Source organism: Mytilus galloprovincialis, chromosome 6, assembly GCF_965363235.1.
Source record: "Mytilus galloprovincialis chromosome 6, xbMytGall1.hap1.1, whole genome shotgun sequence".
Classification (NCBI taxonomy): domain Eukaryota; kingdom Metazoa; phylum Mollusca; class Bivalvia; order Mytilida; family Mytilidae; genus Mytilus; species Mytilus galloprovincialis.
In genome coordinates, this window is record NC_134843.1 from 39405482 (window position 1) to 39477570 (window position 72089).

Sequence of the window (72089 nt, forward strand, 5' to 3'; positions counted from 1 at the left end):
TCTCTTCTCTGCTTATTAATGTGCATGAAATATTCACTCTGATTTAAATACTTGTGAGACCACCGACACTAATAATTACCTCAAAGTTAATAGGTGCTCCGTTACTGGGAAGATCATATCGGATCCGATCAATTTGTTGGTTCCATTCCCCCAATTATAAGTCAACACTTCTCCTTAGAAAAAATCCTGTGCAATGCGTCATAATTATCTGGACTACTAAGTACTTCCATATAACTTCGAAAACAGACAATAATTTATTTCACTGGATGAGATTGGGCTGACGGATTTTTTAATGGATTGGTAATTTTTATTTATAGCACAATTTTACAAGGCAATTAAGATTATTCACCTTTTCATCCTACAATTACAAATCAAATGGTTGCCTCCTTACACCTACGGCTACACGACCTAAAACATATTCATATGAACATTTGGTTTAATTCGTTTTGTGTGACAACTCTTCACCAATGACTTGAGTGTAAGGTTGACAGGGGCGGATCCAGAACTTTTCGTTTTTTTTGGGGGGGGGGGGATGCTTGCTCCAGTCATGCTTCAGTGATTCCCTACATAATCTACAAAAATTTTCACACAAAAAGGGGGGAGGGGCTTTCCCCTTAATTAGAAAGCTCTATTTTCAGGCATAGGCTCATATAAATTTGCCTTTTGAAGAACTGAAATAAATACATTTGAAATATGAGACGGCTAATGAGTTTTCAGCTGCTTTACATTAAAATACATCATGTACATACATGTGACATACACAATTATATATAGAGCCATTCAAAAAGCTATTTTTTGCAATACTTAAATAATGTAGGATCAAATCTTGATACATGTAGTTGAAATTGTTAGCTTTAAACATGTTAAACATTAAAAAATGTAGGATCAAATCTTGATACATGTAGTTGAAATTTTTAGCTTTAAACATTAAAAGATGAACACCCAAAGTTTAAACATAAGAATGACCATATAGTCTTTAATGTAAATGCTATTGCCATGAAACTAGGTCATTGTAGGTAAACTGTCATCTATTCCCTAAAATCTTTGTTCACGCCAAGTTTATGAAGTTTGATTAAAATTAGTCGAGTATATCTTCTCTATTAGGTCTCTAGTTTGGATAGTGTATAACTTGCAAATTAAAATCATACTCCTTCCAAATTTATGTCTTTAAATATTATGGATGAAATAGCGAGTAAGGGATGAAATTAAATTGGATGAAATGTGGCATTTTTTTTTTAGGTAAAGTAGTGATTTGGTATAGTTTGAAAAGGTGAAATATTAGTATGTCTGAAGTTGTCAAACTTAATTTTTTAATAATAGACCCTTTTAAAATAAAATTATCCTTATTTTGAGTTGTAGCTTATATAATTATAATGTTGATCAGGGGCAGATCCAGCCATTTTAAAAGAGGGGGGAGGGGGGTTCCAACTATATGCTCCCATTCAAATGCATTAATTGCTCGGCAAAAGAAAATGGGTGGTTCCAACCCCAGGACCCCCCCCCCCCTCCCTTTTGGATCCACCAATGTTGATGTGGTTCTGTCCCAAAAGAAGTAAACTGTACTGCAAAAGTCTTTTTTTGGATAGAGCCAGTGCTGTTTTAGTGGAACAGTTAGATTTTGCCATCACTTGGTGTCTGTCGTCGTCTGTCTGGTGTTCTTCTCTAAAACTACTGAACCAATTTCTACCAAACTTTAGCTGAATGATGCTTCATGTCATATCTATGGGTATCTAAAACACAGTTTTTGTTTTGTTTTCTGTTTCGTCAAAAAACATTGTGATCATGGCTAAATAAAAACATAGTAGTAAAGGAAGTTTTGGCTTTTATCTCAAAACCCAAATTGAAGCATTTAGAGCAAACCTGACACGGTGTTAATTGTTCATTATAGGTGACGTTCTATCAACAATACATTTTCAGACAAATGTAACAACCCATTGTTGGGTTGCTGCCACTAGATTGGTAATTTTAAGGAAACATTGCAGTTATTATACGACTGCAAACAGTTTTTTGCGATCATATATTGGTATTATTAAAGAGTCGTCGTCGTTGTCCGAAGACATTTGTCATGATTTGGCTTTCGCAAAATTACTTTAGTATAAGTTAATAGAAATCTATGAAATTCAAACACAAGGTTTGTGACCACAAAGAGGAAGGTTGGGATTTATTTTGGGAGTTTTTGTCCAGAGTTTAGGAGTTGCATGAATTAGGGGCCAAAAGGGGCCAAAATTAAACTTTGTTTGAATTATTGGGGTTCTTTGATATATATGCCAAATCTAACTGTGTATTAAGATTCCTAATTTTTTGGTCCTGTTTAAATTGGTCTACCTTAAGGTCCAAAGGGTTCAAAATTGAACTTATTTTGATTTTAACAATATTTAAATTCTTGGTGTTGTTTAATATGCTGAATCTGAATATTTACTTAGATTTTTTATTATGGGCCCAGTTTTCAAGTTGGTCCAAATCGGGGTCCAAAATTTTACTTTGTTTGATTTCAACAAAAATTGAATATATGGGGTTCTTTGATATGCTGAATCTAACCATTCATTTAGATTTTTGATATTTTGGTCCGTTATCAAATTGGTCCACATTGAGGTCTAAAGGATCCAAAATTGAACTATTATATTTGATTTCATCAAAAAATGAATTATTGGGGTTCTTTGATCATGTTGATATGCTGCATCTAACCATGTATTAAGATTTTGAATATTGGTCCATATTAGAGGTTAATTGTCAATTTAAATTTTTTAAGAACTTGCACCACATTCATTCTGTGTCAGAAACCTATGCTGTGCCAACTATTGAATCACAATCCAAATTTAAAATTCAGAGCTGTATCAAGCTTGAATGTTGTGTCCATACTTGCCCCAACTGTTCAGGGTTCAACCTGTATGTTCGTATCAAGCTTAGCCATGCGTAGCATTTTTATTGGTTATTATCTTGAATCTTATTTATGATAAAGATATACTGTAAACAGCAAATATAATAAGCAAAGTAAGGTCTACAAATATGATATTAATACAACCAAAATTGTCAATTGACCCCATAAGGAGTTATTGCCTTTTTAAGACAATTTTTCACAATTTGTTCATCTAGTTTGCTTAAAGGGAAACTTCGCAAAAATATCAAAAATTGATATTATGTCCATTCTGTATAAAAATGCTCAAATTTATAGATATTAAAGTTTTATTCCGCTAAATAAGAGATCACCATCGATTTTAAATTTTGAGTATCAGTTCTCTACTCTCCGCCATCTTGTCACCTTCTCCGATGAAAAATCCCGATATGTCAATAAACCACAAAGGAACAAAACTACAGTAAACGATGTAGTCGTAATTGCGTGTCGATATCTTGTCAATCGTACGGTTGTTTTATCTGACTGACTAACTTGATACGGAAAATGGTCTTATATTTTTAAATAACCATATAGTCTGTTATTTTTAAACTGATAATATTGTAATTAGTTAAAAAGTGAAAGTTCAAATCATAAAATGATAAATAAGTGTTCCGTGGAAATTGTTTTCGAAAATCTAATTCGTTCATAATTCTTTCAAGTAATAAACTTTATTTAAATAAATTCGGATCTTCCCTCATCTGATCACCAGCATGGCTAAAGGTATTACTCCCAAAGGTATTGGAAGGGGTGTAAGGTGACACGTCCAGGTATTCAATCGATTTCCTGTCCGGCGGGCTTGCAAGTTCATGCATCGTTTCACTTCTGTAGGTATTGATCAGTGTACACGACCGTTACTTATAACTTTCCATTTTGAACTATCAGGTGCATGTATAATATACATTTTTGTCTTGCGTGTCCGAAAGTGATATAATATACTAGCCATTACTGAACTCATACGCTTGTTTATAAATAACATTTCTGGTGTAAAGAATATTATTTATAAAAAAAAAAATAATACAAAAAAAAATAATTGAAGAAATACAAATCTATTTACATATTTTTCCAAGGGTTAATTTGGGAAAATGTAATATATACTCGTTGTCAATAGTTTAGGACAGATTAGAACATACCAGAATTATTGATCTAAAAAAATGTGCGCACTTGTCGACGATTCGTGTATACATACGCCTGGTAGAAAGTTACGGAACTATAGTCAGTAGCGCAATTTAAAATATGTATACATGTATACATTGAACATAAGAAAGAAACATACATTTTGTGTAAATTGTGGTAAAAGTTTTGTAAATAGACTAGTCCGCGTATGCCAACAGTATGTAATCAACGAATTCGATAGACTATTGTATACCAAAAGAAGAAGAAGAAAAAAAAGAAACAATTTGATTTAAATACAGGTCAATTTATAACTTGCTTTAGTTCATCGAAGTTAAGAACAACTGTAGTAAACTCACAGATTTATATATCAATTAGATTGTTCTCGAATAAAGGACGAAATTCGTCATCATCACAATTGTTCCAACATTCATGTAAAATATATGCAACTGGACGTACACTAATAATCCCCAAGGAATGTGAATATTTTCTAGGAAAACTATTGAGTATCAATTTCGGGATTTATTTTCTTTCTTGATATTCAATGACAGCTAGCAATTTAAAGAATAAACTGCTTGTCGGATATTTGTCCGCTTTAGGGGTATTCTTGCAAGTTGAACAGACTTATAATAACATTCAAAAATAGGGAAAGATAACATTAAATTCGTTGTCTTTTAATTTTAAACATCGTTGATCAAATAGTTATTTAAGTATATATATACGTTGGGAGACGACGATTATTATAGTTGTCTCAGATTTTAATAAGGACGTTCCCGATTATGAATAAATTTGGTTGACGTTTATCACACTTGAAAAGAATATCTATTCGTAATTTTTCGATTCCATTACAAAAATATTTTTTTCTTTATTCGTACATATTATATTCCGCTTCGGTAGAGTTATCTTTAGATAGTTTCATATATTAATTAATACATGGCTTTCAAAAGTCTAAATGTAAGTGTTCTCGTACATTTTTTCGCCTAATAAAGACAAATAAAAATGATTTAGTAAAGCTATTTCTAATTTCTAAGTCCCCCTTTTTTATGAGACATAAATCAAGGACAAGACTTGTATATCATTTCATTCTGACATATGAATTAAGTTTCCCGTCTTTAACCGAAAATTGTGTATTTCTTAGTAAATTAACTTATTTGAATTCAAATAAATAATAGCACCAAATATAATTAAATAATTCCACGGCGACCAATTTTTATTTGTCACCAACTTGAATATGTATCTTTAATGTGTGTATTAAATGCTACCACTGATCCGAATAGACAGTCACACCTGGCAAGGTGTGCCCTAGAGGCGTGGTTAAATACCGAAGTGCAAATAACAATTTACCTTTCAACAAGCCATCTACGAGTATTGCCACAGAACCGTGAATACACACATCGTATAAACCTAGCCATAGCAGAGATAGTAAAAGGTCAATTATAGTACACCAACATATTGTCTTTACAGATTATTGTACTTTAATTTGTTCACCTTATCAGTCCGAAAATGCATTTATTAAAAATAAATTTATAACTTTTTGTGTTGTCTACAAAAATAATTCGAATATATACGTTTAACATAGATAATTTATCTCACGAATGAGTACAATTGAACGTCTGTGCGTTTTATCTTCTTATTATCGGATGGTTATTAGGTAAAGCATAAGTCATCGGCGCGCTTACGATTACGTTAAAATATGATTAAAAACCAAGACTTTTAATGATTGTATTTTAAATCCCGGCATGCAAAAATCAGGAGAAAACGTCACGACCTACAGGAAGTAGTTAATATTTTTTCATTAATTATTGAATTTCTCCTTTATTACTGCACATATAGCGATAAAACTTTGTGAATATATATATTATGTCATAATGAACATATTTAAACCATAAGTAAAAAATCGTGAATTTTCCCTTTAATACTCTAAAAAAATCTTCTCCTTTGACATTGCGGAATATATTACAGCCAAACTTGGACTGAATGAGTTTCAGAGTAACTAGTATAAAGTTTGTATTTTATTTCCTTTTACGTCAAGAAACATAGTCACTTTATAGTTACATGGCTAAAATGGAACATAGGGGTAAAATTATCACAAATGAAAGATTGATGCAAAAAATTTCAGGTGAGCACTTCAGGCTCTTGAGAGCCTCTTGTTTAATTGCTTCTTTAAGTAATATATATTAATTCCAAATTTTAACGAGTGAGACACATACAGCTTATACTGTAAACAACATTTCAGAGTTTAACGTAGTCAAGCGAACAAATCATAGAAGAATAGTTGAATCATGTCTTTGTTGTCCAATGAAAAATTAGTACGAACACGATGAAAACGTATGGGAATGTTTGTTTTTTAAACTATTGACCAGGGTGAAAGTCTTTGAAAGTGATGACTGGCAAAAAGTCTGTGCAAATGAAATAGCACAAATATTCCATTCTTTTTAAATATATTGTATATAAAGAAAAACACATACTGATGTTTAATAATAGTTTTTACCCTTTTTATGTTTTATAGGACAAGAAATATAGAAAAATAATGAAAAATATAAACAGTTACAATAGAAATGAGCGGCAAAACAAGATAAACAGAATACAACAAGGCCTAAATGGTTACCAGGACCACTTCTATATACTGTAAATTCAGAAATTATTGCTTGCATTTATTATTGTGATTTTTCACGAATGGACAACTTATTGTGATTACAAAAAAATCTGCATAAAGATCTATATATTGATGTAATTTTCAGACTTATATATATATATATATATACTAGAACACACCCGTGATATCACGGGTCCGTGACTGAATTAAAGTATATACAACTATGCGCAAGCCTTATTTTAGTATTAGTATTGTCATCTGATAAAGTCATGTCGATTATAAGATACACAGTTTTTCTCTGCTTTCAAGTCTTTCTGTTTGAACCCGTTGAACTGGAACTTATCAGTTATTGGTAATATTAATTATTTGGAAAACAAAAGGTCCTGGAATGGAGTATTTTTTAATCAACAGCATTGTCCTATATAAGTTATAAATAAAGTTGAATTCTTTGCTTTGCTGTTTTACGTCATGCCCACCAACAAATTGAAAACTGTACCTATACGCCTTATTTTTAGTCCAGATTTTTAGTATTCGTATTGTTATCTTAGAAAGTCTTACTGATTAAAATACTACAATAGGTAACAATTTTACAATTTAGTAGTGTCAACCCTGTGGTTATGACCCGTGTATATAGCATATTTGTCCTGAATACAACGTTTGGTGGTGCGCCTGTCTGATGCGGAACGTACAAATAAGGTAATAGGTAACAGGTGAATATACTATTGGTATCGGTAGCGGACTCGACCCGGAACTTCTTAATTATTGGCAATATTAATTACGTGGAAAACAAAAGGGCCTGGAGTGGTGTAATTTTTAATCTACACCTTTGTACTATATTAGTTATATATAAAGTTGAATTCTGTGATTCGTCGTTTTTACGTGATGACGGCTAACAAATTGGACCTCGTAATTTTAGTATTATAGATATGTTTCTGTTATCAAAATATGAGTTCTTATTTTTGCGATACTCACCCAGTCACATTATTCGCATTACTAAAAACCTCTCGACAATTTCTGAATTACAGTAATAAAAGTAATTGCCTTTGAATGATGACTCATATAAAAATAAGAAGATGTGGTATGGTAAATGAGTGACTTATCCACTAGAGTTCAATGAAGTGGATGCAAGAAATTAAAGGCCAATGATGGGCGGGCCTTCAATAACGAGAAAACACCTCCTTTATAGGTCAGCCAATAAAGATCCCAACATGAAAAGATTTAAACAATCCAATTTAGTTCAACATGTTCAAAGTCAATAACAATTTATAAAAAAAAATCATGGCTGTGAGCACTCAACCTTACCATAATATAGGACAGTGGTTCAAATAACACAACATATGAACATGCTATTGCAAGTGGCTCAACTTTAAATATCACTGCAAGGCACTAAACACATGAAACAACGAATATTAAATCTTGGACACAAAGCACTGAAATAAGAGAACTCATAAGCATGATAAGTAAGAATTCTCAAAATGTTCATTAAAACATGATAAAATAAGCTTATTTATATTGCTGTTTTTTTCTCCATTTATAACATTTTTTTTATTTTGTGTATTTATAGGTCAGATATCTTGGTTTTTAGGATCATCAACAGGTCCTGCAGGTCTATACTGAAGAGGAAACTTAATTGTTAATACTTTTTTACATGATGTGCTAATTGGATTAATTAATGTGAAATGAACTGTGTGTTTTTTCTGGAAAAAGAAATAGAAAAAATTCTACAAAATTGCTATAAACAAAATGGAGTACTATCAAAGATGCACAAGAACACAATTGTGTATAATGTAACAACCTACATATTCACTGATGGATTATGGAGAAATTAAGAAAAAAATAGTATCTTTGTCATGTTTGTTGTCGAAATAAACACCTGCTTTATCCATTCATGTACATGGCTCCATCATAACAAATATACAGAGAAGATGTTTGAAGAACAAGTTGCCAAAATTTATTCAACCAATTGAAGGAAGATGTCTTGTGGATGAAATTATTTATGCACTGAACTGTTATGTAGGGGGGGGGGGTTGAATAATTGTACACAGCAGCTGAAACAGAAGACAAGTTAATTGAACATGAAAAGTGTTTATTTTATTTAATATGCAAATATGAGCACAATATTAATAACATCACAAATGATATGATATTCATAGCGTTTTGCTTATTATTGTATTGTCTTAAACATGTTAAACAGTCAGCCTTTTGTTTTTGTATGTTTAATACTCACCATGAAAATTTGTATTAAAGTTTTAATTATCTTTTGAATCAATAATCCAGTCTAGGAAAAAATATATTTATACTGTTTGTACTGTTATGAAATTTCCATAGAGGAAAAATAGGGGAAAACATTTCCGTAAGGGAAATTTGATGTTCAGAAATTTCCTTAAAGGAAATTTGGAGAACAATGATTTCCTTAGAGGAAATTTGTTGTCTTGAATTTTCCCTCAAGGAAAAGTGTTTGTCAAAAATTTCCTCACAGGAAAAAGTATTTCCTCCAAGGAAAATTTGAAGCTGCAAATTTCCTCACAGGAAAAAGTATTTCCTCAAAGGAAAATTTGAAGCCGCAAATTTCCTCAAAGGAAAAAAAATTTCCTCAAAGGAAATATAATTTCCTCTATGGAAATAGAATTTCCTCAAAGGAAAAATTTATGCAGCAAATTCCCTAAGGGAAATCTTTTTCCTTGAGGAAAAAACAATTTCCCTTGAGGAAAAATCTTTTTGAAGGCTTAAATTCTTCTGTAATTTTCCTGCTACTGATTATAAATTAAGAAAGTTCACTTGTCATGTTTTGTATTGTTGGAATTTCAGAACTCTCTTGTTCATCCGTTTAAAGCACCATGAAACAATTGCCAGCTAACTCCCAGTTTTCAAAAATCTTTAAATGTGCAGTATGTCATTGATACGATTTGAGTTCTCAAAATGAATCAAGATTAAATGAGGATAATAAGACATTTGTAAAAAATATAAAACCTTTGTTATGTTTTATTACTTTTTGAGAACATCTTTATGTTAAAGATATGAATCAAAGTACTGAAGTACTGAACACCGGATGACCGCAAGTTCTTGTGGACGGTCACAATCACTTGTCTCAGAAAACCAAATCACATCTCTTTACCTGAAAGTGACGTTAAAGTACAGATATATATATTTTCTGAGACAAGTCCGTGCGTGGATGATAAATTCAACCTCATCGTAGTAGTGATACAAATCAGTAAACTCTGTGTTTTTTTTGTTATACATTATTTTAATATTTGTAAATTACAGTTCCATGTATATATAATTTTCATCCATTTGTATATCATTCTATTGCACTATATTAATTATAGTGCTGTGCAAGTGCATGGTGGACACTCTTCTGTGATAATTCGATTTTTTTAATAGATTGAATTTGAGTGGGCATTTATATTTTCCAGCAAAACATTCAATGTCCCACGCAGAGAGACGGAGCAAATACAGATAACTCTGCATGGGAGATTGCAAACGTTCTTGAGATATTCTTCCGCATGCGGAAACACACTTTTTCCTTACTTAGATTTTTTACTTTATTTGTGTTTCTAACGAGTTTAACGACATTTTCATATTATTAATATATGTTCAAAAAAATATATTTTTAGGAGTATCCAATTGAAATGAATTAAGAACAAGTGATAGAAAATCTCAAAACGAAGGTTACGCAATGGAAATTTAGGCGACAGCAATACACATGAATGCCCTCACGGTCATCCGATGTAAAATGAATAGAGAAGCTGTTCATTAAGATATCATTAGATAAACAAACACACGGACCTATTTTTTTTTCTCTTTTTGATTTCTCATTCAATTACCAGTGGCGGAACCAGAATTTTTGAAAATGATGGAGCTGCGTTTGTTGGATCTAGAAGCAGTTTGATCAAGAGGGGGCTCGGGACTCAGTTTTGACAAAACTCCCTGCTAATTCAAAAAAAAAATACAAGATAATAGGTGGCGAGAAAATATCCTCGTCCTCGGTCTATATAATCTGAATAGACGCATATATAATGTGTTGACCTTGTCAAAAGTCTATAATTCATAAATGTAATTAGGTGCCTTCCAAAACCATGTTATGATTATGTATGCAAGATATGGCGACCTATGCGATGATCCGCTTGGTGCTGATGAAAGAGAACATTACATAAATAAGGCCGTTAGTGCTCTCGTTTGAATTGTTTTACATTATCTTTTCAGGGCTTTTTATTGTTGACTATGCGGTATGGGCTTTGCTCATTGTTGAAGGCCGTACGGTGACTTAAACTTTTTAATTTCTGTGTCATTTTTGTCTCTTGTGGAGAGTTGTCTCATTGGCAATCATACCAAGTCCTTTTTTTTATATCAACTTATTTTCCGTAAAGAAATGAGGTTGCATTTTGTTTTTTACATGCAGCTTTTTTTGCTTTGAATAACAGGGCAGAGCTTTTAGTTTCAGTCGATATACACGCCATCTTGAAATAACTACTTGCCACATACAAAAATTCTGTTTGGTTGCTTCATGATGTGGCTGATATTCAGCAACAACTATTTGCTTAAATGAAATAAAGAATTACAGACTGTTCTCTTCTGAGGATATTAAGCCATCAAATGCCGGAAAATTAACTATGCGTATTACATTTAAGATCAAATGTTATCAATTCATGGTCGTTTTATTATGCATAAATTACACACTGAAATTGAAAATTAAAATATCAATCATTAAGGTAGTTCGGGGGTTTAAATTTTCGCGCCGTCTGCGCATAAAGTTGCGCATTGATATCGTAAGTGATGTACATTGTCGTAATTTTCCATAACAGTAAAATATGATCATTTTAATAATCTGTTTTATTCAAATGCATTGAGAAAGAGTTGAATAACTTTTAAATGCAATTTTAAAACTTAATAAAATTTATTCTTACAATCGTCATTGTTGAAATAGTACTTCCGTTCTAAAAATAAATATGAAGCATGTTTTTGACGAAGGAGAAGAATGAAAAGAGAATAACTCACATTTATCGAACACGTGGACTGCTTTTCATGAATACTGTAATGCAGATCGAAATTATAGATAACGATCTTCATTTTGGTAGCTTATGAAGCAGTTTCACCCTTGTCTTACACTAGAAAAGGTCCGACAAACTGGCGAAAGATGATGTAAACAAATCATGAAAAGGAGGAAATTTAAACTGACAAGTAAGCACTAATGAATTGAATATACAAGTTCAAAGAGCGATTCACGACCACTGAAAAATAACCTTTAAGCGTAAATAAATTTCAAAACAATATCCGACCGTGTCCAACAACAAAACAATGACACCCCCCCTTTTCGGGCTGAAAATTAATTATGAATGTAACTAAAGGCATAGCTCATGGTACTTTTATCATGTAATAGATTTGAAATATGTCATCTGCATAGGGTTCAGACCATTGAGGTTTCTGGGAGAAAAGGTCATGATAAAATTTCATAAAAGTAGGGGATTTATATAATTACATGTATATGCGAACAGAATTTTCTTGTTGTAAACCTGGAGTATTCGAATGTGAATGCAGTTTATTTTGCTAGGATTCCAGTTATAACATTTTTGGTTAAGCATGCAGACTTAAAATTTAGACATGTAAGAATAGAACAAAACCCATCTATATAAAAAAGATGTGGTATGATTGCCAATGAGACAACTTCAATGTATCCAAAAGAGACCAAAATGGCACAGACATAAACAGCTATAGGTCACTGTACAGCCTTCAACAATGAGCAAAGCCCATACCGCATATATAGTCGGCAATGAAAGGCCCAGATATGACAATGTACATGATGTACAACAATTCAAACAAGAAAACAAATGGCCTTATTTGTTTAAAAAAATGAATGAAAAACAAATATGTTACACATAAACAAATGACAACCACTGAATTACAGGCTCCTGACTTGGGACAGACACATACATAAATAATGTGGTGGGGTTAAACTAGTTAGCGGGATCTAGACTGTATAAATTATTTTTAAATATGAATCATTTCACAAAACTACCTTTCTTACCGATGATCTGGATTGAGGGTCCTTCATTTCATTCCTATCTAATTCTTTATACCATTTATCTCTATTTAATTTTTTTTCCATTTTTCTGTACTTCTTATAATTTAACAACCCGTTTTTCTTCATTGTTACATGTATGAGTATTTACTTTTATATTTACAAATGTATTGTGAACATTTCATGCATTATTCTCTATTCTTTAAATCTTTTCCTTACCCTCCTATAATATATTTGATCCTACAGAATCTTCATGAGAGAAAACAAAACTTTTACTACCTAAACAGGAAAAGCGGTCTTGTCATTATGACATAAAATGATATTTTTCTAAATTTAAAAGCTTGTTAGGTCTCTACACAGTTATTTCGAAGTGCATTTCTTTAATATGTTAAAGACATTAAATGCAAACTTTCAAAAATTACACCTGCACTAAGTGGGTGTCATATTCTCTTGATGGCTTCAGACATTTTTTAACCTTTTTTAGCTGGTCCATTCATGACCAAAAGTTACAGTATAATTTCAACTCTTTAAATACTTCCTCTTTATTTAAAGGCATATTTTTTAAAGGTGTATGAAAAAAAATTCAAGGTATGAAATCAAATTTATAAAAATGATTGTATAATTGATTTTCATGTGGAACGCATTGTAATGTTCACACAAGATATAAACAAGAATGTGTCCTCAGTACACGAATGCCCCACTCGCACTATCATTTTCCATGTTCAGTGGACCGTGAAATTGGGGTAAAAACTCTAATTTGGCATTAAAATTAGAAAGATCATATCACAGGGAACATGTGTACTAAGTTTGAAGTCGATTGGACTTCAACTTCATCAAAAACTACCTTGACCAAAAACTTTAACCTGGAGCGGGACAGACGGACGGACGGACACACGGACGGACGGACGGACGAACGGACGCACAGACCAGAAAACATAGTGCCCCTCTACTATCGTAGGTGGGGCATAAAAAGAAGATGTGGTATGATTGCCAATGAGACAACTATCCACAAAAGACCAAAATGACACAAACATTAACAAATATAGGTCACAGAACGGCCTTCACCAATGAGCAAAGCCCATACCGCATAGTCAGCTATAAAAGGCCCCGGTAAGACAATGTAAAACAATTCAAACGAGAAAACTAAGTCTTTATTTTGTAAATAAAGATAACATCAAAGGATGATAAATTAACTATATTCCTATCTAATATGATAGTAGGAACTAACTGATCTTAACCAACTTTGTGTGACCAGAGCTTACTAAATTAAAAGCCTACGGACCAAGTTTCATGGCAATTATAAGATATATGTTATAGACAAAATGTTTTTAAAGACTAATTTGATGTACATGTATCAGACATGTAGAATGTATAATAATTATTCAAAAGTCAAAATTATAAAAATGTATGAGTATATGCCTTTTAGCATGTTTAGTAGGTTTTTGAATGAAAAAGGGCGAGGGCTTGTATAAAGAGGTGATATTTTCCTGCAATTTAAAACCTCGTGAATGTTTTTGTTGTATAAATAATCCCAGTGACGGATCCAGAATTTTTCATAAGTGGGGGCTCACTGACTGCCTAAAAGGGGACCCGCTCAGGTCATGCTCCAGTGATTCCCTATATTATTTACCAAATTTTTCCCAGGGCTGCCTCTGAATCCTCCGATATGTTTGAAATGTACTTTAAATAGAAAGGAAATTACAAATGGCATAGTATATTATTTACATGTAATAATTTAATAGTACGTTATGTATTAAAAAGTCTAAGGCCAAAAACACTTGAAATAATTCAGGGTAAATTTAGGCCCCCAACACATACATTGTATTTACATTTAAAAATGCATACTACAGCTGTAGTTATTAAAATTTGCTTTTTTGGGGGCTGATTTTTATTGCATGTAATTTTAGTCTCAAGAGGCATACATGTATATTTGAACCACTTACTTTTCTTTTCTATCCTACAGTAGAAAAGAAAAATAACATGTTAAATAAAGCAGTTGCAACAAGAATGTGTCCACAGTACACGGATGCCCCACTCACACTATCATTTTCTATGTTTAAAGGACTGTGAAATTGGAATAAATTCTCTAATTTGGCATTAAAATTAGAATGATCTTATCAAAGGGAACATGTATACTAAGTTTCAAGTTGATTGGACTTCTACTTTATCAAAAACTACCTTGACCAAAAACTTTAACCTGAAATTTGCACTATCATTTTCTATGTTCAGTGAACCGTAAAATTGGGGTCAAAACTCTAATTTGGCATTTAAATTAGAAAGATCATATCATAGGGCACATGTATACTAAGTTTCAAGTTGATTGGACTTAAACTTCATCAAAAACTACCTTGACCAAAAACTTTAACCTGAAGCCAAAAACTTTAACCTGAAATTTGCACTATCATTTTCTATGTTCAGTGAACCGTAAAATTGGGGTCAAAACTCTAATTTGGCATTTAAATTAGAAAGATCATATCATAGGGCACATGTATACTAAGTTTCAAGTTGATTGGACTTCAACTTCATCAAAAACTACCTTGACCAAAAACTTTAACCTGAAGCCAAAAACTTTAACCTGAAATTTGCACTATCATTTTCTATGTTCAGTGAACCGTAAAATTGGGGTCAAAACTCTAATTTGGCATTTAAATTAGAAAGATCATATCATAGGGCACATGTATACTAAGTTTCAAGTTGATTGGACTTCAACTTCATCAAAAACTACCTTGACCAAAAACTTTAACCTGAAGCCAAAAACTTTAACCTGAAATTTGCACTATCATTTTCTATCAGTGAACCGTAAAATTGGGGTAAAATCTCTAATTTGGCATTAAAATTAGAAAGATCATATCATAGGGAACATGTGTACCAAGTTTGAAGTCGATTGGACTTCAACTTCATCAAAAACTACCTCGACCAAAAACTTTAACCTGAAGCGGGACAGACGGACGAACGGACGAACGAACGGACGAACGAACGGACGAACGGACGCACAGACCAGAAAACATAATGCCCCTCTACTATCGTAGGTGGGGCATAAAAAATATTGTAAAACACGAATATACTGAAATCTTTAATTTTATGACAGACTTTATGTACATACAAATCTCATCACATTTTTCTTGCTCCATAAAGTTTGCAAGACAAGGGTCCCGACTATTCATACAACTCATTCTGCATATTTATCTGTGATAATCTACTTTTCGCTAGATTTAGAGTTCAAAAATGATTAATACAAATTGATAAAACCCATATGTTGTACCAATTTACACCACTGTCCCAGGTTAAGGGGAAGGGTTGTCACCTTCAAACATTTACCCCACAACATTATGTATGTGTCTGTCCCAAGTCATGAACCTGTAATTCAGATAGTGGTTGTCCTTTGTTGTGTCACATATTTTTTTTTTGTTCGTCATTTGTACATTAATATGCCTTCAGTTTTCTCATTTGAATTGTTTTTCATTAGTAATTGAAGGGCCTTTTACAGCTCACTATGCAATAACCGCTTTTGATCTGTAGCTGTTAACTTCTATGTCTTTTGGTCTATTGCGGAGAGTTGCCTCATTAACAATCAATTATCATACCACATCTTCCTTTTATATTGAAACACAAATATTGACACATAAAAACCTTTCAGATAGAAAGTCAGAATGAGACTTATGGATAAAAACTTAGCAGACTGTCAGCTCACACTTTTCATATGTTGTCACAAATATGGTGTATTAAGCACAATAATAACCAGATGCTCCGCAGGACGCAGCTTTATACAACCGCAGAGGTAAACCCCTCGTTGCACAATGAACAACTTCTGTCATTTATTTTGCTAAAAAAATCTCTTGGATAGCGGATGACCCGCAAATTTTATTTCAATTTAATAAAATAGAGACATCAAGCTTTACAGTATGAACAAAATGAGCAACTTCTGTCATTTATTTTGCTCTTAAAATTCAATCAAAGATATTTTATGCCTGTTTTCCCTATATTTAGCCTATTTGCACTCATTTTCAGAGGTAAAAAAATCTCTTGGATGGCCGGTGACCCCCAAGTTTTATTTCAATTTTATAAAATAGAGACATCAAGCTTTACAGTATGAAAAAATAGGTAACTTCTGTCATTTATTTTGCTCTTAAAATTCAATCTAAGATATTTTATGCCTGTTTTCCCTATATTTAGCCTATTTGCACTCATTTTCAGAGGTCAAAAAATCTCTTGGATGGCCGGTGACCCCCAAATTTTATTTCAATTTTATAAAATAGAGACATCAAGCTTTACAGTATGAAAAAATAGGCAACTTCTGTCATTTATTTTGCTCTTAAAATTCAATCAAAGATATTTTATGCCTGTTTTCCCTATATTTAGCCTATTTGCACTCATTTTCAGAGGTAAAAAAATCTCTTGGATGGCCGGTGACCCCCAAATTTTATTTCAATTTTATAAAATAGAGACATCAAGCTTTACAGTATGAAAAAATAGGCAACTTCTGTCATTTATTTTGCTCTTAAAATTCAATCAAAGATATTTTATGCCTGTTTTCCCTATATTTAGCCTATTTGCACCCATTTTCATAGGTCAAAAAATCTCTTGGATGGCCGGTGACCCCCCAATTTTATTTCAATTTTATAAAATAGAGACATCAAGCTTTACTTTATGAAAAAATGAGCAACTTCTGTCATCTATTTTGCTTTGAAAATTCAATCAAATTGTTTTTTTGTCCATTTTCCCTATATTTCCATATAACCTATTTGCACTCATTTTCAGAGGTCAAAATATCTCTTAGATGGCCGGTGACCCCCATTTTTTTTTGCATTTTTTCATTTACAATACTTCAAAGTTAAATTTCACAAAGTATAAGAAAATTCTGTCATTTTTTTTCTATACCCCTGAACTACCTTAAAACGTCTTCATTTGCATTGCTAATCTGCAATATGCACGATTTGTTTGCTAAAAAATGTTCCTGTACAATGTTTTCAAAAATGCATTAAATGTATTTTATGCCGTTGTCAATCTAGGCACATCTCCAGAGAAACACACCTCGAGAATCGTGTCTACATATTGTAAATATTTTAATTTTCAACAAGTAAAGTGAACAAAATATAAAAAGAATGGATGAATAACGCACACTCTTTAAGTAGAACAACATAATTTCCCCTAAAAACTAAATATTTATATAACATTTTTATATCAATCAATATATCAAAAAACCACATTTTCAATACTCAAATCAACAACCCGATGCACACATATTACCTTCAGTTCACATTCAGCATCCAATGGATATTACCTTGAAAAAGAATACAGCGAAGTAGTTCAGAGCTTTTTAGAAAGCTAAAACTTATAATTTCCTTAATTTTCAAAGTGTATATCACTGATGCGTTTTGTTTTAATCTGTGTCAAAAAAGCGTTTTTCAGAACGTAATAGGTGTTTGCACATAACGTAATAGGTGTTTGCACATAACGTAATAGATGTTTGGACATAATGTAATAGGCATTTGCACATAGCGTAATCGGTGTTTGCACATAATGTAAGCGGTATTTGCACATAACGTAATAGTGGGCGCACATAATGATGTAGTTTTTATACATAACTTAATAGGTGTTTGCACATAACGCAATAGGTGTTTACACATAAGGTAAACTATGTTTGCACATAAGGTAAACTATGTTTGCACATACGGTAAACGATGTTTGCACATAGGGGGGACGATGTTTGCACATAAGGTAAACTAAGTTTGCACAAAACGTATAAGTTGTTTGCACATAATGTAAAAGGCATTTGCAAATGACGTATTGAATGCTCACAGAGAGTATCAATTGTTCGGCAAAACGCATATGAATTGTACCATGATGTGTTGTGTTTTTCACTGAAGATACATATGTATAAACACAACATAACGCCAAAAGACTATAATATCATGAGGTTTACATAGAACAAAGGTGTATAAAAAAAAACACCTTTAGAATATTTGGCATAATAATCACATTTGAGACAGGACGCAATTTTTAACCGACTTACGTAAAAGAAAAATAGACACAACATAGATAAAATATGAGAGAAGGTAAAGGTGGTTGATCATAAAGTTTCGAAGTATTCACAGAATATATAGTAGGTAAAGCATGATGTAATGCCTGTTGTACACAACAAACTTTAGCAATGACATATCATACTACTATTTGACAAAACGAATAACTAATTTGACATAACACAGAGATGCCGTGTCATGAAATCTAGACATTTGCACATAACATAAAGAAGAAACGACAGGAAGTAAAGACAAAGCGACAGAACACATTAAATATGTACACTATAAGACAGTTCCGGCGTTCCATACTATGGTATATTATCATGTTGTAATAAACTAAAAAAAATGTTCATTTTAAATGTAGGACTTCATGGACATGATGAACATTATATATTTGTTAAGACAACTTGAGCTTATTTGGTAATTTTTATGGTTTTTTTCCGAAGGGTTACCATAGGTACCACTTTAGACTTGCTATATGTCCCTTCCTAATGTTTTTTCTTCTTTTTTATAATTTTGCCCCTTTAATAGTTTTACTGCTATAACTAGGAGATTACAATTATACTGACATCTGCAGGAGGAAGACTCCAAGGACAATCAGTAGGGTAGCACTTATCAGTAAACATATAAATTTGTAAGAGAAAAATAATAGAAAGGGAATTGTAGCAAGTCTAGTACCACTTGAATGTAATGAATAAATAATAGATACAATGCTAGGGTGTATAATTCTGTAATAAATTATTTTTTTTCACTTTAAAATGTAGGACTTCATGGGCGTTGTATTATTTATGTAATGTTTTTCTTAAGGTGAACTGTATTAATTTGAGTAAAATGGGTAATCTTTGATTTTTAGGGAGGGGTGACCTCAGGTACCGCTGTAATAAAAGATATATAGATACAATGCTAGCAGAGTATATAATTATGCTGTAATATCTTACAACAGAGTACATTTATTAAGCCAGTCTTCATACACTACAGATTACCTGATTTCTCCTTCATTCAATCATTCTTTATACACTACAGTGTATTCATATTTGTTTATAAAAGGAACCTCAGGAAATCTGTCTAAGAAATCTCGTTTAATAAGGATGACCTCAGATAATCTGTGTATGCAGACTGGTTTAATAAAGGTGATATCAGGTAATCTGTAGTGTTTTGAGTTTTATTTAATAATGGTGACCTCAGTTAGTCTGTTGTGAATGAAGATTGGTTTGTTATAGGTGCCCTTAGGTAATTTGTAGTGAATTGATATTTGTTTGAGAATGGTGACCTCTTGTAATTTGCTGTCTACAAAGACCGGATTAATAAAGGTGACTTCAGAAAATCTGTGTAGGCAGACAAGTTAAATAAAGGTGACCGCAGGTAAACTTTTGTGTATGAAGACTGGCGTAATAAAGCTGACATCAGGTAATCTGTAGTGTATAGAGATTTGTTAAATAAAGGTGAACTCAGGTAATCTGTTAAGTATGGAGACTGGTTTAATTAAGGGGCCCTAAGGTAATCTGGAGTGTATGAAGACTGATTGAAAGAAGGTGAAATCAGATAATCTGAAGTATATGATAACTGGTTTAATAAACCTCGTATGTCATCTGTTGTGAATGAAAACTGGTTAAGTAAAGTCCTCAGGTAATCTGTCGTGCATTCAGATTTGTTTTTTAAAGCTGACCTAAGGTTATCTGTATAAGAAGATTTAATAGATAAAGGTGACCTCAGGTAATCTGTTGGTTTAATCAAGGGGACCCTAGGTAATCTGTAGTGTATGAAGACTGGTTGAAATAAGGTGAAATCAGATAATCTGGAGACTGGTTTGATATACCCCTAATTTTATCTGTTGTGAAAAAAACTGGTTCCATCGAGTCCTCAATGAATCTGTAGTGTATTCATATTTGTTTTATAAAGGTGACCTCATGTAATCTTTAGTGTATAAAGACTCTTTAAATAAAGGTGGCAGCAGGTTATTTATATTGTTTTGAGATTTGTTTAAAAATGGTGTTTTCAACTGATTTAATAAAGGTGACCTCCGGTAATCTGTCTATAAAGACTGGATTAATAAAAACTGCCTCAGATAATCTGTTTTTTGCAGACTGGTTTAATAAAGTTGACCTCAGCTAATCTGTTGTGTATAAAGACTCGTTTAATAAAGGTGGCCCAAAATAATCTGTAATGTTTTGAGATTTGGTTGATATTGTATACCTCAGCTTGTCTGTTGTGAATGTAAACTGGATTAATTACGGTGACCTTAGGTAATCTGTAGTGTATTGGTTTTTGTCTGATAAAGGTGACCTCAGGTAATATGTCTATAACGACGGATTAATTAAAAATATTTATGTATGCAGACTACCTGTATGCAAGGTTAACCCAGATTATCTGTTGTGCATGAAGACTGGTTTAATAGAGGTTACTTCAGGTAATATGTAATGTTTTGAGATTTTTTTTTTATGGTGGTGACTATAGCTATAGTTGTGAATGTAGACTGGTTGAATACGGATGACCTCAGTTAATCTGCCTATAAAGACTGGATTAACAAAAGTGTTCTCAGGTAACGTATGTATGCAGACTGATTTCATTAAGGTCAGCTCAGGTAATCTGAATATGTAGCCTGATTTAATAAAGGTGACCTCAGGTAATATGTGTACATGTTGTATGCAGACAGGTTTAACAAAGGTGACTTCAGGTAATCTGTCGTGTATGCAGACTGGTTCAATAAAGTTTGCCTTAAATAATGGTGACCTCAGAAATATGTGTTGAATTTAGAGTTGTTCAATTAAGGTGACATTAGTTATGTAGTGTATTGGGATTTGTTTAATAAAGGTGACCTTAGGTAATTTGTGTAATCTGTGTATACAGACTGCTTTGATAAAGGTGGCCTCAGGTAATCTGAAGCGTTTAAAGATTTGTTTGATGATGGTGACCTCAGGTAGTCTGTTGTGTATGAAGACTGGTGTAATAAAGGTGACTTTAGGGAATCTCTATATTGCGATTTTTTAATTAAGGGTGACCTCATGTAACCTGTCTATAAAGTTTGGATTAATAAAGGTGACCTCAGGTCATCTGCATATGCTAACTTGTTAAATTTAGGTGACCTCAGATAATCTGTGTATGCAGAATGGTTTAACAAAGATGACCTCAGGTAATCTGTCGGGTATGGAAACTGGTTTTATAAACGTGACCTTAGGTAATCTGTAGTGTATAACGACTAGTTGAATGAAGATGTGAAGTGTATGAAGACTGGTTTAGTTAACCCCTTATGTAACCTGTTGTGAATCAAAAGTGTTTTAACTATGTCTTCAGGTAATCTGTAGTGTATTCAGATTTGTTTTATAAAGGTGATCTCAGGTAAGCTGGCTATAAAGATTAGTTGAATAAAGGTTACCTGAGGTAATCTATGTATGCAGACTGCTATAATAAAGGTTACCTCAGGTTGTGTATGGAAACTGGTTTAATAAAGTTCTCAAGCAACGTAAGTAAGACGAATGGTGGAACAAAAGGTAAACTCAGGTTATATGTTGTGCATGGAGATTAGTTTGATAAAGGTGACCTCAGATAATCTGTGTGAATGGCAATATGTTAAATAAATGTGATAGATTACCTGAGGAGTTTATTAAACTAGTTTTCATACTTACCAGATTACCATAGGGCTTATTAAGCCAGACTTCATACACTTGAGATCAAATGATCGTATCTTCATTCAGCTAGTCTTCATACATTACAAATTACCTGAGGTCACCATAATTTAAATAGTCTTCATAAAGAACAGATTACCCGAGGTCATCTTTATTAAACAAATCTCTATACACCACAGATTACTTGAGGTAAGAGGTATAGGGGGAGGGTTGAGATCTCATAAACATGTTAACCCGCTGCATTTTTGAGCCTGTCCTAAGTCAGGAGCCTCTGACCTTTGTTAGTCTTGTATTATTTTTAATTTTAGTTTCTTGTGTACAATTTGGAGTTTAGTATGGCGTTCATTATCACTGAACTAGTATATATATTTGTTTAGGGACCAGCTGAAGGACGCCTCCGGGAGCAGGAATTTTTCGCTGCATTAAAGAACTGTTGGTGACCTTCTGCTGTTGTCTGTTCTTACACTACACATTTTATTAGATCACCTTTTATCTGCATACAGAGATAACTTGGGGTCACCTTTATTAAATCATTCCTTAAAGACACATTAACTGAGGTCACCTTAATAAAACAAGTTTCAATACACTACAGATTACCTGAGGTCACCTTTATTAAACAAATCTATATACACTACAGATTATCTGATGTCACCTTTATTAAATCAGTCGGCATACAGAGATTACCTAGGGTCACCTTTATTAAACCACTCCTCATATACAGATTACCTGAGGTCACCTTAATAAAACAAGTTTCAATACACTACAGATTACCTGAGGTCACCTTTATTTAACAAATCTATATACACTACAGATTATCTGATGTCACCTTTATTAAATCACTCTGCATACAGAGATTACCTGTAGTCACCTTTATTAAACCACTCCTCATAGGCAGATTACCTGAGGTTATCTTAATAAAACAAATCTCAATACACTACAGATAACCTGAAGTCACCTTTATTAAATCAATCTGTAAACAGAGATTACATGTGCTAGCCTTTATCAAACCACTCCTCATAGACAGCTTAACTGAGGTCACCTTAATACAACAAGTTTCAATACACTACAGATTACCTGAGATCACCTTTATTAAACAAATATCTACGTAGTACAGATTATCTGATGTCACCTTTATTCAATCAGTCTGCATACAGAGATTACCTTGGGTCACCTTTATTAAACCACTCCACATAGACAGATTACCTGAGGTCACCTTAATAAGACAAATTTCAATACACTACAGATTTTCTGAGATCACCTTTATTAAACCAGACTGCATACGGAGATTACCTGAGGTCACCTTTATTAAACAAATCTCTATACACTACAGATTACCTGAGTTCACCTTCATTAAAGAAATCGCTATACACTACCGATTATCTGATTATTATTAAATATTTTTATTAAATAAACGCAACTCCAAACTCCAACGCAATCATAGGTTTGAACGTAGTTTTCAATTTAGACACGTGTATATATTGAAAACTACGTTCAAACCTATGATTGCGTTGGATAAAAACCGCAATTTTTATACGTGTGCATGAAAAACAAATTTCGTTGTAGAAGGGTCTAAAAACAGCACAAACAACATTTTCCAAAAGATATATATATATATATATATAATATAAGTACGTCTGAGCCAGTGACAACTCTACAACATATGTGTACATATAAACAAGTCTAAATTGAAAACTACGTTCAAACCTATGATTGCGTTGGAGAAAAACCGCAATTTTTGTACGTGTGCATGTTAAACAAATTTCGTTGTAGAAGGGTCTAAAAACAGCACAAACAACATTTTCCAAAAGACTACAAAAGCGAAAAAATATATTTAAACAAAACGCATTTGACTAACAGGTCGAACAACTGATGTTCTTTAACCCTGCTGACTGCCAGTGGCGATTGCCAAATAAAATTGATCACAAGATGGAACAAAATGGATCTTAATATAAATTTAATACTAAACAGATAAAAATTAACTTGTGGCCACGATGTTATGCCACACACATACGGTGTCAATATTTTTTTAGTAAACCAGATCCGGATTTCGACAATAAATGTCTCTTCAGTGATGTTAGGGATCGAAACGGTATTTGGAAGGCCATATAAAAAGTATCCTCATTTTTAGAAAAAGTACCATCATTTTTTGGATAGACTCTTCAATTTTAAGAGTCAATATAGCATGAACGGATCATATAAACCGGAGGGAAAATATATATATATATATATAAAGTGCCTAGAAAATCAACCTAACGATGATAGAGTAGATTTGATTCGTAACTTCCTCCCCGACGCCGGGGCTGGAACCTGTACTTTTTTTTCTAACTTCTACGACAACACCGCCTAGCATTGCGCAGAGACCTTATCCCCACCTCTAACTCTAGCTTATTAAAATAAGCTTTCGTTTCGGGAGGTGTTACCTGCTTGTAGGAATTAAACAAGGATCTCTGATACATTACACGAAGTATTTATTATATATATATATATATGTTTTCCATTTAGACTCGTATATATATATATGTATATAAGTACGTCTGAGTCAGTGAAAAATGAAGCTTTCGGTGGCCAGGTGTTACCTTTCCACGTCAGTTTTAATCTAGCGTCGTACTACAGTACATGATATATAAGACATGGAGATGTTATTTTTACAGATCAGCTAAATTATCTATAGCAAAGGATCCTACAAATTAATGTAAGATACAGTCACAGAAATATTTATATTTATAAGTACGTCTGAACCAGTGACAACTCTATAACAGATTTATCCATCGGATCACCTGCAGTGATGGTGATACATGGCTATGTACATTCTGAATATACAACTCGTATAATATATATATATATATATATATATATATATATATATATATATATATATATAACTCGTCTAAACATCAACCCAACAATGTTAGATCTGTAAATTTGCTTTCGCAAATTTTTGGTTCTTCCCTCGCCGGGATTCGAACCCATGCTACTGTGATATCGTGACACCAAATCGCCTGCACTGCAGCCGTCCCGCTAGACCACACGACCACCTGGGCTCTCAAAAAAAGAGCTTTCGGTGGGCATGTGTTACCTTTCCACGTCAGTCTTAATCTAGCGGCGTACTACAGTACATGATATATAAGGCATGAAGATGTTATTGTTACAGATCAGCTAAATTATCTATAGTAAAGGATCCTACAAATTAATGTAAGATACAGTCACAGAAAATAATTATATTTCTGAGTCAGTGACAACCCTACAACAGATGTATCCATCGATATATAAAGGTCAAGCTTTATATATATCGATATATAAAGGTCAAGGTCATATTTTAATAATTTCCAGAAACTGTATAAGATATCAACAAATTATTTTGACTAAATTGTTAGTTGCGACATGTTGTAACACGTAAATTTTGATTGCAAGGGTACATTGAACCTAAAAGGGAGTTTTCTGCCCTCTTGTATTTAAAAATAAGTGTATGGTGATATAACTGATTAACCAAATATAAATAAGACCTATGATCTTTTGATTTGAGGTCCTTGGTTTATGACCTTGAAATTGATCTCAAGGTCATAGCTTAATTTGACGATCTAGATTTTGACCTTTGCTTTTACCTCATATGTATACATGATAAAGCCATGAGACTTTTTGCAAAAGGTATCAAACCCTTTAACCTTGAAAAAACAACCGGAAGTGACCCTGTGTAAACCGGAAGTAGCTATTTTTTGTACTTTATTAATATAAAAGTATATAGAGTTAAATATTTTTGGAATCAGTGTCAAATAAATATTCAAATATTATCGGGATTAACATTTTTCAAACCGGAAGTAACAAATTATCTCCCTTATTTAAAAAATATTGTAAAGAAACCATATATATTTTTGGAATCAGCGTACAATAAGCTTTCATTTGACGATTGAAATGATATTTTAAACTTAAATTTACAACCCTCATATTACATGTATTCAAATACATTGTTTTTGGTGGAAAGACCTTCAATTGATTGTTCTCTGAACAATTGGTTTTTAGTTGTATTTTGTTTTTGTGTGTTTTGTATGATATTGCAGTGAGTTCTTTTCGTGTGCCAGAAAACTCGACGTTTGTTACGTCACATGCCAAACAATGCCCTCATTCAATAAATTGCGGCACGCCTGAATCACAGCTTATTTAGGACCCATTTTGAGGGGAAAACATTCGTGAGAAGCCTGCATAAATTTAAACAAACTTGAAGTAAAAAATGAAAAACATGAGTAGGGGTGTGATAAAGGGTCTAATAAAGGGTATGAAAAAAAGTTGCGCGATATGGATTTAACAGCAGGCTATTTATCAAATATTCAAAACTACTATATTTACTACTAAATATATGATACATATAGATAAAAAAAAGGGGGGGTGAGTAATTAAAATAACAGTATACCGCTGTGACATATAAAAAAACCCAGCAATAACCTTGAACAAAAATTAATCATTTACAATTATATTCCCAGGTAAATGATTTTTTTTTCTCAGGTATTCACTTTAAATAGAGGAAGGAAATATGTTCACAAAAGAATAATTTTAATAGTCATAGTTTGAAGTAGTGAAAATTTATGATAATATCAAACACTTATCAAAGCTGTAATAAAGACCAAATAAAACCCTGAATAAGAACAAAACGGCATAAAAAATAGAAAAAATAGGAAAAATTAACAAGAAAGTACGAATTGAGAGTACTTGCAGTTACTGACAGCTGGTTAAAAGCCAAAAATAGTTAATTATAAAAAAAATCATGCATCTGTATAGTCTGTGTCATTTTAATTTCATGTAGGGAAACTTAAACAAGCAAATTATACCAAAGTGAAATTGTTTCATGCACAAGAGTAATTCATTCAAAATCGACATTGGAATGATTATAGACACTATTTTGATGAAAAATAATAAATATGCTACCTACATTTTAGTGCCAGTGACTACAGTGATATTAACACCAGCTTTCCCCAACAATATTATTTATATTCTTGAAGAAGAAAAGCTATTTTTTACGTGTACTACAGACCTCATTCGTCCTGCTGCCTGGATACAGTGGTTTATTGATGGAAAGAATATATCAAATCAAGCTCAGACTCAACCACGATTAGAAGAAGATATAGTTAAATCTTCAAGTAGATTGAATTATATAGGGATTGATACAGATCATGAAAAACATATTTACTGTAATGCTGTTAATTTTGAAGACAGACCTAAAGTAGAATCAAAGAACATCTCTATTTATATTGTTGGTAAGTGTGGTAATCTTGCTATAAATTTGATACCTTGCATTTGAGAAATAAGTGTCATGTTTTCAGGTTCTCCTGTATTATAGAGTGATTACTAGTATAATTAAAGATTTAGTATACGTATTAAGTTATACACCAAGCGGATTGTTACTGTTAGTCTTTATCAAAGGGACGATTAGAAAGCAATTAAGGAGAGAAAGAGAGACGTGTAATCAAAGATGAAATGTACGTGTTTCTTCTTCATAATTCAAAACTCTATCATAACTGACGATGACGTGCCGAGACCTGATTTTACTATGCCGTGCTTGCGTGTAAACTCGTTTTTATTAACAGTGAATTTGTTTTCCCCCACAAAAATCGACAATTCATTGCTTTTAAATAAAACATTTCTAACCGTAAACTGGATAGAGTTAGTAAAATACAGCATTATTTTCACAAAACATTTCGAAAATTAACTTTTCTACACGTTTTCACCTTAATGACATACGCGATATATTTGCAGCATATTCTTTCTGAACTGAAACTATGTTCAACTTACAAGCTGTTTATGGATTATTATGAGCATATAACGAAATGTTGCTATTCATCGATACTTTGTATGAGTTAGTAACGACCATTTTCCGTGTTGTTTCCAACATTTATTTTTCCTTTCAATTTTGCAGTTATAATACCTTGCACCAAATTGTAAACAATACGTAAGAATTCGTTAAGTATACTTATCTATTCGTTACGTACTCGTTGGTATCTGTAAAATGCTTCCTATAACACTTAATAGAGGTTTCCAGATTTGCTACCGTACCAACCGTAGTACGAAGTGGGAGCCTTCATTTAACTTTTGAAAATTATTGATGCATACACTTTATATCAACACATGTTTTAGGAATCATATGCAGAACTGTTTTGAGAACTTTTAGCTGTAATTTGGGACTAATTTCATGTGGTTTCTTTTTGTATTCGTAGGAAACAATAGTGTGTGCACTCGATTATGCTTTCAAGCAACCGTTGCAAGTAACCGTTGGTACGAAAGGTTTATAGTCAAGAGTTATTTCCCCGTGAAACTACATAGATACAAAGAAGCTAAATTACAAAACAAATTTAAAACTTTAAAAATTTTGTTTGTAATAACTTTATGTATCATTGTAAAATGTTAAAGTTTTGTATTTATTTTGGTAAGTTTTTAGAAAACATGATCAAATAAAATGAATTTGAACAAAATAAATTGACCTTAATAACAAAAGCAAAATGACAAAGCTAATATAAAACCAAATCGTTATTCAGTTTGTACGCGTCAGGTCTAACACCCTTGTCAATGGATATAAAATAAGTCTAGGGAGACATTCTTTATAAAAATTAATACTCTTTTACAAAAAACCGAAGGGGTCAAAACGTTTGATTTCTAATTATTGTACTGATTATGTAGGTCATTATACTTTTAAATAACATTGCCTTGTGATAATTTTGTGTTATATGTAATATATCTGTTGTATATATATGTTGAAGAATTAAATAAAGATAAAAAAAAAATCAGACGTCCGGAAAGAAATTATTAAAAATACAAGGTCATTTACATCTTCAATTTGAACAATTATGCATAGAGATATGGCTGATATCGTATTTACTTGACATCCTTCCTTTTTGGACAATTATCTTTACCGTCGGGCTTAAAGTTTTTCTTTATAAAAAAAACCCTCATAAAATCAATATGCTCTATAAATTTTAGAAACATGCCCTTTTTATTAACACAACTGTTCATATATCTTTTTCGCAGTAAGCCGAGAGAGAAAACTCAGAAAAACTGGAGTTAACTATTTTACGTAGTATCGTATTCATGATACTAGTACAAATAAACCTGAACAAATTACATAGAAACATTTACCAACCGATGAAAATGATCCTTAATTTTGAGTCCATAAATCAGTTGTAAATGGTGCAAAAGACATTATATGGCTACATAGTATTTTCCGTACAACATTACGAAGAGTTAGAAAGACATATTCATATAGCATTAGACTAAGTGTAAATATAGCGTCAAATTATTGCCGTTATCAGTGAACAAAAAAAGCTGTGTTGTATGAAGTTTTTTTGGCAATGCTGTACGACAAAATGATTAATGGATGGATATTGGTTTAACATTACCCCTCGTAGATTATATTATACTACTCCCAGGCACGTGCAATACACAATTTTACTCGCGACAATATTTACAAATATTAATGTAATAACAATATCTAGTGACATAATAATAATAAGCGAACACGATGAAGTAACATCGTGATGATAAATATTTCGACTCAAAAATAGTTTTCGTTAGTGTCATACATTTTATATTTATTCTTTAAGTAATTAATATAATCAACAATTTTATTAAAAAGTTCAGTGACAAAATATAAGGAAAAAAATAGATCGATGGTTTTACAATGTGTGTTGCGTTTTATGAAAAAATGTTGCTCCAATGATCGAAAAGATAGCTTAATTAATAAAAAATTATTTTAACGAGAATGAATCAAACAGTCCTTACTTTAACTGAGTTGCCTCGACCTTTAGATTCTAAATATAGATTTGCGTTCCTGTTTGTTTGGCTTTGATTTTGTTTATATTTACAAAAGAAAATAGAATAAAGAATGTTTTCTAATACTTTATTAATAGAATTTGAAATAATTAGAAACTATTTATTAATAATAACTAACTGATGTCGTTATAACTAGTCTACGTTAAAATGGCAAAATTGTGTTTAAAATTGTGTTGACTTCTCATTGAAATCAATTGTTATTAATTAAGTTATCTTTTCGATCATTGCAGCAACCTTTTTCTTAAACGCAACACACCCTATAAAAATATCGATCTATCTTTTTTTTCCTTATATTTTGTCACTGAACTTTTCGGGGTGGATCATTGAATATAATCATTAGAAAAAAAGTTGTTGATTATATATTTACTTATAAAATGAATTTGAATTTTATGACACTAACGGAAACCATTTCTTGAATCGAAATATTTATCATTACGATATTCTTTCATCTTGTTCGTTTATCATTATATCATTAAATACTGTTGTTACATCATTATTGGTAAATTTTATCGCGAGTAAAATGTGTGTACTGCACGAGCTTGCGGGTAGTATATATAATTTACGAGGGTTAATGTTAACCAATATCCATCCATTAATACTTTTATCGTACAACAATGCTAAAAAACGTCTTACATCCCAGCGATCACTGATTACGGCAATAATTTGACGCTATTTGCAATATGAATATGTCTTTCTAACTCTTGGTATTGTTCTACGGGGAATACTATGTTGCTATACAATGTCTTTTGTACCATTTGCAACTAATATCTGGGCTCAAAATAAAGGATCGTTTTCATCGGTTGGTATTAATAAACTCATCATAGATACCAGGACTAAAATTTAGTATATACGCCAGACGCATCAGTGACGCTCGATCCAAAAAAGTAAAAAAGCCAAAGTAAAGTAAATGTTTCTTGGTAATTTGTTCAGGTTCATGAATACGATTTTATCAAAAATACTTTAACTCTAGTTTTCGTATTTTTCTCTCTCGGCTTACTGCGAAAAAGATATATGAATAGTTATCAAAGGTACCAGGATTATAATTTAGTACGCCAGACGCGCGTTTCTGTTGTGTTTTAAAAAAGGGCATGGTTTTCAAATTTATACAGCCATAGGCGGATCCAAAGGGGGTGGGGGGACAGTTTCGGCGGAGCCCCCTTTCGTAGAAATTTGGTTGATTATATATGGAATCACGGAAATATGACTGAGCGTCCCCCTCCCTCACCCTCTTGTGAAAAGTTCTGGATCCACCACTTATATCATAGTGATTTAAGATGAGTTGTTTTAAAGAAAAACTTCTAGTCCGAGGGTACAGTTAATTTTCCAAAAAGAAGTTTAATAAGTTGAAGACAACAAATGCTTTTCAAATTTTAGGGGGGGGGCGCACGCCCGCCACGCCCCGCCTTGATCCACCCCAGAGAAAGATGCCAAGTGGATACGATATCAGTTATAGCTCTATGCATAATCGCTCATAGGCAAATTATATGTTTGCTATCATTTTTGTTTTTCACTTTCTCTCTATCTTCCACATTTTGCCGTACACTTACACAAGTATAAACATTGCCATTTAAGGGCAATAACTTTCATGTATAAACTACTGGCAATGCCATCTATACTGACCTATTGGCAGATCCTGTACTTTTTATCAAGTTTCTATCAATCAAGGGCAATTACTGCAATAACAAGTCGACTGATGATTTAGGATAACTGATCACTTTTGCTTTTGAAGTAGTTCTGTCTATTAAAGATAATAAGCCGTAATTTGACCTAAAATGGTTTACTTTTTCAAATTGTGACTTGGATGGAGAGTTGTCTGACTGGCACTCATAACTCATCTTCTTATATATATATATATATATAGAACAGAAATTGTTCTATGTTACAGGGACTATATTCTATCTGTACATGCCATATCACAAGTTCATTTTTTTTTCATACTTATACACTATTCACTCGTTTATACCTTAAACTAGCTATTTCTTATCGACATGGAAATATATTAAGCATTTGTAACATAATACGGCATTTTTCCTTTGAAGTTTTTACGTGATAATCTGCTTAATAGTTCGGTTTTTGAAAAACCATGGTTTAATATAAAGATTGATATGTTATTCCATTAAAAAGAATCATGACGTACTTTGTTCGCTCAACTGCATGTAGATAGGCGGAGCTTGGACTATGGTTTAATCTGATATATTCTATGTTAAACCATGATCGAAACTCCGACTCTCTGTTACGCCTGATAGACAGTTTAGTGAATGCACAAGGACAAGGATTTCGTTTGTTTTAAAATAGGATTTCTACTTACTGGGAATTCCGTCACTGACTTAATAAATTTCATTGGGGAATTCTTTTTTTCTAAAGAATTTTTTTTATGACAAAAAAAAGCCGGTATAATTGTTCTAAAAATTTCCAGACCCCGAAAAAATCAAATGGTATGTGCCTTAGAGGAGCCCGAGTCGTTTAATTCAGAAAAGTAACTTTTTGTCATTTCTGATGTGCCGTATTCCCAACTGGATCGATTTTCTCGTGTGCGAGCTAAGCAGCGAGCTTAAACGACACTCCTTCTGGTTTTGTAATAGTTAAAAAAAAATCATCAGGCCACTTTTGAATGATGTTAAAAAACATATACACCACGCCCTACTCATTAACATATTTAAACGAACTCATCCTGCGGATTCGTCGTTTAAATATGTTAATTCGTAAATAGCGTGGTGTATATAATACTCATACTGCAACTAGTTGTGTTTATTTCCTAAATATAGTAACACATGCTATATTTTGTGCAATGTCAATTTCATCATGGAACACTTTTTCCACAGTCAGGGGTTCATTAAGGGATGAAAATAAGTTTGAAATTTGTGTTACAATTCAAATAGCTATGAATTTATTTATTTAACTTGCAGAATAAAAACAATATTAGGTCAATGTAAGAAAAATATCAACTTTTTTTGTACTCTGCGCAAAACTGGGGAAGGGCTCGGTAGAACCTCGCCCTTCCCCAGTTTTTCAGCCTCATACAAAAAGTTGGATATTTTTGTGACATTGACTTAACATTGTATATTTCTTTTTTATCTTTATTGTAATAATTTCAGCAAGATAACTTACAGTGGTTTGGATTTGAATTTATTTTATCAATAACTTAAATATTTTATTTTGATATAAAGTTATTACGAACAAAATTTATATAGGTTATTAATTTGTTTTGTTATTTAGCTTCTTTTTGTCTATGAAGTTTTAGGGGGAAACAACTCTTAACTATAAACCTTTCGTACCAACGGTTACTTGCAACGGTCGTTTGAAAGCATAATCGAGTTCACACAATATTGTTTACCATGAATACAAGAAGTAACCACATGAAATTAGTAACAAATTACAGCTAAAAATTCTCAAAATAGTTCTGTATATGATTCATAAAAACGTACGTTGATATTAAGTGTATACATCAATTATTTCCAAAAGTTAAATGACGGCTCCCAATTCGTATTACGGTTGGTACGGTAGCAAATCGGGAAACCTCTAGTAGAGGTAACCGGTGAGATCACGAACCGACGAATAATGACGAACGAACGTATTAGGAGCAGTGATTTTCATATTGGGTAAAGTTTATTAAAATCGAATTATCGAATAAAATACCCCTAGACACCTCACTAATTTCCCTTTATTATAGAAAACAACGATACAATACCAGCTTTCAAGTATATTAAAGGATGGATACATATAATAAGACTATGTATTTTTAACTTATATACCGGAAGTGCCTATGTACGGATCAAAACGAAACAATACGTATAAATGTATACCTGTGGTCACCTTCTACACTTTTAATAGTCACGTGGAATGATAGCATGATTTAATCATGGGGACAATCTATTAATCAACCACGGTACCACAGTGTAGATACTAATCTGTACGCTATCCGGAAGTCACGATTTTCGAAGCGATGATTTCATACTGGCTAACAGGACCGTTTTGCCTACGGTGACTTTTCTCAACATTTGTTTACTTCTCTATCTATAAAGTGCTTTGAACATCTTCAAGGTATGCATATCATCATAAATATGAGTCACTGTAACAAAAACATGCATTAGAATATAAAATATACGTGTGCCTCACACCAACTTGATAGAAAAAAGTGAAATCGATGGACAAATTTGCTCTCGTAGAACAAAGCAAATAATCTTTTATTGCAAATATTTGCATCAGTTTACAGTTAAATATATACTGTTTCAATATTCTTTTCGTATTTAAGTAGAATATTCGTATTTCCCATAAAAAATTATGTTTTCCTTGAGGATCCCAAAATAAATAACTGTACGATCAGTCTAGAACTGACTGTATTCAATAAGCGATTTCAGATTTTTTGACTGTATGACCAGTCGTGATTTTGAAAGGAAAAAAACGGCAATTTGAAGGTATATACGTGTCTGTGATATTATGAACTGTCCAGGGAACTATAACGTGTAATTTCTTTCATCAGACATTACAAATCTATTTCTGATAATTTTTGTAGACGGCAAAAAAATGTATTATTTAAAATCAAATGCCTAAAAAGCCATACATGATTCGCTTGTGGACTTTGTAATAGTGTATCGTTGCAGTTATCTGTTTAGCTATTACATAATTTTTAATAATTGGTCTAAGAGGTGATGGAAATACCTGATGAGTGCCCCCATATAATGCAATGTTAAAGTCCATATCTTATATAAAGTTTAGGAAAGCTACGTATAGTAAATGGGTTCCACCCAATAAGGTAGTGGAAAAGTCCTTATAACGGAAAGAGAAAAGTAATTTATGAAAAATCAAAATGAGAGGTGAACAATTGAATTAAATGATAAAGAATCTGAAAAGATCCATTAAGTTATGACAAGTGTCCGGAGGAAGTTGTAAATATAAAATAGGTACGCCCAATATAAGGCTATGGCAAAGTCCGTATTTTAGATATAGAAACATCAAAAATATGTTTACCAAAAATTCGAAATAGAAGGTCCATAATGAATATATTGATTAAAAATGGAGCAATTTAAAAAAACTTTAATAATTGGTTTAGGAGGTAATGGAAATACCTAATGGGTGCCCCATATAATGCAATGTTAAAGTCCGTATCTTATATAAAGAAACCCCATAAAAGATTTTTACTAAAATTCTAAATAGACGGTGCACAATACAGTCATTATCATTTATGATAACATTAATTAATAGTTATATCAGTGACGGATCCAAAAAAGGGGATCCGGCCGTTTGAAACCCTTTTTTAACTATCAATACATTTGTATGGGAACATCTATTTGGAATCCCCTTTTCTCCTAGATTGGACCCCATCTCCATTTAAAAATGGCTTGAACCCCCAATGTATATTAAGTGGTTTATGAGGAGATCGAAATCGACGAAACATATTGTACCGGCCCAACGGACAAACGCCGGGGAAGACACAGTGGCGGATCCAGAACTTGACCTAAGGGGGGGGGGGGGGCGCTGACTGACCTAAGGGGGGCCCGCTCCAGTCATGCTTCAGTGATTCCCTATATAATCAACCAAATTTTTCCCACGAAAGGGGGGGCCCGGGCCCCCCAGCCCCCCCCCCTGGATCCGCCTATGAGACAGACTTCATTATCACTATAAACCCACGCTTTACAAAGTGGTGTACAATTGAGTGTCAAAGAGACAGCTCTACATCCAAAACAAAGTGAAGGAACTGTGATCAATTATAGGCTACACTACAGTACGCCCTCGAATGTGTCTAAATACATGTGTTTTTATATAACAATTAAATATGTGTGTTTGTGCAATTTTAAGTATAAACTGAGACTACTATAACATTGAAGTCTCAGGTATAACGGAGGTCATTTCTCAAACTTATCTATACAACAAACCTTCCTCTTATTTTAGCAACATTTAAACATCCTTATACTTAATGTAGTAAGTCGAGTACACCTTATCAAGCTAAAACATTTTTCATAAGTTTTCAGGATGTGAATTTATTGAAATATATTTGTGTTATTTAGAAAAAATGCCACCTTCTTATGTATCGTAAATAACTTTGAAATCACCACTAGAATACAGTGAAATAAAAACTGATCATACAGTTTCAAAATATACAAGCGAGACTGATCGTACAGTGAAAAATTCAAACAAGTGTAATTTTCTTATTTCTGGCTTCAAAGATCTGGTTTAAACTTTCATCACAACTTGAAATATACTTCATTTAGTTAATTAAGTCTGGTTTTTACACTAATTTGTACAATAAGAGGGTAAAAAGATTGCGTAAAGGGTCACCAATTGATTTTCTTTATGCCCGCGTCACACTGTCCCGATTTTTACGCCGATGGCAACACGATTATGGAAATTTTCAAAATCGGGACTGATCGTATCCAGATCGGGCTATTCGTAATGCCATCTTTAACCTTCGTAGAACCATCGGCCACTTTTTCTATCATTAGGGGACAACTTCGGGAAGGGTTCTAAATTTTTTAACATGTTAAAAAATCCCCGAAGATGCGTCCGATGTTGAGGTTTCGTATGGAGTTCGTATCACCATCCTCACCATCGTAATGTCACCGGGAATGCATCTTTGAACATCGTATAACATTCGTGTTTCCATCGTTTCCATCGGGCAGTTTTGACATTACGATGTCTACACGAATGAATCACGAAGCCACCCGAAGGGCTTACGATGTCAACACGACTTCGTGAAGACCTCGTAATCCCGTCGTGTTGCCATCGAATAAAAGTACGAAGGCGACAAGATGGAACTACGACGGCAATAAATTCAGCTAAATGTAAGTTAATTTTCGCGCTAAAATACATTTAAAGTGTCATGCGCGATATGCACTGGTCAGTCTAATACGACAGTTAAGAAAGACGTTCACAAAACATGGAGCTCATATCATATGATTCTAAGAGAACAAGAAAGGCGACAGCGTTGTTTCTATTAATTCAAATGGAACAAGAAGAGCAGCTATTACAGGCTGAGGATTTACTATTACAAGTAACATATTATTTTTTGTCAATTTTTCATATCTAGTAACATAATGAAAATCATAAACGAGCCTCGTACACCAACACTGCAGGAACACGTATATAGGGAAACCAACTTTTTCTTCATTATTCTGATTTTTTATGTATCGTCTGAGTTGTTGTCACACGAATGTTTACTATGCAGAGACTCAGAGTCAAGTTTTACCCTTCAAGCCCAAGGTCTTCCGTCTTATGATTAAACCATAAATGAAATGTACAATATAATATATATGCAATATTGATAAAACAATTTAAAACGCGTGATGCCTTCTGCATATAATTTAAATGCATCGTAAGCTGTACACGACGTCTTTTAGACATCGTATGGCCATCGCGTCAACATCGTAACCCATCGTGTAGCCTTCGTAATCCATCGTGTAGCCTTCGTGATCCATCGTGTAGGCTTCGACTGAGATATGAAGCTTAAATACCCGTCTTCGGTTAACCTTCGTATGTCCATCTTTTGCAATCGTATATAATTTCGGCACCATCGTATAGACTTCGTTATTCATCGTACTTGCTTCGGTCACTTTTTGGTATTTTAACGAGATCGGGACTAACTTCGTACGAATTTACAATTTTCGCATTCGGGTGTCCATCGTATATAAAAATCGGGACAGTGTGACGCGGGCATTAGTGATGCACTTGAAAATCTCTTAATTAAGGCAAAGATACGAATAATGAATGTTCTGAATTTAATTCTAAACCATTTGAGAATATCGATGTCAGCTGAATTATTCATTTAGCAATGTTTAGATGATCAACTTACCGTTTAATACAGTATATCCAAAAAGTTCTCGCTTCGAAAATCGCGACTTCCGGATAGCGTACAGAATAGTATCTACACTGTGGGTACATGTGTTTGAAAGAAAAACATATAGAAAATATTGAATATATATTTGTTCAGAAATAAACATTTTAACTAGTAGGGACCGACCATTCAACTTGAAAAAAATTATGCGGCGCGACAATTTTTTTTTCTAATTTAACACTATTTTCTTGTGGTAATTATCCAAGATAAGATTTTTCTTCCTTAGAATTCAAAATTAAATATGTTATTTCTGAAAGAACCCCCTCCCCCGCGCCACCTTTTCATGTTAATCTCAAATGTCTTGCAAATGACCGTAAGGGACACTGTCCCTTAAAAGAAATGTGCAACCAATAATAAAAAAAAATCAGTTAGACACCCCACCCCCATTCCCCCCGTCTTTTTCGTATATATCATTTTATATCGCAGTTAAAGCGGGTATCATTTATCTATCTTTGAGGAGGGTATAAGGAGGCAATCATTTGATTCTGAGGGGCCCGGCCGGGCAGATATGGTCAGTCAGATTATTTGTTTTAGAAAAAAAAATTCAACTGCAACACGCAAGATTATTTATTACACATGTATCATTTTACTGTATAATAGAATTTGGAAGCCAGTTCATTTTAGGTGGGAGCCAGCATATTTATTATTATTATTTTCCTGACCAACTTTATTTACTTGACCTGCCAGCTCCGATCCTAGAATCAAAGGATCGTCTACTAACCCCAATTTAGTATGCGGTGTTGCTGGTATTATTTAGTATATTTGGTCCGAGAAAAAAGAATAGAACGCCGAAAAAAAATGGAACTTAATACGCTGGAATTATAAAATTATATTATTATATCTTATTTGGTTATTCGTCGTTTATTCTGCGAAAGAACACATAGTATATATATATATATATAAAGTTTTCTGTTAAGTATTTGGTATTCAATTTTTTTCTATTTACCTTAAGTACAAAGAGTAGAAGGAATCTCCCCTTTTTTGTTATTTAGTTCATTCTAAACAATGATTCGAATTAATACAAATTTTCAGTTTATTCTTTCTAAAGCTTTGCATGTATGCGCCCAAGGAGGGGTCACTTCCTATATAAAAGTATATATATACAAACGTTCCACTAGAATTGGTAATTTTTAAACTCGTCAAATACATGACTGGGTATGAAATTTAAACCTTATTATATGACTTGACCGGTAATTTCAGGCCTAAGAAACAACAAGGCGAATATTATCAGGCTCTATCAAAATCTATGATTGGGGCAGAAATTTTGAACTAAGAAACCAACCATTTAAATTGAAAATGGGGCTGGCGGAAGGGCATGTTCATGGAAGGACATGTTCAATTTTCTAGTCAGAAATTATTTTTGTCTCTGCCATTTGTAGCCATTCTTTATTCGTTCAGTCTCTAAGAATTTGGAACCACGTTATTTATTTTAAAAAATACACCCCTTCCTTTTCCATTAAAGTTAAATGATCGGACCCTAAACTCATGTTTTGGTCACAATTTCAACGAGATATGTGGTTTGGGAGAGTTTGGTACTGCACCCAATTAAAGTTGTTACTTGTTTTTAAAAGCTTCAAGTTTGCAATAATGAAAAATAAGAGAGCCTATCTTTTTATGATTTCCTTATGGCCTGTCCTGCCTTTTTATTTCAGCCCTCCCCCTACAAATCAAACGATCGTTTCCTACTCTAGGTGCTGACCAGAATTATTTTTTTTTACCAAAATCAGAATCAAAATATTTTGTTCTAAAAAATATAACCCCCCCCCCCTTTCCACTCCCACCAGAAAATGCTCCGTGACTGACTACGACATACAAAATAAAAAGAAATCAATCAATAAAAAATGCACTTATAATCAAAGCGAGTTATTCATGAACAGTTAGGCATCCTACTGACTTGAAATTAATGATCCCGCTTCGTGTCATACGGCAAATTAAGTGATACGTTCGTGATTCGTACGTGATTCGTGATATCACCGGTTACCTTTAATAGACCGTACAGCTACGTGAAAAACCGAACTAAAATAGTGAGCAACACATAAGTACTCGAAATGATTGGAGAAAAAAGATCCATAAACAATTTGTTTTACAACATAATTAACAAAAAAAAACTTCAACAAAAAAATGGCATTCCATATTTAACACTTCAACAACAGTGTTAAAAGAAGCAAAATAACCAATGGCACATTATAACCAATACTTACAAGGCCATGGCAATAACAACAAATAACGTTGAAAACTTTAAAAACGTTACCAATTCCACAAAACCTTTCATACAAAATTTAAAAAAATAGCAACAGAAGCCCCCAAAAACACAGGTGCGAACTCGGGTTCTTCGAATTGATAGACAGTTCATGATTATCATGTTGCTCCTGTAATGCAAGTTCAAATCCAGGGATACGTATTATTCGGTGATTCTCGAAATTTTAGACAAAAATAAAACACTCTTAATGGTTTTGTATGTTCAAGGAAGAAATGTATAGTAGTTTCATAGTTACTACACCACACCTACGATATCGAAAAAGACACTTGTCGCTTTATCCATAGACACGTTAGAGCACAATCTAGCTTGCGACACGTCTTTTTTATATTTTACAGCAAAATATAAGAGTAATTAATTTTTAAACGTTATAACATAAGAGGATATTTGAGTCTCCGGTCAAAATGATTGGATTGCCGCGTCTAGAGATAAAACACACACGGAATCGTATGGTTCTTCGATGTGACTATACCATAAATGAGTCCTACACATAACAAGAATAATTTGTTCGAAGCTTGTTCAAATTTAGAATGTGGACAAACTTTCAAATTTCAAAAAAAAGATGTGTTCAGTTTTCCTTGTTACATTTTACAACATTTCACGATGTGTTTCCAAACAGCTGTTGTCTTTTTGTTATATCTGAGTGTGTTTTATTTTCAAATAATTAAGCCATGAAAGCACATCCTTTTTCTTGAAAACTCATCTACAACTAGATGTATATTAAGCTTTAGAATATGACCTTTAGGATGAGTCTTTATTCTTTTGTTGAATCCTAGATGTATTAATTGTTTTGTAATACGCTACTTTCGGATTGATATGTACACAACGGTAGTCAAAGTATTCATCAATGGTCAGTGAGAAATCATTAAGGTGAATCACAATATCTAAGGTATTTGTATAGATATGAAGACAATGAGGCAAAATGAATACTAAAACATTTTTTCTAGAAATGAAAGCTAATCATATAATAAATTTTACAAACATATTGCAAATTAACTAAATCAGTTTATCTATTCAATAACAGATTATATTTTTTATGAAGTGTTACAAATATATATTAACTATCATAGTTGTATTATAGTACCAGTGATAGGAGTATCTATCATACCAGCGCCTGACAGCAGAGTTAAAGATATTATTGAAGGAGACACTCAGAATTTCACATGTTCAACAGAGTTAAGTCGCCCTGATGCCTGGATACATTGGTACATTGGAGAAAAGAATTTGACAAGTCAAGCACAGACAAGTGTAATACCAAATGAGGGTAACAAATCCGTCTCATTGAGTTTACTTGTGTATACGGGAAACGATGGAGACCATAACAAATCTATTTATTGTAATTCTACTAATATTTATGGCAATACTAAAGTTGTCAAATCTACAGAAATATCTATAAATATTCAAAGTAAGTTTACATGCTTAGTTGAATTGCGTTTATAAGATATGTAAAACAAAGCGACTGTTAGCAAACAAAAAGAGTTTTATGTTTATTTGAAGAAAAAAATGAGGGAATACTATTTGGAAAAGCTCGTAATGTATTCGACACAATAAATACTGCTGATCTTTGAACACTTTTTATGTCTTGTAGGACTATCGGAATCTCTGAAACCACAAATCAGATTTTAAATAATATACAATTAAATACGGCTTTTTCATGATGGATGGTATGACTACTAGATTACTGCAGCGCAGTACAATAGTCAGAGGCAAATAAAAAATCAGTATGCATGTTACCTTCCACAAGTCTTACTTGACAACATTATATAATCGAGTAAAAGAAAACATTTATATTAACCGGATACTATTTGAACATCAGCAGAAATTGATCATCACTATTCCACGACTCTCTATTAAGCTTTATTGCCACAACACCGGTTTGATGCTCGATAATGGAATTAGCCTTCAAATTATAATTTAAGAGTAAAATTCATGACTCCGTAAATGTGCTACTCCTGTTTGTAGTACAATTGAATCAGTCACATGTTTAATGCATATCATAAAATCATGACAGACAGTTTATTTGAGATTGAAAGGTTTCTGAGAAGTGTTTTGATTGTGAAGCATGCTATTGTTTTTTTGTCACGTCATCATTGCGAAATACTTACAAATGTAAAATATACACTGTAAATTCAGGAAACGTTCATGATTTACATACTTGTATTCGAGCAAATCAAATTTTGGATTTCAATATTCATTTTCATCTTTCATGGTTTCTTGTCAAATGATCAGAATATACACTTCAATTAATAATACAGGGAAACTTATACATTAAAGAAAGCAAGTACTCATTTAACCTGATGTTTGTTCGGCAATATTAAATTGATGTATTTCTGTATCTAGCAGTAGATAATAGTACTACTTCATGACATGATTGTTTCAATATAGTTGTAATTTGTAGTGGGAGTTGTCGTTTGGAAGGAAAATCCAAAAATCCATTACAAACATATGAATGCAGCGCTTGCAAATATATAGTGAAATTAAGATGTTGTCTATTATTTATGTCATTAGACATTACACTTCTATACCGTTCCAATGTGACATTTAATAAATATTTTTGTTTGCCTGTCTGTATTTACAGGATTCCATCTATTAACATAGATTTGTTTTATTTGTGTTGCAGTACCAGTGTCTACAGTTACAATGATACCTGTTGGTGACAGCAATATAGACGTTGAAGAAGGCCAGACACGGAATATTACATGTACGACATCTGAAAGTCGACCTGTTTCCTTGATACAATGGTATATAGGTAACCTTAATGTTACTCGGTTAGCACAACCACACACATCACAGCCAGATGGGGACAAGTTTATATCGTCAAGTTCATTGGTGTATACAGGGAATGATAGCGATCATGACAAAGCTATCTTTTGTGATGCTTATAACATTTATGGAAGGGATAAAGTCAGCACCACCAAGAAATTAATTTATATATTGAGTAAGTTAAATTACTTTAAATACGGAATTAAGTTTATGACGAGTATACCTCCAAATAGTTTCTGTTACAGCCTTTATTATTTGTCAATAAACTCTTTTTTGTATTCTGTTAGCTTCAAACAGTTTTCTTTTGACTTTCTGATTATCTGCTGTATGGTGTACGGCGTCATTTTAAGTGGTATGGTATGCTGCTTGTCCCATTAAAACCGCACATGGTTTCCGCAATACATAGATGAGAGGTCAACATATGAATATCCTATGAATTTACTTACTCTCTATGGATACATAGGGGGTTAGCAGCCAACAGGTATCGCATTGAGCTATTATTTACATTTTATCTACATTTTTTTCCAATAATTTGATAGTTTTGAATGGTAAGCTTTTCCGAAATTAACCACACATTCATTCATTTTTTTTCTTTATCTGAATACTAGTATGTGTTTTTATACTTTCAAGTATTTTATGAAAGTTTTCAGCTAAATTATTTGATGAAGAGAATCATATTTTTTAAGTTTAACTCTGGCTTTTAAAAGACAATGCGGAACATTCATTTTCTACTGTCACAAGGCCAAGTTCATTAAAGATAGAGATGATTGTAAGCAGCAAGAATGTTCAGTAAAGTAAGATCTACAAACACATTACCAACACCAAAACACAATTTTTGTCATGACTCCGTGTGTCTTTTTTTTTTTTTAAATGAAAACAACACCTTTAATATTTCTTGCGTCCGAAGCGCTTTTCTGGATTTACCTTCATCAGAAACGCTCAAAGCCAAACATTTGAAATCCCAAGATGAATAAGCGCCGAAACCGTTGAAGAGCTACAAGTCTAAAATACCTAAAATAAATAGCCAAATTCATCTAAAACTATCTTTGCCTGAGGGAGTTGAAACCTTCGTTTCTTAATGATTTCAAAAATTATAAACGGACAATTTTAGTAAACTTTAAGTTTGTTAAATCATGTCAGTACTGAGCTGACGATACCATCGGTGTGTGTGTGGGGGGGGGGGGGCTGATAGTTCACCAAGGAACTCCTTTTACGTCTAAAACTGTACCACTTTTAACTGTGAAGTTACTTCTAAGAGTTTAAACTAACACTAATGTTCATAACTGCCTCTACCTCGAATGAAGGGTTACCACATATTTCAGTATAAAAAATATGCACATGTGTATCTACTGGTAACATTCCAAAGTTCTGTGTGAGATGGAACACAGAGAGCATAACTGGGAACCAGTATGTAGACCAAATAAATTTTCTATGAATATTCTAGATCTCCCCAAAAAGCCGTGCTTTGAGAAACAGCTGTATTTACAAAGTAAAACATATACAAACATTTATCTAAATAGAAAACACTCTCTTAAATCAGTTTTTCTCCCATTAATACTCATTTATCAGAATTATATCCTTAAAGAATTCACTGTGTATACTCTAAGTTTTTCTTTACTGTAAATTTTATACCCCTTCCCCTGTTTCAATTTTTCAAAGAATTGGAAAACATGACTTTAATTATTGCCAGATTTCCCTATTTGCATATGTTCTAATATAAAATGCCTAGAACCGGTTTAAAACTGTTTTTATAACATATTGAAAGCATATCAGAATACTATAAATGTAATGTTTAGCAGTCAATCATTACAACATTCAAGATAATATAAAGTATCCAATCTTGCCTCTGTCTCCAGTCAAAATGTTACTGTATGCCTATTTGTCAATTAAAATTCACTTTTTCTGCCTAAAACGGTCAATTTAGAATTCTTGTCACAACAGTATCATTTGTAACTATATATATGACACAATTTAGCTAATATATATATTGGAAGTGTCCATACAAAGCCATATTTGCAGAAGTTTTATGTATGCAGATACCAGTCTGAGATATAAATTCACTTAAAATGTTATTAAGATGACTGCTAACATCTGATTTTTACATAACTTCCATGACAAATTTAGTAAAGTTTGTTAAATCATGTCAGTACTGACTACTGAGGTGATGAGACCCTCGCTGATGATATGCACATAGACGAAGGTGAGCGACGGAGGCTCTTTAGAGCATTTAGTTTGATAGCTCAACACGAACACCACAGTCAAATTGGATTGTCTCAGGTGATCTGAAAAAGACAGTAAAAATCTAACAAATATGAAGTATACGTCTTGTTGCACTTGGTATGTACATTTTCAGTGTAAAGCTTCTACGATAATGTCAAAATTTAGGTAAGTCAGCTACGACAGGTGAGGCATATATATTCCATAGCGATTAACAAGCTTTTAATGGAACCAATTCACTATCGGACTGATGATTTTGATATTATCAGTATAACCCTTTGTTTAATAACTTCCTTTTTAAACATCAAACATGTTACTTACCATGTTGCTTGTGCCAAACAAATTATTTTTTTTATAGTCTAGAAAACATTTTCATCATAGCTTAACTTGTATTAAACTGATATTTTAAGGGGGCAATAACCCTTCAAAATTGTTCTATCCAACGAATCCTTTGTTTTATTTACATACTTATAGTAGACGTCTGCGGTTATTTCATCAAGCGCCAAAAAATATTTTCCATTCAAATACTATACGAGTACGATCTTTTTTCTATTGTTTTAATGATACCCACCCTCCTTAAATGCCTCAAGTTACTTTACCTGTCTTATTCGGACTCGTAATGGGACTCGGGTAAGTGGCATACACAAACAGTAGATTTCTAACATCTGGTTAACTTTTTATAACAAACAACATTTAAAGTGAGGTATTTATTGAACAATTAATGCAAATGAAATCGCCATTCCTTGTATTGTTGAAATATTAGACGATTGTCAAGTCATATGAAACGAGTGACTGGTGAAAAATAAAGTTAATTCAATTCATGAACCAATGCAACATACCTCATAAACCTAGTCTTTTATGTACGATTTTTATCATAGTTAACTCATCCATTTCGTACAATCGTCAAAACAATATTTCATTCGGTCAGTATTGTTTTAAAAATATGGCAGCTAACTTAAGCCAACGATTATTTATGTCACTTTTGTAAACATTCAATAAAAAAGCATGGTTATTTATGTAAGCACATATATAAAATGTCAGCGAATTGTTGTCGGGGAAGCCAACAATAAAAAATGCACATTTCTTTTCAAATTTGGACAAATCATAGAATTTTCTTTAGGACATACATTTTATAATAAAAACTAGCCATTTAGTTAAAAACAAATATATATCATGTTTTTTTTAATTTGAATATTCCTAGGATTTTAAATGCTTGGCTCACAAAATGTCAATTCAAATATGTTTCCTTATGCTTATAGATAGCATATATATATTATTCAATAGAAAAATCCTTTAATATTCAATTAGACGGTGGTAATCTTTTTCTTTCGTGCCAATCATGAGTATATAGATCGACCACTTATACTAGTATCAGACTCTTGATAAAAGTATCTGTTTAAGCAGATTGCATTTTTATTTGGAATCAAATGCATGATACTCAATATTACTGTATTTATTGCAGTTCAAGATTACACGATACAAATATTCATTTGCAAATTATCTATCAATTTACATTCAAATAATTCAACGAAGGAAATTGACACAGGAAATTATAATCGCCTTTTCTCTGTGAGTTTAAGTCTTAGGTTGTTAACATCATTTGATGTATCTTCACCTGCTACAGTAGGTTGTCAGCTTTCATTTATTGTAAATGTTTCTTTTAACAAAATCAAATTAAAATTTTCAATATGTTTTATTAGGTTGTGAAAAGGGGCAAAATTTAAAATAGAAAAAAGACTTTTTAAAAATTGCCTGAATTAACTTTTCTTTTCGGGGACTAAATATGATAAGATGACAAAAAATTTCAAACTTTTATGCCACTACCTGTTATAATCAATCGTCAAATAATCCTGTGTATTTAACATTTTAACTATAAATCATTCTTTTTTACTTTCAGCTGGTCCAAAGAAAGTTTCATTAGATCCGATCAACGACATATACACCGTGAATGAATCAAAGGGTATAAGTAAGATTAAATGTTTGGCAACATGTAGACCTGACTGTAATTATACATGGACTGGAACGACAGGTTTTGCAAAATATCAGTCGTATCTTCAGTTTGTCTCAATAAATCGAAATCAGAGTGGAATATATGTGTGTACTGCAAATAATGACTATGGAGAAAATACGTCCAAAAATATTGAAATAACAGTTCACTGTGAGTATTCATAAATTATAGAATAAAAAATGTTATTATTTAAGGAATGACTGTAATATTTTATCTGTCTATGAAGAAATAACATCACAAATGTGGTGCACACTGAATACCCAGTATAGCGGATTATTTTGAAGTGTAAACCACATTTTTCATGTTATTTCGAACAGACCGAAAAAAATATTACAGTCATCTCTTATAATTTAATTCTAAATTCAATTTTAAACCGGAGTAAACCAAGAAAAAACCTTAATGACGTTACGGTCACATGCTAAAATTATGTCTATGAGCTGATAAACAAAATAACGTCAGACAATCAGAAGACGCGTTACATCCAAAATTAAATTATTTGGTTGATAAATACCTTGTAAAGATCTGAACAGGACATAAATTGCGATATATCTGCGATAACTTTGTTAACTACTTTTTCAATCAGATACTTATCAAGCAACATTAGTTTTCAGTCAGTTGTTTGTGTATGTATAAGGACGATTTCACACTTCGTCAACATTAACTTCTTTACTGGCAACCGATTCAAAATAGTTTGAGGACCCGATTTCTACCTTGGCTAAATTAGTTCCAATTATAGACAATCCAGATTTTTATCTGAATTCATCACACATCATTATCACAATTTTAAGAGAATAAGACACAGAAAAAAGCAAGGGAAATTAAAAAAAAAAAGGACATGGTTGAAACCCTCTATCTATACATGGGGGTTGAAAAATATTAGTGTTTTGCAAAATTCAGCTATTTTTGAACTTCTACATTATAAATTCATTATGATACAGAAGAGCAAAAGCGTGATAATACTTTTTAATGTTTTAAAGAAGAAGAATACACTATCTGACATGTTGCTTGTGTATTAAGGAGCATTAATAGCACGTCAACGTTGTTTATACTGTAAATAAGAATATGAACTAAGTAAACAGTTGCATGAAATTGCCGAAAAGTTGCCCCTAGCTTTCAGATTATAGTATAACTTTTACGCCTTTCTTTAACGTTTATTTCGAGCATTACGTAGAGTGTATCTGCTTGGGACGTTTAATCTTTTTCATAGGATATTTGCGCTTTTTTTTATGGGCATTGCTCTTCCATTCAGATGACATTTGCACTTTTAAATATGGACATTAGCGCTTTTACTGAGGTTTCCTTATGGTTCAAAGTTAAATAGTCATTTCATGGCACATTTGTGTTTGAAAGTAATTTGATTGCACATTGATATAGTTATACATGTTATAAATTCCCAAAGGTAAACATTATGAAGAAATCATAGGCACGCATAGTTATAACAGGTCAGTCTTCACCTGATATCGGATGCACAAATAATGAACAAGTTTGCATTTGTCTTGACTGGCATTTTGCCCTCATTTCAAATATTACATATTCTTGTCTCTATTTCTCAATTATTTATTGAGATGTCTGTTCATCAATATATCGAATTAAAATGTAATTATAAACCGACTGTCGTTCAGTCTCCAAAATCCATCGTGGCATATACATTTTATTCCTGTACTTGTCTTTATAATCTTATACTCTTATGTTTAAGACTGTCAATGTGAACTAGCTAACGAAAAAATACAGTGTTGCATGTATTACGTAACTCATTAAACTCATTAAAAAGCGCAAATGTCCAGTCAATTTACTACAGGTGTATCATACTTTAAAGCACTATTTATGTCTATAGCGTTGTGGGCGCAAATGTCCTAAAGTGTTACAGGTATATATCATTAAACACTCCTTACTTCTAACATGTCTTCCTTTTTACATTGACAATAAATATCAAAAAATGATAACATTCGATAGCTAATTGAACCAGGTTTAATCCACCATTTTCTACATTTGAAAATGCCTGTACAAAGTCAGGAATATGACAGTTCTTGTCTATTCGTTTTTGATGCGTTTTGTTATTTGATTTTGCCATGTGATTATGGACTTTCCGAATTGATTTTCCTCTGAGTTCAGTATTTTTGTGATTTTACTTTTTTCCATCACAAGCTGCAAATATTTGTGATCAGTTATTAGTCTCTTTATGTGAACTGTAGTGTATGACATTTGTTTTGAAAATAATTTTCGATAAACTTCAATAAGAGCGTAGTAAACAATTTTTTCACAATATAATTTTCTCCTTTAAAATTATACAAATGAGTATGACATACGTCTGTCCATAATCTAAACTTGCGTTTTCTTTACATTTTGTATTGTTGTTCAGATCCACCAGATGTTTCTGTAGATCACACCTTTACCGACGATGATGAAAGTGAAGTATCATTTGTTTGTAATGCGTCAGGCATTCCATCCACCTATGCCTACTCTGGATGGACACAAACATTCGATGGCCATGTCATTAGAAACTCTAGTGCTTTATCATATTTCACTAACGATGATAAAAAGACGTTATCTTTGAGTCGACTGTTCTACCAAGACGCTGGAAGTTATACATGTTATGTTGACAATGGTGTTCCGGATAGAAATGATCAAGTTTTGCAGTTCGGTCAAGAGCAATTATATGTGAAAGGTTAGTTTGTTTTTTTATCATCGCGGGTTTCACATAATTACATATATTTTTAGATTAAATGTGTATGGTTGAATATAATTATATATGCATTGATGGTAGACAATATTGTTTTAAGTTACAGTTCAAACGTTTGAAGCTAAAATGTTTAATTACTGATTCCAATATTTTTTATCTAATTGAATCATACTAACGCATTATGGTTCGATTCTATAAAGTATAAAGTGATTTCCAAAGTTGTACTTAATGAAAAGATCAATCACGAAATGTTTCGTCTTTCACTAGTAAGTTATTTCAAATAAGTCTTCACTTTTTATTTCCAAATTACATAGATAAATTTTTTTATGGATAAAATGTGGTTCTGACATCTTTGGTTCCGTTTACTTCCAAATGCTTTTAGCTGGTTCATAATCTGCACTTCTGGTAGATATTGTCAATTTTCAAAAAAAATTATTATTTATATGCAATCTCCAATTTTTGTCAACATTTGGACAATAGGTTTGCGAACAAAAAATAGGCGAAGGACGATACGGTTCTTTGATATACGTGTCCATTATGTTTTCATTATGTGATTCCCTATTTTTATATCACCTACCCCAATTCCATTTTGATTTTGAAATAGAAATATTGCCATTTTTTTTCTTCATCAATCCTGGTATAAATGATGAGTTTATTTACAACCACTGGGTCGATGCCACTGCTGAATATTTTCAAACTCAGGAATATATTACCTTAGATGTGTTTGGCAAATCTTTTAGGAATTGTTGATCCTCAATGCTCTTCAACTTCGTACTTTATATGGCCTTTTTGAGAGAAAAAAATATTCGACCGTCACTGATGAGTCTCTTGTAGATGAAACGTGTGTTTGACGCAAATTTTCAATCCTGGTATATATGATGATACAAAAAAGATTTGGTATGAGTATACTGACAGTAAAACCTTTACATAAGATAGAGTGCGCATACTTTTCATTTTAGTTGTTGAGTTTTGAATGTTTTCAGCATTTTTTATTTCTCATATTATTATAAAATGTCACTTCATCTTCTTTGTAGAAATCAATGTAATACTTTGTATACAGTTATGTCATATAGTCTTGCGTTTGTAACAATTTAAAACTTGTTGTACTTTTATAGTTTCTTTTATTAAATATATGTACCTATACCAGCAGTTCATGCTCTTACAGGTTCTAACAGCTCATCATCTATATTTGTTCCTAGGGAAAATCTCTTTTAACGCTTTCGAAATCATCAATAAATGGCGGGTCTATCACAAATTAAACAAAATTCATATTGACACGTAGATCGGTGCTGCAAGAAAACTCTTAAGTGTACGAAACCAAAAATAAGTATGTATAAGTATAATAAAGACGATTTGAGCAAGCTACATAATATGAGACTTCCAACCAAAAAGATTGCCATCGTGTCACGTCTACCACCAAGGGCATCATCATTCAAACTCCATGTTCTGAAAGCTGGCAAACAAATACATGGCGTCATAACAAACAAATACGGCAGTAGGTTTACCCAAGTATGTGTACGGATGTGAAAAGTGGTTTTAATACGTCATACTTTCTTCAGGATTTGTTAAATTTGTTCTTGTGAAGTAAAAATATATGCATTAGGGAACTTGTACAAGTACTGACATCATTGTAAGCCTCTGTTACACAGAATTATGTCAGTAACAGCGAAGTATCAGGAATTGTTCAAATAAAGCAAAAGCTTCACAAACTCAGTTTTAAAATATGAATTTCGACCGTCTTATATCATGTTATATTGTTTAAAATTACAAAAAAGAAATTTGCATTATTTGTTATAAATTAGATTTATTTGGTTTAAAGAAATAGATTATTCACAGAAACTCCTCCAAAAAAACATATATAGGTTAAACCGAACTGTATCCCGCAAATTCATATTAGTTGATAAATATCTATATATATATATATATATATAAGTACGTCTGAGTCAGTGACAACCCTACAACAGATGTATCCATCGGATCGCCATCAATGATGGTGATACATGGCTGTGTACATAATGTATATACAACTCGTCTAAACATCAACCCAACAATGTTAGATCTGTAAATTTGCTTTCGCAAATTTTTGGTTCTTCCCTCGCCGGGATTCGAACCCATGCTACTGTGATATCGTGACACCAAATCGCCTGCACTGCAGCCGTCCCGCTAGACCACACGACCACCTGGGCTCTCAAAAAAGAGCTTTCGGTGGGCATGTGTTACCTTTCCACGTCAGTTTTAATCTAGCGGCGTACTACAGTACATGATATATAAGGCATGAAGATGTTATTGTTACAGATCAGCTAATCTGTAACAATAACATCTTCATGCCTTATATATCATGTACTGTAGTACGCCGCTAGATTAAAACTGACGTGGAAAGGTAACACATGCCCACCGAAAGCTCTTTTTTGAGAGCCCAGGTGGTCGTGTGGTCTAGCGGGACGGCTGCAGTGCAGGCGATTTGGTGTCACGATATCACAGTAGCATGGGTTCGAATCCCGGCGAGGGAAGAACCAAAAATTTGCGAAAGCAAATTTACAGATCTAACATTGTTGGGTTGATGTTTAGACGAGTTGTATATATATATATATATATATATATATATATATATATATATATATATATACATCTAAGTTTTGAATACTGGTAAGAAATTAATGCTTGCATTTTTAACTGGAAACCTTTTGACTGCACAAATGCGAGTGAAAATAAATGCAGTCGTTACAAAAAATACGCTAAGAAATTAAAGTGTTTATTCCAAATGTCTAAATAAAGGTCACCGTGGGACCTATCTTTAGTTTGTAAATCACCGCATTCACATTTTGTATCTGGGGTCTGTTTCACAACAAATGTTACAACTAAAGCTGGTCGTAAGTCATGAATAGTTCAGTTTACTCACGATTAATCTTGAATTCCTTTTTTTCTGAAACCAACTTCTGTATCTGAAGTTTGGTAAACCTTAGTTTTGCACCTATATATGTCGCGGGCAGTATTCCATTATGATTGGATCCATGACCATCCCCTATTATATGATGTGCATGTATATGCATACTTAGTTTGGAAAACCCAGCTTCAACGGTTCAAAAGATGTCGACCGGAAACAAAACAGACAAGCACGAATCAAACAATGTTTTAAAACTTGACGGCTCGATCAAATGTCAATGACAATGTCAAAATGAACTCATTTAATTTATGAAGAACCACGTGTCATCTCATAATAAATATCTGAACTAATTTTTTTTTTCATCAGTTCTATAGTTCAAAGCAATGCATTTTATATATTTGAAATCATTGGCTTTTGGATGAACTGTATAAGTTACCTGATTTAATTCGACACGGGCCGCAAACAATTCATGACTGAAGGACGGACAGACTTAAAATGCGATGCATTTATCCTCTTCAACATTACTTGTGGTTGTATTAAACATGTACGATAGTGATTTCCGATCTTGACACGGTTTGATGTCTGTTTACAAACAGCAGACTATTGTCACTGTTAATGTGCCAAAGACGTCTACTTTTTACTCTCTTTATTGCGTTGTTTTCTCTCCCTTCTACTCGTCCAACTTACAAATATTTCATTTCTTTTTTAATTTGCATGGCACACCATCAGTTCTAGTAAATATTAACACATGTAATATCAAATATTTGTTATTATACGTCTTTTTTGTAGAAAGTACCGTTTTATCTATAGCAGAGTGAAATTGTCAAAATGACGTCAATTATCGCCAAACCATGAACGATATGCAACTAAGAATTAGAGAGACGTTATCTTGGTGTTGTGTGAAGTAAAATTTGAATTAACGTTATCACCAGCTGCTTCAAATATGACAATAATACTACAAAAGTGTTATTCCTTTTTTTTTATGAATTACCTTTGACCCCATGTTGACATGGCTGATGACGTGAAAAATATCCAGATGATATTAAGCTGTTCATTATAAAAAAAATATTAACATCACTTTTGAAGGGATTGACAAACGCAGCTGTTTTTTGCGTTAGGAACCAAATTATGGTTCTTGTCATATCTTCTCCTTTCTAGGTTATTTCTCAAAAAGATTTTTTTCAACCAATACTGTGTTTTTTAATGCCTAGATACTGCTTGTATGCCAAAATTAAAAAATCTTACTAATGATATAAAATAAAGCTGTCTTCATGTGTTTATCATAATGTGTTTTCATCAAAATATGGAATTAAATCGTTGCAGGTAGTCCAGTATTGTTAACAGACTTACCTCCAGATGATACCTTTTCAACAAAGAGAGGAGGAAATATTACAGTTGTTTTGAGGTTTTTTACTTTTCCTGACAAAATTGAAGCACATTGGTATAACGCTTCGTCTGAATCGTCTGTCGAAGAAAATATAAACAATGGGATAACAACTTCAATTCAGAGAACAAACATCGAAACAAAATTCTACGAAACCACAGTAACTGTTAGCAACTACGCATATGAAGCAGTTCTAGATGTGTCAGATTTGACAGAGCAGATTGAAGGAACTTACATACTTATTGTTCGAAATGGGTTCAAAGATAAAAACATTTCAATAAATGTAGTAATATCGAGTGAGTAAGACTTACTAACAGAAGATCTTCTCATTCTGTTAAACAATAATAATTTGTATACACATCCATGAAAAATTAGAATTTAGGCTTAGAAATTTAATGAACGTTGTCATAAACCTTTCCTCGAACCTACATCAATAAACAAAAAATTATAGATTTAATCCTGGTATCTATGATGCGTTTAGTTTATAGATATTTTATGTTAGAATGAACGCATGATTATATTTTCATAATTTAAAAATCATAATAAATATACGCTTCCGACAATTTCCTATTCTTATGATCTCCTAACTGAAAGACAAATTGAAAGAGTTGGCATTGCTTTGATATAAAGATGTTTTATGTTATAATGAAAACATGTATACTTTCCAGCGCCTCATACAAAATGTACTTCGGTCAACGCTTTTACACCCCATTGAAGTTACAAAAATAAGCATTCAATTCTCAAATACAAACCTTTATTGTGTTACATCTAATTTATGTTAGTTAGTATGAATACATAGGCAGAAAGATTCGTATCACATAAATGACTTTTACACTACGCAATTTATCATGAATGCAGTTGTTTCTTTACAAACAGGTAAACCTGATGATCCAAGTGAACTAAATGTTACAGATATACTGTCTACTGAGTTGACAGTTTTGTGGAATCGTGGGTATAGTGGTGGACATAGTCAAGTGTTCAACGTTTCAGTTTTTGATGGTAATGGGAAGCGCATTACAAAGAAGATTGACGATAGTTACACCGTACAGAAACAAGAATGTAAAATAACTGGCTTAAAGCCATCAACAGAATACTCTATTAGACTTTTCGCAGAGAACATAATTGGCAAAAGTAATGTTATCGAAATGAGTACGACTATAGAAACAAAAGCAGCAGGTAATACTGGATTTTATTTTTCCTTGACGTTTACGTTATTGACAAGATCCTCTTTCGGTTCAATTACGAAACTGGTGTTTCTGTTTCATAGGGGAATAAAGTATCTTATTCATAGCCTTATTGCTTGTGTTTTTTTTTTTATTACATTCTGCAATATAAACCATTTACTTTAAATACATTTATTTCGTATTAATATAAATAAAGTAGTAGACATGCATTTAAACTTATAAAGTCAAAACTATACAATATTCCTGCGTGCCCTGAGCATATCTTTCTTTACAATTAAGATTATACTGGTTAATACATTTCCTGAATTTGAAGAGTTATTGTGAGACTGCCTATTCTAGAGGTGGCGTGAATCAGATGTGGATACTTAAAAATTCCAAATATCTTTTAGAGTACATACAATCTAACTCTCTTTCATCTTGTAACAGTATTAAAACATTTGACTTTTCTACTCTTTACACAAGTATTCCACATTCCAAACTAAAAGACAAATAGAAGGGTTGGTATTGCTTTGCTTCATAAAAAAGAATGGCCAACGTAGATACAAGTATCTTGTCTTAGGAAGGAATAAATTCTACTTTGCAAAGGACCACTCTGATTCAAACAAAAAATTCTCTGAAACTAATATTATCAAGATGCTAGATTTCTTGATTGACAACATATTTGTTACTTTCGAAGGACGTGTTTTTCAACAGACTGTCGGAATTCCAATGGGAACAAACTGTGCCCCTCTACTACCCGACTTATTTCTTTATTACTTTGAGGCTGACTTCATACAGGAATTTCTTAGGAAGAAAGATAAGAAGTTAGCAATATCCTTTAACTCTACTTTCCGCTATATAGATGATGTTCTTTCACTAAATAATTCTAAATTTGGTGACTACGTGGAACGGATTGATCCCATTGAATTAGAGATAAAGGATACTACAGATACAGTCAAGTCGGCTTCATATCTTGACTTACATCTAGAAATTGACAATGAGGGTCGATTGAAAACAAAACTTTACGACAAAAGAGATGATTTCAGCTTTCCTATTGTGAACTTTCTATTCCTAAGAAGCAACATTCCAGCAGCACCTGCATACGGGGTATATATCTCCTAATTGATACGATATTCCCGTGCTTGCATTTCCTATCATGATTTTCTTGATAGAGGGTTGCTGCTCACAAGGAAGCTATTAAACCAAGAGTTCCAAATGGTGAAGTTGAAATCATCCCTTCGCAAATTTTACGGACACCATCACGAGTTGGTTGACCGTTATGGAATAACCGTTTCAAAAATGATATCGGATATGTTCCTTACGTCGTAACTACAATCCCCTTCCCTTTCGAATGTGACCTACCGAAATAGATTATTTACCGGATTTGTTATCACATAAGCAACACGACGGGTGCCGCATGTGGAGCAGGATCTGCTTACCCTTCCGGAGCACCTGAGATCACCCCTAGTGTTTGACTGTCCCTTTGGTATCTTTCGTCCCTCTTTTGTACCAAGTCAGGAATATGACAGTTGTTGTTCATTCGTTTGATGTGTTTTATCCTTTTTGCAATATGATTAGGAACTTTCCGTTTCGAATTTTCCTCGGAGTTCAGTATTTTTGTGATTTTACTTTTTGCAGAAGTTTGTTAGTTCGTATTTAAGCAATCAGCAAAATATGTCGTACTGTTTCCACTTTATTATGGTTTTTTTTTTCGCACAAAGAATTTTTAACAATAATTCTACTGTGATATTATGTCTTTCAGCTTTATTTTGATGCCATAATTTCCCAAATAACTCACTTTTCTTCCAAGCTACCACAACTCATCCGAATGTTTACGTGAAACATGTGTATATCTTCCCGGTCTTTCTGTGTGGACATGAATTAGTAAAATTACAAATGCAATAACTTTGCTGATTCCTAGAATGTCCTACCACCGAGTTGGTCTTCTATCGAAAATTAATTACTCCATAGAAGTCTCGTTAATATAAAAACCATCTCTCCGAAAACTGTTCCGTAGTAAGGTTTTGGAATTATGAACTATTTTCGTTTCTTCTGGTTATGTGCTGAACAGTTGTCTTTGGTAGCTGGTGTTTTTCTTTGATATGATAAACTTCAGTCTTGACTTTTTGTTTTTGTTTGAGTGCTTTTGCTATACTATAAGAATAAGAATAAGAATATTCTATTTCCAATTAAAGGGTCCTATAAAGAGCTTTTATGACATTACATAAGATAAGACATAAATAGGAGACATATAAGAAAACAACATTGTTTTTTACTATTAAAAAAGCTAAAAAAAAGTCAGAACTGAACCAGATAATACAATTTACATCTTTAAAATAGACCGTTTAAAATCATATACCACTCAAAATATGTATAGTTTTGGCTAATTTGCATTTATTATTTTTGAACTTCTCATTATCTCTAGATTTTTAGATAGATACCTTCATAAACATTTATACACATTTAAATTTTCTAGTGCAAATAGCAATAAAAACTATAAATATGAAGATATCTTGTTTTACTGTATCTTAACTATATTGTATATATATATATATATAGTACACATATGCAGTGTGATAATGAACGTTTTAGAATATATACATACTTATGAAATAAACCATATTTAAGGTCACTTATCAATAAAAAGAGAATTGAATTATTTAGAGTATGGTGATTGATATTATATCAGTCTCCACAAAACATGTTTCCTTATTCAAATATATCTTCAAAACTTGTATGTTAATAGATAGATATAGGAAGATGTGCTGTGAGTGCCAATGAGACAACTCTCCATCCAAGTCACAATTTAAAAAAAGTAAACCATTATAGGTCAATGTACGGCCTTCAACACGGCCTTGGCTCACATCGAACAATAAGCTATAAAGGGCCCCAAAATTTCTAGTGTAAAACCATTCAAACGGGACAACAAACGGTCTAATCTATATATATAAAAAAAAAACGAAAAACGAAAAACACGTATAAATTACATAAATAAACGACAACTTCTGTACATCAGATGCAAACATTTGCAGCGGGATTAAACGTTCTAATGGTACCAAACTATGTAGATCACCCCTAGTTTTTGGTGGGGTTCGTGTTGTTTATTCTTTAGTTTTCTATGTTGTGTCATGTGTACTATTGTTTTTCTGTTTGTCTTTTTCATTTTTAGCCATGTCGTTGTCAGTTTGTTTTAGATTTACGAGTTTGACTGTCCCTTTGGTATCTTTCGTCCCTCTTTTATCCTTTTTTTCTGAAACAATAGCATAACATTACAAAATAGAAAAACACACGATAAAACATAAATTGGCAGGCTTAACTCAATCAAACAACGTAAATTAGCACACTATGAACGAATAAATTTCATCTGCGATATCTGAATGCAAATGCACAGTTGATAAAATATTTGGAACACACATTCAAGGCCAAAAAGCAAACAAACAGGTTCAAAGAGAGCCATGAGAAGACACCACTGCAAAATATTTAACCCTTCGAAATTATCACTTTTGAAATAAAAACGGTTTTATAATACAGGTAAATGATGAAATTTATACAAATGTAGTAAGTGAAAATTAGAAGATATTCCAAATAATCAAAGCTGGTATATAGACCAGATCCATATTAATAAAATATTTGTGAGTACTCGCAGTTACTGACAGCTAGTTAAAAGCCAAAAAACAATTAATAATAATAAAAAAAATCATGCATCAAAGACTAGAATCAACAAAAACGCATCCCAGGGATTTAGTATTTTAACGTCATAAACAGTCAGAAAAGACATGACTTGTGCAATGCCAAAAATAAATGTATCGACAGGTAGTAGGATAGTGCGGAGCGACTTCTATAGAGATAAAAAAAAAAATAACGTGTTAGATTTTTTATTCAAACCTTAATGAATCTAGCCAAAGACAATCTGGATATTTGATTTGAAAGCGTTTCAGTGTTGTTCCAGTCACGTAAATGAATACATTACTACCCAATTAGAATATCTGTTGACATTTCAGCGTCCCAAATAGGTGCAGATTCGTCTCAAGTCGGTCCTGTTGTCGGGGGTATTGCATCGGCTGCGATTGCTATTTTAACTGTAATATTTATAGTTTATATGAAACGGAGATGGTCCCTAAACAGAAAGGGTAAGCATTATAGTTATTATATTATATTATATATCCGCACACACAGTGTCAATGTCTTCAAGAAACAGTGGCATTGGGTCAATATCTCAATACACAAACTTATCCATATTTCAAAACGTATTTTTGCGCTATCAGCTAGAATGAAAGTAGGTTCGAATAGCTTCCCCTTCTAGAGTTGAAAGGTACTAAATGCTTTAAATGAAGCCAAAAGAACTTCACATTTCAATATCAACTTTAGATGTTTAGAGATAATATTTTTAACAATTAACTTTTTTCTCAATTTCTCATTTTTCTTCTTAGCAAACAAAACGGTTTATTTTTCAGGAAACTACTTGTGTTTGAGATGTTGTAACTGTTTATCTATTAAGATACATGAAAGCCCTAATTAGTGTTAAATAAACTAAAAATCAATGAGCATATTCTGTTACAAATTGTTATTCATATTATAGGTTTCATATTGCAAAACCGCTGTTCCACCAACCCCGCCACTCAGTTTAGGGAGAAATAAATATTTATAGATATTTTGTTTGTTTTCCTTCTGGTTTTCGCACTTCGGTGTTGACATGAATGGCAATTGTATGGTCGCTTTTATAAATTTCTTGTTCCAAAACTTTGATTTTTCGAAAAACTAATGAAATTTCTTATCCAGGGAAAAGATAACTTAAGCCGTATTGGGCGCATTTTTTGAAATTTGGAGTCCTCAATGCTCTTCAGCGTTGTACTTCTTTGGCTTTAAACCTGATCTGAGCGTCACTGAAGAGTCTTGTGTAGACGAAATGCACGTCTGGCGCATTAAATAATAATTCTGTTACTTTTGATAACTATTTCCCCATATATGATCTCTTTGTTTCATCTCCTAGTGATACTGCTTGGGTATTTTACCAGTAAAAATACACATGGATAGCGCACAAAAGTTAAATTCTGAGAATGACCAAACGTGAAGATAGTGGCACTGGTAGTATAGAATTTCAGTACAAATTTCAACACTTTGAAGTTTGAGCAGATAAATGTTGAAAATGTGCCGCACATCCCTATGTTTTTACCTTGCTATGAACTTTCCATTCTTTTATGGTAGTATTCTTTACAAAGCACAAAAATGTCGGCATTCAACTCAAAAGTTAACCAAAACGTTAAACAGACGTACTAGTATTCAGAAGGGGTATACTTACGATACCGTAGTAAGATGGCATGTTTCGGTATTAATATTGATTCTCTAAGGGTCTTTGTATCGGAAATACACAAATTGATTCTTAAACCAGTTGATGGCATGATATGGATGTGGTTTGATTGTCAGTTAGACAATATTTTTTCTATCGTGAATTTGTCATGTTTGTACTTTTTAATTTCTTAAAGTTGACATTCAAAGAATTTTGAATCAAATAAATGTATTTAATTCTGGTAGTTTACATGTATGCTTGAAACGAATATTGATGCAAAAACTGCAGAAAATACAAATGCACAAATCAATTGATCATTTTGTATTACTTTCAAATTACACAGATCAAGAAAGTAACGGAAGGTAAGCTTATTATCAATGTACATTTGTCCATCAAATGTTACAAATTAATGCGATATCATTGATTATCGGTCATATTCAGAGATACCGAAAGTCATTTATATAGGTGTCAGACCACCAATTACTCCCTCCAATTTAGAACGTATGTAAAAGTAGCCCTACTCTGACACAAAATAGTGCTTTTGATGTACTTGTTTACTTAAACTAACCAACAAATATGCAGAAATGAAACTTTTGGTGAAAGAGACATATATCTAGATCATTTTGAGCCAAAATTTACTTGTCTATGAGTTTGCATTAAAAAATGAGGATTAATGCGCTCCATAGTATACTAGTTTTAGATTTTCAGAAAACCAGGTTTGTTTTTTTGAGGATCTCTGTTTGATGGTCAGTTTATTTGTTAGAAGGCTTTAAATGTATGGTGAAAATTGGCATGTAGAATGCTGATACATGTACAATTCAGGATATACCTGGTTTCTATGAAGTTAAACTTAAGGTAAAATATTTAGAAAGCTGTGAAAATTGCAAAATTTGGTTGAACAGATAGGGATTTTTAATTGGTGGTCTGACAATATAGAGGCGAAAAAACACGACCTATTGTCGTTTGTGTCTTCTGTAGATACAAAAGGATTTGTTTCCACGATGATCGTCCGAAATAACTGTTTGTTCTAACATGTATAACAGTTTCGATTGAAATGGCAATACAATTGGATTTTGCCATCGTGCATAGTAGGTTATGTTACTTACTGTATCTTCAGAACCGATAACGGATAACAGGGATGCAAAAAGATATGAAAAATAGCACTTTATTGATTCATGCATCCAAAATGATTTTGTTATTTACATTCATCAGAAAACTTAAGCCCATAAATGTGAAAACCAAGGATGTTATAATACCTAACACGTAGGGTGCTTTAATAAATGACCGAAAGGTTAACATAACCTGATAAGTTCGAACCTAAGTTTTTGAATATTTTTTTTATAAATGGAGTATTTAATTTTTTTTTATAATTCATATAAGTACCGAATCACCGACTATTTAAACTTAAATCTCAAAAGTATTGTATCCTTAAATATACTAGTCAACAAGAGAAACGATGCAAAGCAATGTATTTTTCCATATGTAATGAAATTGGATACACTGTTCCGGTACCAATTTAATACTTTGTACGCCCCACCTACGATAGTAGAGGGGCATTATATTTTCTGGTCTGTGCCTCCGTTCGTCCGTTCGTTCGTCCGTTTGTTCGTCCCGCTTCAGGTTAAAGTTTTTGGTCAAGTTAGTTTTTGATGAAGCTGAAGTCCAATCAACTTGAAACTTAGTACACTGGTTGCTTATGATATGATCTTTCTAATTTTAAAGCCAAAATAGACTTTTGACCCCAATTTCACGGTCCACTGAACATAGAAATGAAAGTGCGAGTTTCAGGTTAAAGTTTTTGGTCATGTTAGTTTTTGATAAAGCTGAAGTCCAATCAACTTGAAACTTAGTACACTTGTTGCTTATGATATGATCTTTCTAATTTTAAAGCCAAATTAGACTTTTGACCCCAATTTCACGGTCCACTGAACATAGAAATGAAAGTGCGAGTTTCAGGTTAAAGTTTTTGGTCAAGGTAGATTTTGACGAAGCTGAAGTCCAATCAACCTGAAACTTAGTACACTTGTTGCTAATAATATGATCTTTCTAATTTTAATGCCAAATTAGACTTTTGACCCCAGTTTCATGGTCTACTGAACATAAAAAATGAAAGTGAGAGTTTCGGGTTAAAGTTTTTGGTCAAGGTAGTTTTTGATGAAGTTGAAGACCAAACAACCTGAATCTTAGTACACGTGTTCCATATGGTATGATCTTTCTAAATTTAATGCAAATTTAGATTTTTTATCCAATTTCACGGTCCATTGGACATGGAAATTGATAGTGCGAGTGGGGCATCCGTGTACTTAGGACAAATTCTTGTTTCTATTTATTATATTTTAAGATGCATTGGGTTTCAAACTTGTGTATCGCTTCTTTTGTTGACTAGTATACAAATAACTTATTTCTTGCATTACATATGTTAACAATTTAAAAAGCATCAGTAAATTATTGTTTTCAAGTACGTTCCTTTCTTGTTTATTACAGGAAAAGGTTGACACATAGGAATAAAACTGATGAAGGTAAATTAACTTCAATACGATTGTGGAAGAAATATATCAAGTATTTAGAAATTAACGTAGCTTATAAAGTTCCAGTGGAAGTACTACTCGGGGGCCGGGTGGTTTAAGTATTACTACTGTTATCACTAGCCAGTCAACACTGAGGATGTGGGTTCGAACCCCGCTTGTGTGGATGCACTCGACTCCAATCTTAATTGACCAGGATTGTTAGTTTACCTATCGAAGGTCGTTGGTTTTCTCCGAGCACTCTGACTTCCTTCTCCAATAAAAACTAGTCTCCACGAAATAGTCTAAATGCGGTGCTTAAAAGTGGCGTTAAAACACCAAAAATCAAAAAACAAATCAAATACAAATACAGCTTATGATATAATCTTCAAGACATTTAATATGATACACATGATGTGTTTCTTCAGAATCTAGAGTTACATGGTAGATATCTTTCATTTGTCGTGATTTTGTATGTATAAAGAATGATACATTCCTTTGGTAATTATATAAGTGTTGCACAAAATCGCTGAAAACTTGCTTTAGGACTATTCAAAGCCTAAATTACAGATTGAAGTCACATTTTAGTTTTAACTTATGTTATGTCAGAATGAGTATAAATTATATGAGAAATTGTAACAGTAAACACAAATTGCATGTATCAAGTTCTAGTTCTGTAGGTGTACAATTTTGTATGCCAATATTATTTTTCGCCCCCATGTTTTCGTTCAACAATTGGTTTGCGTCGCGGTGAAATATGAAAATGATTTTAATCCGTCCTTCCGTTCATCCGTTCATCCATCCGAAACATCATTTGGCAAAACCTGCATACTTGGTAGACTGAATTTTTTCATAGTCTCTTCCGTGATTTTGTTTGACTATTTTGCACAAGAGTTATCGGACTTTTACCATTGTTTCGACCATGCGTTTGTTTGAAAAGTACAAATGATGTTGCAGTTTTATCACAGACAAAGGTCATAGAGTTTCTACATATAATATGCACATGCAAACCTCTTTTCACATATACTCGGTGGTAAAGTGAAAGATTATCATATAGAACAAGAACTTAATGTAAGTAATTCATTTTAGACGAGGATGGCTTAAAGGACAATGCTCTTTATGAATCTGCCGGACAAGGCTATGTACCTAAGCAAGGACCAAGCGGGGTTGAATATGCAGTTGTAACAAAAAATAAAGAGAAGTTTCAATTGAATGGAAATAAGAACATTCAGGAGACCGTGCTACAGACAAATATGAAAAAGTCGGGAAATGATGAAAAAGGTATGGTACAGTTACTGTTGAAAAATGCGAAAATTTCTGCAAACAAAATTAATTTTTAATTTTTTTCAGATTGTTTTTTTTCTAAAGCGGTTGGATGTGTTCTAATTGATACTTTAGTCTTGGAGGACACAATGTATTTATGAATCTGTTCTGTGTAAGATATGTTCGTTGTTTTAGATGTGTGCCGATCTGATGCCATTTCCAACTGTTTTTGTTAAAAAAAATGTTCTCTTTTTCTTTTTTTCGTGTTGATTGCATGCCTTTGAATTATTTTAGTTTTAGTAATCCGGCAACTAGAAATTAAAGGGATGTGATGGTTTATATTGTTGAAGACTTTTGCCTGGGTGTCGACTTATGTACGTCTTTCGGCCATTTGGGCTGTGCGTTGCACACTTTGTTTTAAATGTTATCCCAACACTTCCTTGTATCAATATCTGCACTAGGCTTTATATTTTGAAAAGATATTTTGACAAGACCCTCTCGCTTACGCTAAAAAGAGTAAAAGGGCCTATATTGATACAGTACTTTTTACAGATGTCTAACCTGAATAAATCTCTTAATCAACAGGTCTGTGTGATTCAAAGTTCTCAACTCAAAAAATGCTTAATTAGACAATTGAAAATGTTTTCTTATCTGAAGAAAGACGAACAAGTGTAAACAAACACAGGGTGTACGTTCTTTTGGTTGACAATTTTTACATAAAACAGAGACGACGGAGCAACTGAGATAAACCGGTAATATCTAGAAATGTGATATAAAACATCGACAACCAATTACTATAACGAGGTTTTCCGCTTAGCCAGTCACTAAAATAAAGAAAATAATATAAGATGTTTAATGAGTTCCCAGATACTACTTTCTCTTTGTTTTTTCTAAATCAGTGGACAAACAAATCAAGTTTTGTAAACAAAACAATACCAACAAAATTTCCAAATACATGTACATGCATATACTAGTATCAGAGGCGGATCCAGTATTTTTAAGAGTTGGTGTGTTAACAACGAAGAGAAAGGAGGTGTTCCAAATATAGGCCCCTATTCAAATGCATTGATGTTTCAAAAATGGACTCGGTTATAACCCACTAAATTCCTTCTTTTGGATCCGCCACTGTATTTATACTAAACCCAAGAAGACATCTTCTTTTTTATATAATCTTTCAATTGGTTAAATTGAGGTTTGGGGCTGGCATATCAGTAGCTGCTAGTAGTCCATTGCTGCTTTATGTATCATTGTCATTATGTTTATTTTTTTCTGTTACCTATTCTGACAACGGAGCCGAAATTCTTTAAACTGGGTTTTTCTGTTCATATTGCTGTGTGTTTGCTTATTGTACATTGGCTAAATGTATGGGGGAGAGTTATGATCCACAAAACATGTTTAGCCTCGCCGCATTTTTTCGCCTGTCCCCAGACATGAATGAACCTCTGACCTTTGTTAGGCTGGTAGGTTTTTTTCAATCTTAGTTCATTTATATGTTTAGTGTGAGGTCCATTTTCACTAAACTAGTACACATTTTTGTTGAGAGGCTTTGAGTGGGATTTTCTCGCTGTGTTGAAGACCCATTGGTGTCCTTGAACTGATTTCTACTCTTTGGTAGGGTTGTTGTCTATTTGACACATTCTAATTTTAATTCCCAAATTTATATATGTATATCAAGAACTCGATGTATATCCTTTATTAACTTGGTAAATTAATAAGGTATTTTACTGGCACTGAGATATCAATTCAGTTAAATTTTCAATCTAAAAGCAATGAATTACGAACATGTGACAATTACAAGGACAGTAAATCTTTATAGCGTTTTAGATATAGACAGAAATATTTCATTGTTTTACCAACTCTGGTAACTGTATTTATAAGTAAACCATAAATTGACATTTTTCAGCCAATTGCAAAGCCAAAAAAGGGAATAATAAGCAAAGGAAAAAAGACAACGCTACTAATTTTCCAGAAAAGGTAGGTTGTCCAAATCACTTTTGATTGTTCTTTTCTTATACGTAATAAGTAAATGATAAGGTAACACGAAGATATATTTACGAATGATTTCATTATCCGAGGTTATCCAGGGCAACTTAGGGATATGACCCCCAAGCAAGTGTCGTTCGCTTGTGTGTGTGGGTGTTTTTTTTATATAAAGATGTAAAAATTAACAGACATCTCCCTGTCAGATTGTGGTACAGTGTGTTTTATAATAAGGTTACGATCGCTAAATTTCGATATCAAAATCCGAATGTTAATTGGTAGTCAACGTATTCAATCAACAATCTTCGACTCAATTTTTTTGTTGGTTACACGTTATTTGTTCGTAATACTGGTAAATATTAAATAACGTACACATAGGACGTAGTTCAATATACATACATATAAAAATAAGGAGACGAGGTGTGATTTAACCAATGATTCAAATATCCAGCAAAGTTCAAATAAAGTTAAGGTACGCTTCAATAATGAGAAAAGTCATTACTGTATGGTCGGCTTTAAAAGGCCCCGACATGAAAAGATTAAACGATTCAATTGGAGAAAGCTAACGGCATAATTTAGCTCTAAGCTGTATTTGGCAAAACTGTTAGGAATTTTGGTTCTCAATACTCTTCAACTTCGTACTTTATTTGACCTTTTTAACTTTTTTTGGATTCGAGCGTTACTAATGAGTCTTTTGTAGACGAAACGTGCGTCTGGCGTATATACTAAATTTAGTCCTGGTATATATGATGAGTTTAATTACACTTAGTTAATACTCAAGAATATTACAATCATTAGACTCTTTTTTTCCAGCTGAACATAAATAAAGAAGGACTGGTATATGCTGATTTAGATTTGAATCCATCTCCGAACGGGCCCAAGTTTATACATGGTACTGATGACCGTACTATATATGCAATGGTGGACACTACACAGAAGATCGACCCTTTACCTGACAGTGATGAAGAGGATGAGGATGAAAAAACAATCTAGGACACGAAATGACCCTACAAATACTTGAAGCCATATAAAGTGCAAAAAAAATGTTAAAATGTAATGACAACTTTGATTAAATTATATTTTGTATTGCCTTATCCATGGCTCATATTAGTCGTGTTGGTGTAATCAATTAATTGTAGAATCAATTTTCATTAAATATTCTATTGTTAAAAAAACTATATAAATTATCCTCCAAAAGGAGATGAAATAAATGCACAGATCCGTCAAAACTGTAGTTAAGTATTTATATATTTAGATAAACATATTATAGATGTCTAAATAATTCAAAACTTTAAATTTTAACAAACATAATAGGATAACCAAAAATCTTATGATAAAATGAACTGAAATTACATTGATGAAGGGGTGAGAAGCTTCAAACGTTTCAATTTGGTTTTATTAGTATTCACGTTAGGCTTTTATCTTGGTTACAGTTTGTTCAAAGTTTGGGGGTTGGCATTTGGTTACGATACGATACATATTTCATATAAAGTCTAATTGGTGCATGCTCCAAATTTCTGCTTTTCTTGTTATTAATAATCTGCAGACTTTACAAATTGTAATATTTGAAGATAAATTGTTTGGCTTTTCTTCTAGTTTTCACGACAATTGCGAAGTGTAGTGTAGATTCTGGCTGCAGAATGGAATAAAATAGATATGGCTCTTCTGAATTTTTCTAAAGAGACAAAAAATCGGTCTATACAGCCTAACTATACAATAAAATCATTTCCAAATATGAAAACATTACAAATCTAGACGGGGCAAGTACAATGATCAAGAATCGTGTGAGTACAATGGTGTAAATACCACCAATTGTATGTTACTCTTTTTGAACAAAACTGAATATCATGAATGTATTCGTCAATCACTACTATACCCATATGGATCCACATCCGCATGCAGGCATTACAAAAATAGACTTGGCTTTAAAAAAAAATGGGGTTTGTTTTTGTTGTCATGACATCCTCACATCATGCACTGAAGATATGCTTTGTGTCACAAATGTTATTATAAACAAAAATATAAAAATATTCTAAGGTTTAATAATGATTTTAGGACTTTTTATCTGACAGATAATTTGAGATACAAGTGACTTGAATAAACTCTGATAAACGGATTGAAACGTTTTTATGAAGCGGACTTCGAAGAGAGCACCAAGTTAATTCAATAGTTGAATAAACTCTGACAAACGGATTGAAACGTTTTTATGAAGCGGACTTCGAAGAGAGCACCAAGTTAATTCAATAGTTCATCAAGCAAAATATCATAAGAGAGCTTTAATTTGATTGGTTAGAAATTGTTTAAACTGTCAAAAACAATTTTAATTAACTTAATTGTTGAATATTCATTCAAATATGATTGTCTTTTTAATAAAACAATATGCGGCATCTGTGTCAAAATAATATCAAACTATAATAGAATGAAGAATTAAATTAAAAGAAATCCTTGAACCCTCTAATATTTTTATATTCACAATAATCGTTACATTCACAGAACTAGCACATTATATCTTTTTATTTAATGTTTCACTTTAAATGGAACTGCATATTTTTATATCAGCTGAATTTATACAGCATAGAAAATGTTCTCAAAAATATAAAGTGTGTTTTATCTGAAACTAGAATTATTATTTGTCATACTTATAGCGTTTTTCTTCTTTCTTTTTTTTTTCTATGTGTTACAAAATATTGTTTGCATTAAATAAAAACATGAAGTTATTTAGAACAGTTTAAAATTGTATCATAGTGGAGACTTCGAAGAGATAACCTGGATTGGTATTTTTCATAAAAATTGACCATTTGCGAGTAAGATCTTATACGTATGTCTTGTCACTTGAATAGACAAAAGGTAGTCTGTCGATACAAAGAAAGAACTTCATAAGCATTGTTAGTTTTATTCTTATACAATCACTTAAGCCTTGGTCTATTATGTATATCAAATTGGGGAATGTGTCAAAGAGACAACACCCCGACCATAGAAAAAACAACAGCAGAAGGTCACCAACATGTCTTCAATGTAGCGAGAAATTCCCGCACCCGGAGGCGTCCTTCAACAGACTACTAGCAGTTAACTGACGTGACAGCTTTTTCTCGAGTAGAAGGGGGAGCTTCAATAATTTTTTAATAGTGGTGAATAACTGTTACACATGCAGCATCAAATAACGCGTGCATATTCAGGAAATTAGATGAAAGGTAGCAGTATATGCACTGGTCCGGTATTTTGATGGGTTTTGTTCAGTGTAATGATGCACAATAACATACTGTTTGTTATTGATATATGCACTATTACACTGCGCCAACAGACTAGCCCACAAAGTATGTTCTATTATGAATCCGAACTGGTCATTCGTGCTCTGTTTCCAAAAGCCGCGTGATTGGTGGATACGAAACAAACACCAGATGTTAAGATTTTAGAATAGATTCTACTTATGACCTTCCACATTCAAAAGAAGCAAGCTAATTCGATATCTATTCGTTCATGAGATATGCTGGAAGAAATTGATAAAAGCAGGATATCAACTGATTAATTTTTGGTATAAATGTATTTGTTTTTGGAGAAAAGAAATAAGGAGTATGGTGATAAATGCCGTCCACAAATTCCAACATACGTTGAAATATGATCTATCTGAAATAATTGAAAATAATTTAACCTACAATAGCATAATTATTTACCTAGAAAAATATATAATTGTGATAGTTAAATGGAAAAGTTCTGCAGGAAACTTTAAGTCAAAGTTTCAGCACAATCAACAAAAGATTTAATTTTAGAGTGTTTAATTTGGGATGGAAGCTTGTATAACAAAAGATATATGGAATTGTTCATTATCGCGATCCTGTTGATTTAAAATGGACACATAGGAATGTTTTAATGCTGAAGGACACATATCTACAGATATCTGTCATCATTCATTGGGTGTCAAAGTTTAATATGTAAATTTTACCATGGGCTGTCAATTACCAAAGAAAAAGTTGTAATTTTGAAGGAATATGTTTCGGCCATGGGTCGTATCCAGACTGCAAGCTGAATTTTGATAATATGAATTAGCTATATATATTTAACATGAATGGAAATGTTTCCCTTGCTCTTCCTTTGGGGTAACAACTGTTATTTTAAGATAAGTTTAACATGTTTAAACTGGACGGTTCATTAGTTATTGCAACATCCAATTTGTATTATAAGGATTTAGAAAGATGTTATGACTTTTTAGCTTACTGATTATTTGAGATACAAAAACAAATGATGAACGGATTGAAACGTGTTCATGAAGCGAACTTCGGAGAGAGCACCTACATAATTCAATAGTTCGGCAAGCAACATACCATAAGAGAGCTTTAATTTGATTGGTTAGAAACTATTAAGACTTCAAAAAAATATTTTTGATATAACTTATCTTTTTATAAATCATTCAAATAAAAAGATATGACTGTTCTTTAGATTATACAATATGCAGCATCTGTGTCAAAATATCAAATATTACAGAATAAAAAAAGAAATAAATAGAAATCCTTGAACTCCTTAATATTTTTATATTCACAATGATCGTTAATTTCACAAACATAACTCACTAGATTTTTTAATGAATATTTCTCTCTAAATAGAATTGCGTACTAATTGGTTTTAATTTCATTTTTTTGTCTTATTTTGACAAACAAAAATTGGTGTAGGTAAATGTTTATATCGGACTGATTGACAGGATTAAGCTTACAAAAATAAAAAGTGTGTTTATCTGTAATTGAAATTGATTATTTTCCATGCTTATAGAGTCTTTTTTTTCTATGTGTTACAAATAAGAGAAATAATGGTAAGCTTTAATATCATGAGAATTTTCAGAATTTTATAAAATGATATCATAGTGCGGACGTCGCAGAGAGCACCTGGATTGAAACTTTACATAAAAAATTGACCAATTGCGCAAAAGGTCTTATTCATATGTCTTGCCACCATTATTTAGGCGGTATTTTAGTCGGTTTCGTCTGCTACATGTTTAACAGACATTTGTACAGACAAATGGTAGTCTGAAGCAAATACTTTGTCGATACCAGGAAAATACTTCTGAATCATAAACATTGTAAGTTTTAACATTTACCCTTATACAATCGCTTAAGCCTTGGTCTATTATGTGTATGTATCAATTGTTTTTTTTAGTTAAACATTATATTTCCTCGGATTGAATGTGCGGGAGGCTTCAATCATTTTATGCTAGGGGTGAATAACTGTTAAACATGCAGCATCAAATATTCAGGGAATAAAATTTTAGGATATGAGATGAAGAATAGCAGTAAAATCAATGGTCCTTTTATTTGATTTTTTATCAAGTGGTATAATACGCAAAACTATTATTATAATAATCATTGGTATATGCAATACTAGTACTAGTATTATACTGCACCGACACGCTAGCCCAGAAAGTATCGTGCGTTATCATGAATCCGATCTGGTCATTTGGGCTATTGTTCCAAGAGGCTGAGTGATTGGTAGATACGAAACAAAAACTATATGTTAAGATTTTAGAGTTAATTTGACTGAGGATTATCATATGACATTCAACAATCAAGACAAGCAAACTTATTTGGTCAATGTTTGGATATGATTTATTTTTTTAATATTACCGAAATAACAAGAGACAAAAAGAAAACGTGTACATTGTTTAAAACAGGATATCGCGGGTACTGTATTTGTTCTTGGTAAAAAGAGTTCTTAGGAAAATGGGGGTAATTGCCGTCCACAAATCCCAACAAACGTTGAAATATGATCTACCTGAAATAATTAGAACTTAAATTGTAATAGCTTTTTACCTTGAA

General features: G+C 32.6%; 1 protein-coding gene and 1 long non-coding RNA gene across 2 annotated transcripts; both read left to right on the forward strand.

The window, feature by feature from the left end:
• Positions 1-19723: 19723 nt before the first annotated feature.
• Positions 19724-57027, forward strand: LOC143078589 (synaptogenesis protein syg-2-like). The gene is made up of 9 exons (XM_076253446.1): positions 19724-19775; positions 27187-27504; positions 41237-41560; positions 42776-43093; positions 47033-47293; positions 49503-49808; positions 54031-54387; positions 54968-55267; positions 57017-57027. Exons 1-9 carry the CDS (start codon positions 19724-19726, stop codon positions 57025-57027), a joined length of 2247 nt encoding a protein of 748 aa, XP_076109561.1.
• A 2226-nt stretch (positions 57028-59253) lies between these two features.
• Positions 59254-63060, forward strand: LOC143078134 (uncharacterized). The gene is made up of 3 exons (XR_012979070.1): positions 59254-59384; positions 60885-60903; positions 63026-63060. It is a non-coding gene; the product is annotated as an uncharacterized LOC143078134 (long non-coding RNA).
• The last annotated feature ends 9029 nt before the right edge of the window (positions 63061-72089 follow it).

Coding starts and splice junctions, on each gene's coding strand:
- LOC143078589 (XM_076253446.1), top strand. CDS start 19,724: ATGACCTCAGATAATCTGTGTATGCAGACTGGTTTAATAAAGGTGATA. Junction 41,561..42,775: donor AATATCTATAAATATTCAAA/GTAAGTTTACAT, acceptor TTTGTGTTGCAG/TACCAGTGTCTACAGTTACA. Junction 43,094..47,032: donor GAAATTAATTTATATATTGA/GTAAGTTAAATT, acceptor TTTTACTTTCAG/CTGGTCCAAAGAAAGTTTCA.